At 40.7% G+C, this 72,089-nt stretch overlaps 2 long non-coding RNA genes across 2 annotated transcripts; one reads left to right on the top strand and one right to left on the bottom strand.

Annotated features, from left to right (window-relative positions):
* Window positions 1–26,528: 26,528 nt before the first annotated feature.
* LOC143736642 (uncharacterized) lies at window positions 26,529–27,062 on the top strand. Its single transcript, XR_013203527.1, has 3 exons — window positions 26,529–26,656; window positions 26,827–26,898; window positions 27,009–27,062. It is a non-coding gene; the product is annotated as an uncharacterized LOC143736642 (long non-coding RNA).
* Window positions 27,063–54,678: 27,616 nt separating this feature from the next.
* Window positions 54,679–56,035, bottom strand: LOC143736641 (uncharacterized). Its single transcript, XR_013203526.1, has 5 exons — window positions 55,947–56,035; window positions 55,354–55,397; window positions 55,136–55,198; window positions 54,902–54,972; window positions 54,679–54,717 (listed from the first exon to the last, which is right to left on the bottom strand). It is a non-coding gene; the product is annotated as an uncharacterized LOC143736641 (long non-coding RNA).
* Window positions 56,036–72,089: the final 16,054 nt, after the last annotated feature.

The following is a 72,089-nucleotide window of genomic DNA, read 5'->3' as shown; positions in this document are numbered from 1 at the left end:
GCTACGAGAGTGTAAGGTCATGCAGGATTTTTTTAATGTTTTTGATATGATTTGGCATGAGTGAAATAAATAATGTGAATGCAAATTAATTAACTTTTAATTTAAAAGTATTTGCCGTTTACTGATTGTTTATTTTTTCTCGTTTCTTAATTTCAGGATATTTCTCAAATGCATTCAGTCCTTTGTGCCTTCGTTGCTGTAAACCGGTTAAGAGGGACAAAGAGAGAGACCTAACAAGCGGAATTGTGTGCCCAAAGTGATCTTTTCTGTAGATGCTTATTTCTTAATAAATTACTCTTAACTGCACATTGTCACTGTATTATTTTGTCACATTACAAAATTTACATTTTGCAGTAGCATTTAATTTAATTTAAATAATTACCAGCACTGCATAAAACAAGTAAAATGTATTTAAAATATCAAATGGTTTTACTTAATTATATTAATTACATCAAATGTGTTAGTAAAAATGACTCAATATAATTTCACAGGCCAAGTTATATGTACTTTTTCACTTTGTTAATTTTACTCTGCTTAATTAAGTAGATTTACTTAATTTCCATAAATGTGAAATTTACTTGAAAAATATCAGTGCAAAAAACTTGCCTTATAAAAATTGAGTAAATTCTACTTATTGTTTAAGTATTATTGTATTGAGTGCAAGTCCAAGATAACCCTGAAAAATCCACAACATGGATTTTATCATGGGGTTACAGATGATGCATCTCTCTCTCTCTCTCTATGACCTCAACTCAAATAAGCCACATGCTTAATTGCACTGTCAGGTCTGAGTTTTGTCTTTCCATTCTCACACTTATATTCAAAGAACAAAAGCTAACAGGAGCTTGGAACATTTCCAGACAGAATACACTACACACTGATTACAAAGTGTGTTGTCTGTCTTGCTGTGCAGGTGGTCTTGTCTGCTATCTCAATGCATGCACATCACTCAACTGCTCTCCTCTGAATCACACTTCTGAATAAAAACGTACTCTAATCTTCTATCAGGGAAAAAAGCCATTATAAGGATTTGATGATTTAAATCTAATCAAAATCATGCAATTATTTATTAGCACCTTGATGTACTTAATGTGAATGCCTCTTTCATGCTCTGCCTCAAGAGAAGAGTCACGCAGTTTTACACTTTCTCTCATCTCTGTTGTAGTTAAATGCAGACACGCCAAACATAATCCCTCGACTCTAGGAAAAAAAGTGAACTGCAATGCCTTCCGTATAACGTTTATTCCAAAGTTCAATGTGGAAGAAGAGTCGTTCTGTGCTGTGTGAATTCATTCACAGGTAGTCAGTACATGGCAGCAGAAGGAACCCATATTCCCCAGCCGCTCTTTTATTCTGTGTGAGGGACTGAATGAGACACTCTAATGTTTATTGTATTAAAAAGCTCCAACTTGAAAGATACTTTCAAAGAAATAAAAGCTAGACCTCCGTATTTTTCCCCACTTATTGTTCCATTTATTCCCCATAGTCACCTTTCCTTTTTTTATATATAGACTTTGATAAAACATTTCATATCAAGGTCCCCTCAATAATTTCATATTTCATATTTAACTTTAGAGAGCCAGAGCGGTTTATTTGTAGTGGAAAATTACATTGGCCCAGTAGGCCTATCCTCTCAGGCCACCCAAGAGAACCATGGGCAGTAAAAGAGAGTAGGCATTGACAGATTAATCGAAGTGACTGCGAGTCAATGCTGCTAAACCTCTCTATGATATTTTATTTACTTGCATCTTACATTTTCTTTATTTGAAAGTTGCTCACAGGCCTGAAGTCCTGGAATGATTCTTCTGCAAATTGTCGCCACCGATTCAGATCAGCTCACTTTGGAGAACATTACATCAACATATACATACATGTTTCTAAATGCACATCGAGCTTGTTTTTAAAATTGAGGTCACATACGCACATGGAAATAAATCAGAGCAGCTGGATTTTGCAATTCCTTTGTTTCTAGATGTTATTGGACACATTGCACAGCACTTAGGAATACTTCTCACTCTTTGAGTGCCGTTTTGAGAGCTGGGACCCATTTGCACCGAATTGGTCCATTAAGTGCCAAGTAACTTTATTTGTGCCTGTTTTAGATTACATAAATCTTCTTCCGTGAGTCCCAGTTGTAACTGTTAATTTCTTCTTCCGTGAGTCCCAGTTGGTACTGTTAATTCCTTATTAAGTGCAAAGGAGCCAGAGGCTGGTGATTGATTGGAAAGTATGCAGCCTTTTCTCCTCTTCATAACCATAAATGTTAAAGTTAAAGAGACAGCACTATGACAAGAGTTTACAGCTGAAAAAACATACTAGTCCTGATAAGATTCAACTATGAGCTTACCTTGATTGATTAAGGTGTTATAATGCATTTCACTTTGCAATAAGATTAACTAAACCAGAAGCTTGAGTACAGTGCAATGCATGCAATCCCATCAACAGTTCACTACAGTACACAGTAGGCAAATATGCAGCACGGTGTTTACCTTCATACTTCTTCTGTAAATGGATTACACTGAGGCCAAATACACTTTATTTTATAAGTGTTTCACCTTGCCACACAAATGGTACCTTGATATTGCACTGTGCACTGACCTGCACAACCTGGATTAAATGGTCAGTGGCAAAGAACAAATATCCTGCACTTGAGTTATAGAAGAGATACTCTTATGAAATATTCATCCAGTAAAAGTACTCTTTTTGCATTCATTTTTTTCATCTACACTGAACAAAATTATAAACGCAACACTTTTGTTTTTGCCCCCATTGTTCATGAGCTGAACTCAAAAATCTAAGACTTTTTCTATGTACAAAAAAGGCCTACTTCTCTCAAATATTGTTCACAAATCTGTCTAAATCTGTGTTAGTGAGCACTTCTCCTTAGCCGAGATAATCCATCCACCTCACAAGTGTGGCATATCAAGATGTTGATTATACAGCATGATTATTGCACAGGTGTGCCTTAGGCTGGCCACAATAAAAGGCCAATCTAAAATGTGCAGTTTTACTGTATCAGGGGGGTCAGAAAACCAGTCAGCATCTGGTGTGACCACCATTTGCCTCACGCAGTGCAACATATCTCCTTCGCATAGAGTTGACCAGGTTGTCGATTGTGGCCTGTGGAATGTTGGTCCACTCCTCTTGCATGCTGGCCATGCAAGAACTGAGATGTTTTCAGCTTCCAGGAATTGTGTACAGATCCTTGCAACATGGGGCCGTGCATTATCATGCTGCAACATGAGGTGATGGTTGTGGATGAATGGCACAACAATGGGCCTCAGGATCTTGTCACGGTATCTCTGTGCATTCAAAATGCCATCAATAAAATGCACCTGTGTTCGTTGTCCATAACATAAGCCTGCCCATACCATAACACCACCTCCACCATGGGCCACTCGATCCACAACGTTGACAACAGCAAACCGCTAACCCACACAATGCCATACACGCTGTCTGCCATCTGCCCTGTACAGTAAAAACCGAGATTCATCCGTGAAGAGAACACCTCTCCAAAGTGCCAGGCGCCATCGATTATGAGCATTTGTCCACTCAAGTCGGTTACAACGACGAACTACAGTCAGGTCGAGAACCCAATGAGGACGACGAGCATGCAGATGAGCTTCCCTGAGAGGGTATCTGACAGTTTGTGCAGAAATTCTTTGGTTATGCAAACTGATTGTTGCAACAGGTGTCCGGGTGGCTGGTCTCAGACGATCTTGGAGGTGAAGATGCTGGATGTGGAGGTCCTGGGCTGGTGTGGTTACACGTGGTCTGCGGTTGTGAGGCCGGTTGTATGTACTGCCAAATTCTCTGAAACGCCTTTGGAGACGGCTTATGGTAGAGAAATGAACATTCAATTCACGGGCAACAGCTCTGGTGGACATTACTGCAGTCAACGTCAATTGCACGCTTCCTCAACTTGCGACATCTGTGGCATTGTGCTGTGTGATTTAACTGCACATTTTAGAGTGGCCTTTTATTGTGGCCAGCCTAAGGCACACCTGTGTCTAATCAGCATCTTGATATGCCACACATGTGAGGTGGATTGATTATCTCGGCAAAGGAGAAGTGCTCAATAACACAGATTTAGACAGATTTGTGAACAATATTTGAGAGAAATAGGCCTTTTGTGTACATAGAAAAAGTCTTAGATCTTTGAGTTCAGCTCATGAAAAATGGGGCAAAAACAAAAGTGTTGCGTTTATAATTTCGTTCAGTGTATGTACAATCTAACTTGTTCCACACTTGCTCAGACTAAATCACTGAATCAATGATTTCTTACTTCAAGAATCATGGCAATCGGATAGGCCCAATTCCGGAATAATTCATTTCTAAAAAGAAAAGCCTCAAATAATGATTCAGCACAAATCAGTCATCACAATCTTGGAGCATATCTCAATTTCTTCAAAATATTGAATTAAAATAAAATACACATACATATATATTTTTTTTCATTTTATTATTATTCAGATACCATGCATTTAAATATAGCTAAGCAAAAGTTTCCCAAAATCTGAAAAGCACCGATGTTTGAAAAATGTACTTAAGTACAGTAACAGATACAAAAAGAAGAAGAAGAAAAAAGAAAACCATGTTATCGCCCACCATTGATTAAATCTGACCTAAAGAACAGGCCAGTATCAGGTCTGAATGAAGCAGGCGCACACTCCGCACAAAATATTGAAGAAGTTGGGCATTGCTACATGTCACAAATCAGAATGACTCAAACAGGTAACGTTACAAGAGGTTTTACTTATTAGCACTCAGTAAAGTGTGAGTAGCAGGTTTGCAGTTTGGAATGAATGGAATGAGATGCGTTGATGGTAATTGTGTTTCTTATCTGATGCAGGATGGTGGTGTTGAAGTAGTAGGCTGACGGAAGACAGGCTGAAGGCGGAATGGACTGGAGAAGGAGACTGGATCTTGGCCACTGACGGGTAAGTATCTCAGCAGGTAAGTCTTCGGCAGGTCTTTGAGAGATTCCCGAAGGAGAGTCAGGTTGTCGCATGAGTCGACGAGACCAGACGACTGAGTGGGTGAAGTGGTGTGGTATTTAAGGTGTGAGTGGAGTGAATGCAGATTGGTGGCAGGTGAAGGTGACAGGTGCAGGTGATTAGTATTCTGGTGATGCGGAACGAGTGGGCGGAGTGTAGAGGTCTGGTGCTGATACTGGTGTTTCCGTGACACTACATAGGTCTTTTGATGCAATCATAATGTAATCATATTATTAATTGCATCATTTAGTTTCTTATGTATTCATAATATTTTTTTATAAAACCACTGTCACATGAGTTGCAGGGTTTTGCAACAACAACAAAAAATCACAGAACAGATTAGTATTTGTTATTCAATACGATGAAATAATTAGCTAAATCGTATGGTTGCATCAATGCATTGCATTTTAAGAAAATACAGAAGAGAAATAAAAAGGCAGTCTGCATTCACATTTACAAGTCCCGACAGTCTATCTGTCAACCCAAGGCAGTGTGAACGAGAAGAGGTCCATATTCTGGGTCAGGTAAAGCAAGGCTCAGCTGATCTGAGCACTACAGAGCAGAGCTGATGCTAGCCCAGTTTGACAGTGTGATAGATACTGCAGAGTGAAAAGGTGATAGATTTTCTGTTGATCCCATACCAGTGTTTGCTGCAGGTGGGATCTTCTTCCAGCCTACACTGACATGACTGGAAATATTGAGGGCTTTGGGGAAATGGCTCCCAGAGACAAAAACAAAAAAAGCATTAAACGATACCCATTCCAAACTTCGAAGTGTGCTTGATGAGCAATATCCCCCCGAAAAAAAAAAACCTAATATCTCTGAATTGACTCATAAAAACTATTGCTATAAAAAAAACGGTAAACAAAAAAACAACATGATTAATGATATTGACTACTGTTTTTTTTCACGCATTTCAAGTTGTCTTTTGAAATGTGAATATTCCTTATAAACACACCAGAAGCACAAAACACATATAATTTAAAGTGCATTTGAGATCTGCTGACCCATTTAACCATGCTAGATTAGGTGTTGGGTGAGTCCAAGAATTTGTTTTAAAGAACAGCTATGTGTCCTACGGAGAGAGGCCGCTCCACATCCACAGGACTGGCTGTTCTACTTAGCAGACTGCAGCCTCAGCACAAGTTGTTAAGAGAAATTGTTTCCCGTTAATCAGGGCAGACACAAGAGGTTACCTCAAAATCCATCTGCCCATGCACCTGCTGGCACTCTCAGTCCCTGGCACATGTTTTTTCCTTACACTTAAATTGTTCTGGCATGGACTTTCTAAAGGAAGGAGCCTTAACATCTGGCATCAAGACATAATCAAGAGGACCAGGATGTCAACCCTGCCTGACTGTAGACAAGCTGTGTGGTGAAGGTTTGGGACACCTTCAAACAAGTCAGCATAGATGTAGAAGATTTTAAATTAATTAATATGCAAAGAAAATGAACACTTGGAAAATTGTAAAAAGGGGTGATAAAAGGTAGCATCAATGGAATAGTACAGCTATAAATGAAAATTCTGTCAACATGCTCATGTCATCCAAAACCTGTATGATTTTTTTGAAAAAGTCCTTAAAATGAAAGTCAATACAGATTTGGACCCAATTAATGTTCATTGATGGACAAATATGGCTGAAATACTTTCCAAAATCTATTCTACAGGAATGACATGTGAAACTGATGCCAATTTTCATTTCAATGTGAACAATCACTTTAAAGAACATTGAGTTTATAAATGCTAAGTGTAATATTCTTGCTTTTTTCACAACAAGATGCAATATCATCAGCATGTTCTTGAGTTAGACTCTTTAATACATAAAATATAGACTTTACATTATACAACTGCCTGGTCACAGAATCTGTCGAATTGAAACTTGAAAAGTCTAATTTTGAACTCAACTACAGTCACCAGCTCTTGAATACAACATGTTCATGAGTTCAGACAGATCCATTAACAGTGTGCTACAAATGTCAAATGATTTTTGACATAAAGAGCTGAGATTGCAGCAGTCATGGTAATGTATTCGGATGTACATCTGACTCTGTACTGATGGATCTTCTGTTTGAATTGATTTGAGCTGTTGAGGAGGTGTTACGGCCAGCTCGTTTCGACCGTACATAAAGGGATACAAGTACAAGAAAATTACTTGCAAGAAGTTTTATTAGCTTACAACAAAAGTGTAAACAATTTAAGATAACAAAGTCTAGGGTTCACAATCATAAGGGGACAAAATCATAATCCAGATGGGGAATAAGAAAAAGGTTGGTATGGTCTGTAAATAAATGTCGCAAGAACAAGTGACTCCTCCAGAAGCTGCCAATCCCCTGGACGAAGTGGCGTGGAGAGGGTGGAATCCAAAGTTTTATCCTCTCCCCAATCAAATCGAGAGCAGGTAACAGGAGTGTGCGATCTCCCACGCCCTCCTGAAGAACACCGCCCCCAGCAGGCGAGCAAGGGAAACGCAGGGTCGTAACACCTCCCTACAAAAAAAAAAGATTCGGCAACGAATCTAAAACACAAAACAAAGGGGAAAAAAAACAGTTAAGCACTACCCAGAACAAACACAATAAAAGTTCTGGTGATCTAGAGGTATGTCGTCTTCTCTTCATTCCTCAACACCTCTGGGCCCTAGAGATGCAAAGAAAAGAACGGACAATACAAAAATTACGTTACACTCTAGACAGTGCGTCAGCTATAACGTTGTCTTTTCCTCGAATATGTTTGATCTCGAGATGGAAAGGTTGTAAGATAAGACTCCATCGCATGAGTCGCTGATTCCTATTTCTCATCCGATTCAAAAAGACCAAAGGATTATGATCCGTATAGATAATAATCGGTGCAGCAATTGATCCTAGATATATTTCAAAATGTTGAACAGCCAACACTAGCGCAAGAGCTTCTTTCTCAATGGTAGAATATACCTGTTGATGTCGGTTAAGTTTCTTAGAAAAGTAACTTACAGGATGTTGAACCTGGTTCGAGTCCTCCTGCAGGAGAACAGCACCCGTACCACAAGCACTTGCATCGATTGCAAGAATAAAAGGCTTGGCAAAGTTTGGAGCTGTTAAAACAGGGGCACACGCCAGCAAAGCCTTGCAATTTTCGAAAGCTTGCTGACAAGGTTCAGTCCACTGGAAAGACAACTTCGGACTCAATAAATCGGTAAGAGGTGAGACTACGCTGGCAAAATTTTCGCAAAAACTCCGATAATATCCCACCATTCCAAGGAACCGTCGCAGTTCACGACGAGTGGTGGGAGCGGGAAAATTACAGATAGCTTCGACCTTAGTCTCAATGGGTCTTACACACCCATTTCCCACTATCTTACCTAAATAGGTAACGGTTGCCTTCGCGAATTCGGACTTACCGAGATTAACCGTAAGATTAGCTTTGGCTAAACGAGAAAACAGTTCTTTGATCTGGTCCAGATGTTAAGACCAAGATGAACTGTACAACACAATGTCAACGAGATATGCCTCACATCCTGACATTCCATAAAGTATACGGTTTACGAGTCGCTGAAAAGTCGCAGGTGCATTTCGAACCCCGAAAGGCATAACCGTATACTGTAGGAAAGCATCAGGCGTAACGAAAGCAGATAATTCCTTCGCCCGACTAGTCAAAGGCACCTGCCAATACCCCTTCAAGAGGTCGAATTTGCTGACATAACAGGCAGAGCCAACATGATCGATGCAATCATCAATTCGAGGTAACGGGAAGCAGTCCGGCTTTGTTAGGCTATTAAGTTTCCGATAATCTGTGCAGAAGCGATATGAGCCATCAGGTTTATTTACTAAAACACAAGGAGAACTCCACGAACTGAAACTAGATACAGCCAGATTATGAGCAAGCAGATAATTCACCTCTTGTTTCAGCAAATCTCTTTTAATAGGATTGACTCGATAGGCGTCTGTTTAACGGGACATGAGGTTCCTACATCTATATCATGTTCTATGATAGAGGTGCGACCAGGAACATCAAGGAAAAGAGAGGGAAATGATACCACCAACTCAGTGACATCACTCCTCTCTTTCTCCGTCAAATAAGAAAGATGAGACGACAGGTTAAAAAGAATCTCAGAGTTTTTAAGTCGCCCGTCAACTTTTTCTCGAGAAAGAAAACCCTCTTCCTCATCAGCATTCTCCAAAGAATACCCACTCGTTTTGTGAGAGAGAGGAGATGATTCTGAAAGAGAGTCACAAATGTTTACCACATTAACAGTAACAGAATGAACAGGAGCTGTATACAATTTCAACAGGTTACTGTGACAAACTTGTACATTTTTTCCTCCGGTCAGGAGTATTCAACAGATAATTGTTATCAGAAAGACGTTTAACCACACTGTAATGGCCTGCAAATTTAGCTTGAAACGGATTAGCAGGTAGGGACAGCAAAGCGAGTACTTGATCACCCACCTGAAATTCTCTTAACTTAGCTTTCCTATCAAAGCGTTGTCGCATCTTTAGTTGAGTCTTACTCAACTTCTTTTTAGCGAGAGCTCTTGCCTCATATAATCTACGCCGAAATCCGCTCACATAATCCGAAATGTTTTCAGACAGTTTAGGCATACGCCACTCCTCAGCTAACACAGCCGTAGGTCCTCTCACTACATGTCCGAACACCAATTCATTCGGGCTAAACCCAAGACTTTCTTGGATTACCTCACGTATCGCTAATAACATCCACGGCAGACCTTCTTCCCAATCCGCATCGAGTTCTACACAATATGACCTTAATAGGGACTTCAGGGTTTGATGAAACCTCTCAAGGACTCCTTGACTCTGCGGATGATAAGTGCTAGAAATATTGTGGTTTACTCGAAGTTGACGCAGGGCTTTTGAGAACTATTTCGACATGAAGTTCGAACCCTGATCGGACTGAATGACTTTAGGAATTCCAAAGGTCGACATGAAATTAGTGAGGGCCTTCAAGACAGATTTAGTAGTAATGGACCTTAATGGATAAGCAGCCGGATAACGAGTAGTCTGACACATAACGGTTAAAAGGTATTGGTGACCAGTCTTGGACCGAGGCAAAGGACCAACACAGTCAACTACCAAATGTTCAAAAGGAGTGGACACGACGGAAATAGGTTGCAACGGAGCAACAGGAACTTTTTGGTTTGGCTTACCGGTGATCTGGCATGTATGACAAGATTGAATATGTTTTGCCACATCTCGTTTCACCTTAGGCCAATAGAACTGTCGTAAGACCCGATCATACGTTTTACGAACTCCGGTATGGCCAGCAAGTCCCTGATGAGCTAAATGCAACACAGAGTCCCTCACTATAAAAGGAACCACAATCTGAGTTTTAGGTTCTAGAGAAATATCTTTACGCAGGACCACTGTCCGACAAAGCAACCCATCTTCAAGAAAGTACGAAGAGGAGAGAGGATCAGAACACTTCTTAGACCCTACTGCAGAAAATAAAGGTCTAAGACTGTCATCACTTTGTTGAGCTCGAATTAAATCCTCTCGAGAAATCTGCAACAAAGAAGTCAAAGAGTAGTCATCACCATCAGAGAGATCAACATTGGTTTTCTCAGGAGTGGACAGAACCTGAGATGTATCCGCAGAGTCACTTTGCAGCACTGTCAAATCTTTCTGGTCAGAAGTCAACGAAGAGCAGGACTTCAGGTCTCTTTGCCCAAGACATTTAGACACATCAGATCCTGACTCACCTGTATTAACAGTATAAAAGAAGGTGTCATGCAGTGGAACTTCAACTTGACTTTCAGATAATGGTTTAGCCATTGATCGATTAAGTGCACATGCTGGAAACAAATCAGGAAATTCTTTGCCATTTCCAACATCAGTTTTACTAGGTATTGAGGCTATAATGGGCGGAGCTGCCACATCACTCCGTCCCCAAACATTCCCACCAGCTAAATCATTTCCCAGAATAAATGTAATCCCAGGCACTGGCAATGCAGCACGAACACCAACTACTACTTCACCAGATACAACGGCAGAGGAAAGATGGATGCGATGCAAAGGCACTTCAACGAACCTCATCTCAAAACCTCGCACTAGTACATGAGTTCCAGTAGCGGTTTCAGAAGTCAAGGGTAAAATTCCCTCTAACAAAAACGACTGCGCAGCCCCTGTATCTCGAAGAAGACGCACTGGCACCGTTTCATTTGAACCAGGCAATGACACATTTCCCTCAGTGATAAAGGGTGTATAATCAACAGAAGTTATACTCTGATTAACAAATTTATCACTAGAACCAGATAAATGACAATCTTTCTCATCACAAATGTCAACAGTAACTGGTAAGGTAGAAACCAAAGCAACAGATTTTGACAATCTCTCTTTCTTCTTGAGTATCTGACAGTCAGATATTTTATGACCAGGCTTTTTACAATAAAAGCAAACCATGTCTCGTGAGAGTACAGGTTTACTAAAATGTTCAGCATCTGTCGACTTAATATTCCTACTCAACACAGGAGACTTTGTCTTAGGTTGAAAACAAGACTTAGACTTACTCATATTGTGAGTTTTAATACCAACTGAACTGAATGACCCATGATGGGTTAACACAAATTCATCAGCCAAGATAGTGGCTTCAGAAAGTGTATTCACCTTATGTTCAGTGAGATGTGTAGCTACAACATGAGGAACACAATGTTTGAACTCCTCTAAGAGTACTAATTCCCTTAACTGCTCTTTAGTTGTAACTTTCATTGAAGTGCACCAACGATCAAATAAGTTCTCTTTTTCTCTGGCAAATTCTACATTCATCAGCTTTACTCAAAGTCCTAAATTTCTGACGATATCCCTCAGGCACGAGTTCATATGCATGTAACACAGCAGATTTCACAACATCATACTCACCACTCTGTTCCAATGAGAGTGCTGAATAAACTTCCCGAGCTTTACCTGTGAACACACACTGTAATAATAAAGTCCAAAAGCTTTTCGGCCATTTCATGGATAAAGCAACACGTTCAAAGTGATAGAAATATTTATCAACTTCCTTTTCAGAAAATGGCGGCACTAACCTCATATTTCTGTGAACATCAAACACAGGTTAACCTGCATTCGCATGCTGTTGTGGAACAGGAGACACATTCGCTTGTGAAGCTTCAGCTGTCTTTGCTGCTAATTCTAACTCCAACTTTTTTATCTCAAATGCTCTCTCGTCACGTTCCCTCTCTAACTGAAGCGTTCTCTCTTCTAAATCAAGCTCCATTTTCCTCATTGCTAACTGATGATTTAATTTTCTCTCTTCGATCTCTCTCTACCGCTCGCTCTTTCATAGCGCGATCATCACGTTCAGCACGAATTTTCGCGGCATTTAAACACAATTGCTTCTCTTGCAAAGACAATTCTGGAAATTTCATCTCACTTTCACTATAAACCTCAGCAGGAGTAGACACAAACGATTCACTGGGAGTAATTAACTCAGTGCTTACCTCTATAACTCCTCTATCAACAAGTGACCGCTTTAGAGTAGTCACCATTGTTTCCTTCAGCCTCTTCTCTTGAGAAGTAAAATCGACACTGAAGCGTTCGGCGATTTGCACCAACTGCTCCTTTGTACAACTCTCAAGCAAAGCTTCTGATGGACACGCAAAGAAATCTTCTATCACCGAAGACATTTTGTTCGTATATGTATACGCACAATCACAAAACGAGACCACTAACTACTACACGTGAAACGCTGTTTACCCGAAATACAACTCCCATAAGCCACTACGTCACTGTATTACGCAACGCATGCTCATTCAAAAAAACTTCCCACAAGTCAAAACACAGTGTACGCGCGAAAATAAACCGCACTATACACAAAAGCGACAATTTATTTTTGCAAAATGGATTTACCGTTTACAATATGAGAAAACTCCAGCTCCTAACTCAGAAAAACACTAACTAAATCCTACCTGGTCTTCAGAGATGTACCGGGCTCGAGGCGACATTAAACGCTGAACTCCGCGACAATCAGTCAAACTGAAAGTCCGGAAGCGTACCCCCTACAGAGAGTTAATCTCCACCCAGGATAACCTCCAAAAACAAGAAAGACAAAATAACAAAACAAAACAACAAACAGTGCTCCGTCGGAAGGATTGTATTCACAATCCAGCTGGAAACACTCTAACTCACCAGAGTTCTCATTTATAAAGGAATCCATTCACAAAAACATACACACATACAACCCATACTTACCAAAGTTTCCTACCCCCATAGGATCGCGGACGAGACTCCAATTTATGTTACGGCCAGCTCGTTTCGACCGTACATAAAGGGATACAAGTACAAGAAAATTACTTGGAAGAAGTTTTATTAGCTTACAACAAAAGTGTAAACAATTTAAGATAACAAAGTCTAGGGTTCACAATCATAAGGGGACAAAATCATAATCCAGATGGGGAATAAGAAAAAGGTTGGTATGGTCTGTAAATAAATGTCGCAAGAACAAGTGACTCCTCCAGAAGCTGCCAATCCCCTGGACGAAGTGGCGTGGAGAGGGTGGAATCCAAAGTTTTATCCTCTCCCCAATCAAATCGAGAGCAGGTAACAGGAGTGTGCGATCTCCCACGCCCTCCTGAAGAACACCACCCCCAGCAGGCGAGCAAGGGAAACGCAGGGTCGTAACAGGAGGGTTCAGAGAATTTCACGCTGCTGATGAGATGAAATGATCAAAAGCCAGTCACTCAACACATTATTTTTTATATACAAACAAGCAGCCAGATACACAAGGCGTTTCGCCAGATACACTGTAGCAAATGGTACGCATGCAGGCACAAGACACAGTGCAATTTGATATTTTTCATGGAATTCATTTGAATTAGAAAATCTATTTTATGCGCAAGAATATCCACTGTTGGAAGGGCTGCATTCAGTGGTTGAGCTCCCTGTATGCTAAAAAGCACACTTCCCTCTTTTATTAAAATTATATGATATTTGTAATCCAAAAATATGTGTGACGGCATTAATTCATTTGAATACAAATTGAACTGGAGCACACTGAGTTTGACTGTAGGCAGAACTGAAAGCTTTTGACAGCTGTATGCAAAATACTTGGGAAGTCTGACGAAATGGACAAAGTTGGCTGAGAACAGTGAGTGAGAGTTACAGAATCTGTCTGAGTGAGTGAAGGGAGAAACTGATAGATTTGGGTCACTTGTGTGTGACTAGGGATGTTATGAGTATGTGTTCAGAGAGTAGCCTTCCTTGGTTAGTCAGTATCATCACAATGCTGAAAAAAGGTGCATAATACATTATATCTAGTATCCTTTCTTATAGTTTCTGAAAGGGATAGTTACCCCCGAATTTAAAATGGTGTCATCATTTATTCTGTATCATGTCGTTCCAAGCCCATAGAACTTTCGTTCATCCACAAAAGACAAATAAATAATTTAAATATTTGCTCATCCTTCTGGTCCATGCAATGAAAGTCCACACAATCAAAACTTCATGGTTTAAAAAGTACAACTGGACATCATAAAATAATCCATATTAATCAAGCAATTTAATCTAAGTCTTTTGAAGAGACACGACTGCTTTATATGATAAATAGATTTATATTTATGCATTTTAGCAGACACTTTTATCCAAAGCAACATCAGATTTCATTTAGGCTTTTATTTACATATGAACATTGCTAAAAGCATATACATAGGCTGAATCCGAAATCGCCCCCTAGACCCTCAATCACTACTATTACCTAGCCCACTAATACAGTTCACTTAAAGGAGTGAATGAAAAACGAGTGAGCGAATTTGGTCAGCCGTTGAGTGTACATTGGCTGTAAACTTGTAATTGCGGTGCCAATGTGGGTAGTGGATAGAATGAGTGCACTCAATAATGTCCACTATGGTTTCGGACACCACTAATAATGACTGTCCTTTCAAATAATGTCATATTTGAAGGTATAGGGGGTGATTTCGGATACAGCCATAGATTTCATCAACATGATGCTTAAGCGTACTTGCTTGATGTGTGAGAACGTACTCGGTTACTAACGTAACCTCGGTTCTCTCTAGAGAGGGAACGAGTACTGCGTAATATCTTACGCTATGGGGAAAACCTCTTTTCCACGAGATATTGAAGCCAAAAATTATCCTTAATTTTTTATCAATGTAAAACGCTGTGCAGTAGCATGCAGATATAGGCAAGACAGCTTGCGTGCCTATTGGCTGACCTGCGACAACAGCAGCAGCCTATCGAGAGTGGCCCTGCGTGACGCCATATCCAATGGGAGCGATTCGCACCCATTTCGTCCTGCGAGAAAGGGCGTGGCCTCATCCTATAAATATGCTCGACAGGCTGGTACAAATTGGTTTTCATCGCCAAAGCGAACCAGAGCGTGTTGTAAGCACGGCAAGATACGCAGTACTCGTTCCCTCTCTAGTCTAGACTACTCCTAGTACTCGTTTCTCTTGGAGAAAAAGTTCGGACAGTAAGCGTTTTCTTGGGACGCGAACGGGTCCACCTGCGCTCTGCCGAATGTCTCCCACAGCAGTCGGATCGTCTGCGGGTGCAGCGACCATTCTCCTGCTGGAACATTGTTTCTGGACAGTCTGTCTGGTCCCAGATTCAGGTGACTAGGCACATGCGCTGCTTTCAGTGAAAGCAGGTTGTGCTGAGCCCAGACCAGGAGGCGTTCCAGCCTGTAAAGGTTTTGGGACCTGATGCCACCCTGGTGATTTATGTATGCCACCACTGACATGTCGTCCAACCGGACCAAGGTAAGGTAAGGTAAGGTAATTTATTTATAAAGCACAATTAAAACAACGGGTAGTTGACCAATGTGCTGAACAATTTGTAGAAACATGCAACAAGCGAAATGTACAAAACATTTATACAGTGTAATACATATATCTAACAGCTCTCACCAAGCAAACAAGCTACCAACACATCAGCAGTTACAGTTAGACAGAAAATCCAGAGAAAAAAGATGAGTTTTTGAAAGAGATTTAAAAGATACCAATGTGGAGGCAGTTCTAATATGCAAAGGCAAACTATTCCAGAGTTTCGGAGCCAACACTGAAAAAGAACGATCACCCCAAAATTTTCGTCTAGACTTTGGGACAGTTAAGCGTTTCTGGTCTGAAGACCTAAGTGATTTTGATGGTGAGTATATCTGCAACACATCTGAGAGATAGGGTGGTGCCATAACATTTAGATATTTAAAAACAAACAACAAAAACTTAAAATCAATCCTGCAACGGATTGGCAACCAGTGCAATGAAAGCAAAATCGGAGTGATATGGTTCCGCTTTCAAGAACCTGTCAGCAGTCTAGCTGCGGCATTTTGAACAGTTTGCAGGCGTGTCAACGTCGACTGATTAATCCCTGCATTCAGGGCAGTAGTCTAGACGTGAGGTCACAAATGCATGCATTACTTTCTCTAAATCCTCGAATGACAAAATGGCTTGACTTTTGTCAAGGTTCTTAATTGAAAGAAACCTGATAGAACAACAGCGTTAACTTGTCATCAAAAATTACCCCCAAGTTTTTCACCATGGATTTACCATAAATAGATAAAGGGCCTAAATCAACACAGGGGAACTCAGATACATTAGACGGTGCAAACACAATAATCTCAGTTTTGCATTCATTTAGATCCAGAAAATTAGCAGCTAGCCAGGTTTTCAAATCATTCAGACATAGTAAAGAGGGCCTAATGAATTATCATTCTTTTTTACTGGCATATATATCTGTGTATCATCTGCATAACAATGGAATGATACTCAGTGTTTTTGAAAGATTGGAAAAAGATTGCGCCAATTGGAAGCATGTATAATGAAAACAGAATGGGTCCCAAAATGGACCCTTGAGGTAACCCACATTTAAGAGGAGCAGACGAAGATGTAAATTATCCCACGGTGACTGAAAAACTTCTGTTAGTTAAATAGGACTTAAACCAATTTAAAAACCACCCCTCGCAACCCTACCAACCTCTCCAGCCGTGCAATAAGAATTCCATGGTCTATAGTATCAAATAAGATACAGAAATGCCATGTGACAGAACTAAATCCAATGTGTGTCCATGCTCATGTGTAAGACCATTTACGGATTGCACAAGATTAAAAGAGTCAACGAGATTTAAAAAATCTTTCACCAGGGGGTCTGCTGGACAGCACACATGAATGTTAAAATCCCCCACAATTAAAAATGTATCAAATTTCAATAGAATTTCGGTTACTTTCCAAGGTTTCAAAGCTGAGACGCATTTTAGGTCGACCCTGAGGCGAAACAGACCAGAGGTCCATGCCCGGGGCGGAACTCGCGCTCTCAGCCACAGCTGCAGTGGGCGCATGCGAAGCAGACCCAGCTGGAGTACTGAAGCTGCTGAGGCCATGAGGCCCAGCATTTTCTGAAACCTTTTGAGCGGGACTATAGAGCCGCGGCGGAAGGATTTCGCGGCGCACTCAATGTCCAGTCCCCGCTCTGGCGACAGACGTGCTGTCATGGACAGCGAGTCCAGTACTGTTCCCAGAAAGGAAATTTTCTGACTGGGAGACAGTGAACTCTTCGGCCAATTGACTGTGAGACCCAGATTCTCGAGATGCTCGAGTAATGTGGTCCTGTGTTCTATGAGCTCTGAGTGTGACCGAGCTAGAATCAGCCAATCGTCCAAGTAGTTCAAAACTCGCATGCCCCGAAGTCTCAGGGGTGCGAGAGCCGCGTCCATGCACTTAGTAAATGTATGGGGTGCCAGGGACAGGCCAAACGGCAGGACTGTGTATTGGTATGCCTGGCCCTCAAAGGCGAATCTCAAGAATTGCCTGTGACGTGACGCTATTTGTATTTGGAAATAGGTGTCTTTCAGATCTATTGACATAAACCAGTCCTCCTGGCGAACTTGCTCGAGGATTTTCCTGGTTGTAAGCGTTCTGAACTGGCGCTCCGCAAGCGGTTTGTTCAGCTGTCGCAGATCTAGAATGGGTCTGAGACCCCCGTCTTTTTCCGGTACCAGAAAATATCTGCTGTATAGACCCCCTTCGCTCTGAGCCTGAGATAAAGGTTCTATGGCCCCTTTGCTCAGTAGTTTCGCTATCTCAGCTCGAAGTAGGTGAGATACTTTGTTTTTTTACCGTCGTTTCGACTCGCGCCGTGTAACGGCGGGGACGTCGAGCGAACTGCAGCGAATAGCCTCTTTTTATAGTGTTCAGCACCCATTCTAATACCCCGGGAAGCTTTGCCCACGCATCTGCATGGCTAGAGGTAGAATGAAATCTGGGCTCTGGCCGCGGCATAACGGCGGCCGGAGAGCTCCGGTGTGCTGAGAAATAAACACTGTGTTTGCAGTGTACGAGGCGGGGGGCGCGCTGGTCACAGCGGGCAGCCGGGCCGCGCTCAGCTTTTCTATGACAGATTGTGGAGAGAGAGCGAGCGGGACAAACCCCGTGGGGTTGAGCGTGTCTGTGAGGGAATGTGGGCGCGGGACAGCGGGCACACTCACTGCACTGAGAACACCGTCGGCTTGTGCTGACTGAATGTGTGCTGGTTTCATTTTTACAGAAACCATGGACACGCATCAAGTAGTGTTTGTGGGCACTGTGTCGTGGGCACATTCACTACATTTTTTTTTTTTTGCACAATCGACATGCGACCGAGTCGATTTTATTTGTGCTATCCCTGAACTGTGGAGGGCTGTGTCTGTGTGTGGGAATGGGCACTGAGACGTGGGCATTTTTATAACACTCATAACACCATCGGCCGTGGCCGGAATACCAGAAAATACACTCTTTTTGGGATTTATCTGGGTCGCCGTAAAAATGGCGTTTGTGTGCAGGCAAGCGGGCTGTGGTACCGGCTTGTTTACTGCGAAATACACTGGAACAGTCACATTGTTTGGAACTGAACGAGCGAGAAGTTTCGGTGGAGTCTGGCCGCGGCGAGACTTAAACACCGTGGGCCTTAGCTGACTGTATGTGTGTTGGTTTAGTTTTACAGAAAACGTGGCACATGCAGTGTATAGTGTTTGTGGGCACTGGGTTGTGGGCACATTCACTACATTTAATGCACAATTGACATGAATCGATCTCATTTGTGCGAGCCCTGCACTGTGGCGGGCAGTGTTTGTGTGTAGAAATGAACACTGGGCTGTGGGCATTTTTATTACACTCATAACACCATCGGCTGTGGCCGGAATACCAGAAAATACACTGCTTATATGATTGTTCTGGGTTGCCGTGGAAACACCATTTGTGTGCAGGCAAGCGGGCCATGGCACCGGCTTGTTTATTGAAAAATAGACAGGAACAGTCGCATTTTCTTGGAACTGAACGAGTGAAAAGTTTTGGTGTAAGTCTGGCGAGACTAAATTTTATCTGCAGCGAGAGCTGGGATCGAACACGGCCTCTCCCCGCGGGCCGTGGATTGTTCAGCTAAACGGCCCTAAACAGTTTCCCATTCATTTTCAATGGTAGGGCTAAAACACTACGGATGTAATATACCTTTGGCCGCTACGCCCTTTTGGCGCTGTTCCGAGTTTTTACAGAGCGTTTTTGCAAACTTTTATTCTGGACACAGTAGCTAGCATCGGTTGCATGATAAGAGATGACGTGTTATGAAATGAAGCGCCGAATAATTAATTAACATGATCTGTCACGGTAGATGTATTCGCTGGTTCCTTCTAGTCTTGTGTTTATGTTGTTGTATGAGTGCACGTGTGCAAGGGGCGTGTCTGTATGTCATTACCTGATCCACTCCAGCTGTTCATCATTACAATCACCAGCTGCAGTTCATCTCACCACGCTTCTTAAACTCACCGCTGTTCTCTCACCTTTGTCAGATCGTTGTTTGATGTTCCCCTGTCTTCTGGTTCGTGTTCCTGCCTGGTGTTTCCTGTTCGTCGTCTTCCGTGTGGATTTGGATCGTCTCACCGTTTGTCTGCACGTCACCGGTATTGACCATCGAAGTCCCTGCGTCACCTATCTCCACCTGGCTCACTGCACCCTGGACTTGTGTGTTTTGTGCTAAAATAAATATTGTATTATACTCGCGATTGCTTCCTGTGTTTCTGCCTAACATGACAGAACGATCTGACCCTGGTATGGAAGCAGCGAGCGCCTCGTCATCCTCACTCGAAGAGTTCATCCATCACAGCATCCGTAGAATGGACTCGCAAGAGAAGGAGATTGGAGATACGGGCCGTGCAGTTCAAGCCCTGGTGACGCAGGTGTCCGAGCTCACCCAGCAGATCCAGCGCCTACGACCTCCCACTGCGCCACCCACACCGGCCGTTCCTCCCGCATCATCAGGAAGCCCCTCCCAGTCAGAACCCCGGCTACCCACCCCAGAGGCATACTCAGGTGAACCGTCATTTTGTAGAGCTTTTTTGACTCGATGTTCTATGCACTTTGCCCTGCAACCTCACACTTTTCAGACCGAGCAAGCCAAAGTGGCGTTTGTGCTCACGCTATTGACTGGGAGAGCGGCACTCTGGGGAACGGCGGTGTGGGAAAACCAAAATCCATGCTGTGCCTCGTTCCAGACCCTCGCCGCCGAGATGAGACTGGTTTTTGACCGTGCGGTCACTGGAAGAGAGGCGGCCAGAACATTGGTCGAGCTACGGCAGGGAAGAAGATCAGTGTCCGAGTTTTCCATCGAGTTCCGGACCTTGGCGGCGGAGTGTGGATGGAACGAGGAGGCGCAGTGGGACATGTTCCTGCATGGGCTGGCTAACCACGTCCAGAAGGAGATCTACGCCCTGGATCTTCCCACTACCCTCAACGGACTCATTGATCTGGCCCTGCGGGTGGACGCTCGGCTGTCCAGAGTCGAGCGTCGAGCCACGCCCACCCGCACACTTGAGGCAGCCAACGGGCTACGATCCAGCGGCAGGGACGTGGTCAGCCCCGTCTACGATCACGAGCCCATGCAGGTGGGTCGAGCTCGGCTTTCCCGGGAGGAGAGGGAGAGGCGGAGGTCCCAGGGCCTTTGCCTGTACTGCGGAGGAGCCGGACACTACGCCTACAACTGTCCGGTAAAAGGCCCAGCCCGATAGTAAACATGAGGCTACTATCGGGTGGGATCTCCGCCAGGAAGACCTCATCCACGACAAGATCGACCTCCACCCTCCTCTCGGTAAGACTAAGATGGTCAGTCCACCAGCACGATTGTCAAGCACTGTTGGATTCGGGGGCCGAAGGTAATTTCATGGACCATAATTTTGCACGCAGATTTCAGATTCCCATCAAACCCCTCCCACAGCAGATTGCAGTTCATGCACTCAACGGACAAGAACTTCCCACCATCTCATTATCCACTGAAGAAATCACTCTCATCACCTCTGGCAATCACTCGGAAACTATTTCATTTTTTATTCTGGATTCACCCCTGGCACCCGTTGTTCTAGGACACCCATGGCTCATTCAACACAACCCCCGAGTGGACTGGATACATAGATCTGTGCTGGAGTGGAGTCAGGAATGTCATAGGTCTTGTCTCGTGTCTGCTTGTTCGTCTGTACCTGTTTCTGTGTTTCAGGAGGAAGCAGGGGATTTGTCTAACGTGCCCGCGGAGTATCTGGACCTGAAGGAAGTGTTCAGTAAGTCTCGTGCTGCTTCTCTCCCTCCGCATCGTCCCTACGACTGTGCAATAGATTTACTCCCAGGTAAGTCTCCGCCTAAGGGCAAGTTATATTCGCTTTCGATTCCTGAAAGAGAGGCTATGGAGAAATATATTTCTGATTCTCTAGCAACCAAGTTCATTCGCCCTTCCTCTTCTCCAGCGGGGGCGGGGTTCTTTTTTGTGGGGAAAAAGGATGGTTCTCTGCGACCTTGCATTGATTACCGAGGGCTGAATAACATCACGGTAAAGAATACTTATCCTTTGCCGTTGATGTCTTCAGCCTTCGAGAGGTTGCAGGGAGCATCCATCTTCACCAAATTGGACTTACGTAACGCTTATCATTTGGTCCGCATCAGGGAGGGTGATGAGTGGAAAACTGCGTTTAACACCCCTAGGGGGCACTTTGAATATTTGGTCATGCCGTTTGGGCTGTCCAACTCCCCAGCAGTTTTCCAGGCACTGGTCAATGACGTGTTGCGAGATATGATCGATCAATTCATATATGTCTACCTGGATGACATATTGATTTTTTCTGCATCTCTCCAGGAGCATGTACAGCACGTCCGACGAGTGCTTCAGAGGTTGCTAGAGAATGGGCTTTTTGTCAAGGCGGAGAAATGCGATTTTCATGCACAGTCTGTTCCTTTTTTAGGATACATCGTGTCGTCTGAGGGGATGCGGATGGACCCTGAGAAGATTAAGGCTGTGGTGGATTGGCCAAGTCCAGATTCCCGCAAGGCCCTGCAGAGGTTTCTGGGGTTCGCCAATTTCTACCGGCGATTCATTCGCAACTTCAGCCAGCTGGTCGCGCCTCTGACTGCCTTGACCTCCCCCAGAACTGCGTTCAGGTGGTCCGACACAGCCGAGACTGTGTTCAAGAAACTCAAAGGCCGCTTTGTTTCAGCCCCCATTCTAATTACCCCTGATTCATCACGTCAGTTCGTGGTGGAGGTCGACGCATCAGAGGTGGGAGTAGGGGCGGTGTTATCTCAGCGTTCACCTGTAGACGACAAGATGCATCCTTGCGCGTTTTTGTCCCATCGTTTATCTCCAGCCGAACGTAATTACGACATTGGTAATAGAGAGTTGTTGGCAGTCAAGTTGGCGTTGGAGGAGTGGCGACACTGGTTAGAAGGGTCGGGGGTACCTTTTATCGTCTGGACTGATCATAAGAACCTCGAATATATCAGAACTGCTAAAAGATTGAACTCCAGGCAGGCTCGGTGGGCACTTTTTTTCGGTCGTTTTGATTTTTCTCTCCAATATCGTCCGGGTTCTAAGAACATCAAACCCGACTCACTTTCTCGTATATTTGATTTTTCCGGTCGCCCGTCCACTCCCGAGTGTATTTTACCCGAAACCGTATTTGTTTCAACACTCACATGGGAGGTCGAAGCGAAGGTCAAAGAGGCCTTGGAAGGGGTAACGCCTCCGCCCGGGTGTCCACCGAACCGATTATTTGTGCCGGAGGGCTTACGGTCTGACGTTATCCAGTGGGGTCACAGCTCCAACGTAGCTTGTCATCCAGGAATTAATCGCACTGGATTTCTAGTCAAGCAACGATTCTGGTGGCCACTTATGGCTCGTGACATTCGCGATTTTGTTTTGGCTTGCTCTGTTTGTGCCACGGGTAAGTCTTCCAATCGACCTCCAGATGGGCTACTTCAACCGCTGCCGGTGCCTTCGAGACCTTGGTCCCATATCGCTCTAGATTTTATTACCGCCCTCCCACCCTCCCAGGGTAACACAGTAGTTTTAACTGTGGTGGACCGATTCTCGAAGGCAGCACATTTCATTCCCTTACCCAAATTACCTTCAGCTAAGGAGACAGCGGCTACGGTCGTAGATCATGTCTTTCGGTTACATGGCCTCCCGATAGACGTGGTCTCCGACCGGGGACCCCAGTTCGTGTCCAAATTTTGGCGAGAATTTTGTAGATTACTGGGGGCGACGGTTAGTCTGTCATCTGGGTTTCATCCCCAGAGCAATGGTCAAACAGAGAGAGCCAACCAAGATTTGGAGAGAATGTTGCGATGTTTGGTTTCCAGAAATCCTTCGTCTTGGAGTCAACAACTGTCTATGGTGGAGTACGCACACAACACGTTGCCAGTGTCAGCGACGGGCCTATCTCCGTTTGAGTGTAGTGTAGGTTACCAGCCACCAATTTTTCCCAGTCTGGAATCCGAGGTTGCGGTTCCCTCCGCTCACGCCTTTGTCCAGAGGTGTCACCGCACCTGGAGTAGAGTCTCCCGGGCGCGCACCAAGGCCAAGGCCGATCGCCACCGGTCAAAGCCTCCCGTATACGTCGTTGGTCAAAAAGTGTGGCTTTCAACTAAGAACATTCCTCTTCGCACCGTTTCTAATAAACTTGCTCCCAAATTTATTGGCCCGTTTCCTGTCACCAAGATTATTAGTCCGGTGGCAGTCCGCCTCAAACTACCTCCTGCGTACAGGAGGGTTCATTCCGTGTTCCATGTATCTAAAATCAAGCCCGTTTTTCATTCTCACATTAATCCGCCTGTCCCGGTTCCTCCCCCACCGCGGCTCGTAGATGGGGAGACCACATATTCGGTCAACCGTATTCTGGACTCTAGGCGGAGGGGACGCGGATTTCAGTACTTGGTGGACTGGGAAGGTTACGGTCCGGAGGAGAGAAGTTGGGTTCCTGCTAGGGACATCCTGGATCACTCCCTTATCGATGATTACAATCGGCAGGTAAGGGAGTCTGAGAACGCCAGGAGGCGTTCTTAGGAGGAGGGGTACTGTCACGGTAGATGTATTCGCTGGTTCCTTCTAGTCTTGTGTTTATGTTGTTGTATGAGTGCACGTGTGCAAGGGGCGTGTCTGTATGTCATTACCTGATCCACTCCAGCTGTTCATCATTACAATCACCAGCTGCAGTTCATCTCACCACGCTTCTTAAACTCACCGCTGTTCTCTCACCTTTGTCAGATCGTTGTTTGATGTTCCCCTGTCTTCTGGTTCGTGTTCCTGCCTGGTGTTTCCTGTTCGTCGTCTTCTGTGTGGATTTGGATCGTCTCACCGTTTGTCTGCACGTCACCGGTATTGACCATCGAAGTCCCTGCGTCACCTATCTCCACCTGGCTCACTGCACCCTGGACTTGTGTGTTTTGTGCTAAAATAAATATTGTATTATACTCGCGATTGCTTCCTGTGTTTCTGCCTAACATGACATGATCGTTTTAATTATTCATGTGTATAGTTGTCATGTCATGACGTTAAATTAGTAATCTTGTCAGTCCGTTTCTGATAAGGTTATGTTGATGAGTTAGCTCAGCATCGCTCGTTTTAGATGGTGGGGTGAATACGAGCTAAATAATGAATGAACATGATAGTTTTTTAGATTTATGTGAATGGTTTTCATATTGTGACGTTAAATAGCATACATTTAATGTGTTGATAACTCGCCTACAGATAGGCCTATTGTCTGATTAATTATACATTGCACTAACCAAAATCTTGACTACCAAGTTATCAATACAATCTCAGACTGAACCATTATTTTTAATGGTATTAAAAACATTAAAATCATTAAAAATGTTTTTTTAATTTATGAAAAAGTATTGTCTTCTTGACCTTTTGAACTACAGTATGTGACTGAAGTTTAGAGATCAAAGATTGAATCAAACCTTGATCAAACCTTGTGTGATCCATTTCTAAATATTTGTAATTTTTTCAAAACACTACACAGTTCTCCAAACCAACTTTCATCTAGGCACATGCACAGCAATTAATTTCACATTCAAAATGCACTATATCTATCAAAACACTTTAGCCTATATCTCAAATCAGCTCATTCTTACAGAACACTAGTATAGTTTTTCAACCAACAAACACACTTTATCAATCATAAAACACAGACCAAATAAAACACACTAACATCAGGAGCATTATACAATGTTTTCTTTTTTACAATTTCTTTACAAAACAAAAATAGTCTTTAATGTGTAATGTGTAATTCACTACAGTTTATGTTATTGATGTTTACATTACAGTACAAAATTATCCTTAAGTTTTCCCTTTTGAATGGATAGTCATTAAATTGAAAGACTAACGCTTGTGTAGGTGTTCAGATTCATCTAATTGCTTTGGTAGTAGACAAAAACAATTTTTTTAGACTCAAAATATATTTTCATTACAATATTACTGTAGAAATGTTGCATACTTCTGTCTTATTCAGTTTTGTATTATGTTATTACGTCGAAGTGAGAAAATAATTAATGTAATTTGAAAGATGTAGTCATTGAATGCATTTCGTGCCAGCACAATGATAAATGGTCCACAGTTGACCCCACATAGATTTCTGTTGTGCTCACTGTGTGAAGAGTTTTGCAAAAGTGACCTAAGAATTGAGAAATGTGTAAATTAAACCTAAAATTATCTTATTCTTTCAAGGTAGATCAAGATGCAGAAGAAAATTATGTTCTTCCCAGGGAGAATCTATGTTGTGTTCCGCAAGGGACCACTCGGATTTCTCCTCCAGGAGCCGTCTAATGAAGCTAGGCAGATTAAGGACGACCCCACTCAGCGGGACAAGTCTGTGGCCATGAGGGAGGACCTTGTGCGGCAGAATGCTCTGGCTGTGGTCTGTCAGAGAGGAGGGGATGCCTCAGACAAGACGGAGGTGTTGGGAGACTATATCCTGCAGTTTGGGAAATATAAAGGGAAGTCTTTCAGGTGGCTTTTACAGAATGATGTTGGGTACACTATGTATCTCATCAAGAACCTCTGGAAGGAGGAGGCATCAGGCATCTGTATGTCTGAGGGGCATGGCAAGGACAGCCTACAGTCATTTGTTAATTATGCTCTTAGTTTTGGAGAGATTCAGTCTCTTCTCGCCTATGAGGCCAGTGGAGTGGGTGTTGCGGCAGCCTTATCGGAAGATGACCAGCTGGTTGGCTTTGGTTCCCGGGCCAAGAGCACCTGGGAGGAGATATGGGAGGGCAGAGCTGATGGCTATGCAGACTTCATCTTGGGGAAGAGCTGCGTCCCAGGGACACGCATGTGCAAGTTGCAGCAGTACCTGCGGAAGAGGCAGGAATCTGCCACTGCTTCGACATCTGCTGAGCATGCCTCAAGGGCCCCAGCTAAACCCCTTGGTAGGTTATCCTATTAACATTTTTGTTCACATTTTTTTAGATTAAAATTACTATTCATGTATGACCAGATTTATTATTATTTCCTCTATACATCCATGTTTAAATATACATGTGAAAAATGTGTATAATTCATCCTAAATTTGGAAAACAAATGATTGTCTGTGCCACAGTGATGGATGACGATGAAGAGCTGGAGAGGGCGATGTTGGGCATCTCACCTTCTAAGCTACAAGTGCAGAGCTGTAAGTACACTGTTATTACACTGACCAAATGTCAGAATTAATGATGATCTATGGTATATTTTGTATCTGCTGTCTTCCACATTTATTTCTCTGTGTTTGTGTGTAACCAGTTGCTGTGCCAGTAGCTGCAGCTGTCAAACCCAGAGTGTCATCAGGAGCAAAGAAAGGTGTTTAAATAAAAGGTTTCAGTGCTGGAGTACAATTCTTTTACATAATGAAATGACCTCCAAAACTGAACCTTCACTTAACTGGTTATATTGTTTGTGTTCTGGCCATGTTCTGGCTATGTTCCTTTAACAATATGGTTGAATGCTGCCGTTATACTAACTGTCCTAAGGACTATGAATTGATCCTACCATGATGAACTGATTCCAACCGCAAGGAGGGTAAATATGCACTTTTTGTTTTCCATTCATGATGTATCAAAACAAATTAAGTAGCGTTGGGTACTAACACTTGAGTGCATGCTTGTTCATTGAGTTCTTACTAACACCAACACTTGCATATATTGTGAATTCTGAAATGACTGATGATATTGTCTGTTATAGTTTTATCTGAGGCACTGTCCAAACCAAATCCTGATACAACTGCTGGACTGCAAGCATCACCAGTTGATGGTACAAACACTGTAATTAGGTTCATGTAGTCAAATGTTGAGTTAATTTTGGTTACATAAAAATAATAATTGGTATATTTACGTTCATGTAGCTCCAGCCACTCCAGGCCTTAAGAGGAAAACACCTGTGCCCCTTCCAGCAGAGCTGGAGTTCCTAGTAAAGGAGACAACAGCAGAGATGCCTGAGTCAACTCTACATATGTTTCCATTTTAGTTTAGGACTGATACTCAATTAAACATCTGCTAAATGTGCAGATCTGCCCAGGATCTGCCTTCCTTCTCTTTACCTCTGTACTGATGAAACGTTGTCGGGATAATCCCGATTCATGTGGCTACGCGGAAACGCTAAAATTCTCAGAGCCACCAGGCACTGTTTTATGCAAATGAGCGGCCGGATCGCATTAAAGGTTTTCGTGTTAGCGGCCCCTAAGTTAATAACTAATGATCGTTGCGACGGAAGTGAATCAATCAAAACTAACCTTAGCTGTACAATAACTTTATTCTAGAGCTGCTGTAAAACCAAAACAATCTCTGTTACTTTAATTTCCTATTATCACTGTAAAGCTGCTTTGAAACAGTCCATGTTGTTTAAAGCGCTGTATAAATGAAGGTGACTTGACTTAACTAAATCCGTGGCAGATCTAACTCTGTATCATTTTCACAAACACAACCACAATTAGTTCATCACATCATGATGCTAATAGCCGGTACAAATGCAAAACATAAAGACTGCACTTCTTTTTAGGACCCCGCACAAGTGCTGCTGGCACCTCTGCACGCAAAGCGCTTGCCTTTGAGGACAGTGGTAATGATGGTAAGAATGAACAGCATGTAAACAACCCCTCCATTTTGTGAACTCCTGACAATAAGATGTTGTCTTAACTCTGCTTTAATCATTTTGTTTTTCCCACTATGCAATCTATAATAATAATCAGTGCAGCACATTCTTTTTGTCCTATCCCTTTTTCTTTTTAAATCCTAGTTCCCTCAGCTCAGCCACCCATTCCTGTTCCTGTTCTCCTGCCTGGGCATGACCACGACATGAGCAACTGGAGCTGTTCTCAACACCAGAAGCTGTGGATGAGGATAGAGCTTCAGGATCTCGGGCTGTGGCCTGGGTCTCGTTCAGTACGTAACCCAGGGAACACAATTTCACTGTGGCGTCTTCCTCCACAACCTGAGCTTGTCGATACTGTGGCTGCGCTCCCATCTCCCAACTTCTTCCAGCTCCACCCTTTTTTCATCAGGTTGAGGAACAATTACCTCCTGCCATGTCTGCATGGATGTCCTCATCCACAGGTGGTCTCTGCAGGTGTGGGCAGGCCCCGAGTGATAGTTGGCACCAGTGGCCAGTATTACATCTTGTCCTCACGTCTCTGCTGCAAGGCCTGTCGGAGGAACTGGTTTGCTGACAATCCACGATGGCTTGAGAAGCTGCCCAAGCGGTTTACCAACCTTCTGCCCGCATTCCTGACCTACAAGAAAGCCATTTGCAAGTCTGTGATGGATGAGCTGAGGCGCAGTGGCAAGTCACCAACCGATATGGCAAACCAGGTGAATGCGCTCATGCACCTCAAGTATGAGCGAGCTCACCTGGCATACCTGCATGCCATAGAAAGCGTCAGGGATGCTGAGGCCGGCATACATGGACAGAGGACCATTGGGCAGTTTCTGAGGAAGGAGAACACACCACGTGCTTTCGGGCTTTATGGCGACCAAGATGGCTGGCATGGAGTCTCTGTGTCCAGCTTCTACCTGACCGACTGCCTACTAGATGAGTTCAGACGTCAAGAGCCAGCCATGACCAAACTACTGCAGGGCACTTTTGGGCAGGTCCTCAGGTCAGACCACACCAGGAAAGTTGCAAGAAAAGTAACGCTGGCATCTGGTGTCATGTCCAGTTATGCCATCATGAATGAGAACTGGCTGATTGTTTCCTGGGTGATGGTTCAGTCTGAAACTGAGAGGTCCTTGGAGCCGATGTACCAGGGAATGGCCAAGAGGTACAGCGATGCTGGAGTGGAAAAGGCAGGCTTCCACTGGATGGACAGGTGAGAACAGCCATCTTTTCGCTCACCACTGCCATTCAAACAGCCAATGTCATGTCTAATAACTAGTGCTGTCAATCTATAAAAACAAACAAATTAGTCACACATTTTTTCTGTAATTAATTGCGATTAATAACTACATAGAGACAGTCATTTATATTTTAAATAGTTGTTTATTGACATCTTTTTATGAAATGCACCAATACCGCTACTGATGTCTTGATGAAATTGATTATTTCTTGTCCAACCAGTTGTCACCTTTTCAAAACTCTAAACACACTTAGCACATCATCGGTCTTTTGTGGCCATACCATTCACACACTTCATGTCGTTTTCACACAATATGCAGTCAGTGAACACATTTCCGCAATGCTTAGATTTTCTTAACAGACAAGATATACCTCCCAACAAAATTATGGATTGTTTTTGTAGTATTTACAAATGTTAACACATACTATCCCACAATAGCAAAAACAATATTCCAAACCTTAGATTCAGTATAAAAACCTCTGCTTCTGCAATGATATCAGTTCAAAAACATTATATCTCAGCTGATAATAAACAAACAATTGAATAATTGACACACAGCTAATTTATGTTGGGTAAATTGGGCCAACCATAGCTGATTCCAGTCTGGCTTAGACTCAGTGGCAGGGGTTATTTTTTTCTATTACATTGGCACTTATACAGTAAAAGGAGGACTTTGAGCAGTGATGTTTTTGGAAACAGAAACAGAAAAAGACAAACACTGTAATGTCTGGATGAGGAAGAGTAAGAGCAAGGGGCCCAGGGAGAAGAGCAGGCCCAGTGAGAGATGCAGTGAGAGGTGCAGTGAAAGATGCAGTGAGAGATGCAGTGAGAGGTGCAGTGAGAGATGCAGTGAGAGATGCAGCGAGAGATGCAGTGAGAGGTGCAGTGAGAGATGCAGTGAGAGGTGCTGTGAGAGATGCAGTGAGACGTGCAGTGAGAGATGCAGTGAGAGGTGCAGTGAGAGATGCAGTGAGAGGTGCAGTGAGAGATGCAGTGAGAGATGCAGTGAGAAATGCAGTGAGAGGTGCAGTGAGAGATGCAGTGAGAGGTGCAGTGAGAGATGCAGTGAGAGGTGCAGTGAGAGATGCAGTGAGAGGTGCAGTGAGAGGTGCAGTGAGAGATGCAGTGAGAGATGCAGTGAGAGGTGCAGTGAGAGGTGCAGGTGCAGTGAGAGTTGCAGTGAGAGATACAGGTGCAGTGAGAGATGCAGGTGCAGTGAGAGGTGCAGGTGCAGTGAGAGGTGCAGTGAGAAATGCAGTGAGAGGAGCAGGGCCAGGGAGAAGAGCAGGCCCAAGGACAGGGCAAGGTAGAGGTCAAGGTAGAGGTGTAAGAACGCGTGGTGGTGGCATTCCAAGGGTTGCAAGAACAGCAGTCAGTGATGAAATTCGCGATGAAATTCGTGCCACTATCATTGACCATGTAATCAACCACGGTCTTTCACTAAGAGAGGCTGGTAAACAGTAAATTGTAAAAACTGATTTGCTTTTTACTGGAATGCTTTTGAATGTGACCATTACTGTACATGTGGACTAACAGTTCCCAATCCCAAACAAGAAATTTAGTGTAAGATTGAAAAAAAACTGTAACTATATGCATTCAGCATTACAGTATAATTGAAAGCTATAACTTTAAACTATTATTATAAGGATTTAAATAATATAACAACTTCTAATTTAAGTGAACTTAAAACAATCTTCACATAAACCCATTATATTAAATGTCACATTTACCTGTGCCTTCAATACACTTTCAATATATATTAATTTCTTTTCTATTGGCCCAGTCAGACCAGGTCAGATTTTTATTTGCCCTGTCAAAAAGCACAAAAAGTTATTGTTTTCATAGTTTATGACTCATCTAACCTTGTAAACAGTGCTTTATGATGTTTAGGTAGGTAAATCAGGTAGGATATATACAGAAATTGAATAAAGTCAAAAAACTATCAAAAACTTCACAGCCTTCACTGCATAAATTATAAATTAAATATACATTAATCCTTCATAATAATTAATTAATCCTCTAAAGCTACAAACATTATTCAGTCAAGAGCAGTGAGTGATTTACTTTTTGTTTTGTTCTTTGATTAAAATGTATGACAAACAGTAAAAATTATTTATATTTTGACAGCACTACTAAAAACAAATTCAGTTTCTTTAAAAAAAAAAAATTCTAAATTGATCTACATCTTTGTGCCTTGCATTTAGGGATTGCTGTGCTCCATTTAAGATCCCAGACTGCATCCCTGGTGAACATCTACACTGGGATGCCTGGAAGACTACCCCTTCCATTGTTGCTGGGGCGACCTCTGGACCGCTGGAGAACACCTGTGCCTCACGGTCACATTTCAATCACAACATTGTGGTGAAGCTGGACTTGTTCCACTGCCTGAGGCGTTTTTCACTAGAGTGCACCTCTGAGCATCACCCTCTGTTCAGCACTTTCTGCCAGCTCCTCTCCACAGCCTTCTCTGTGGTGGATCAGGAGGATCTAAAGAGGCTCCAGGATGCCTATAGGTTCTGTGGTATCCATCCAGCCAATCCCACAAAACAGCACATACGGGAGCACTGCAGGACAAAAATACCACAACCCACAGAGTTGCTGGACAGAGTGGAGAAAGTCCTGAAGCATCTGCACCAGGCCATGGACCCCAACAATGTACCACTCTTCAAGCCATCCATGCTGAAGACTTGGCGCATACAGAGAGTGCACATTCTCCGCGGTTGCCTCAGTGACCCTGAACTCTCTGAGGGCATAATGTACCGGAATGGTGGAACTCTTCAGCTAAACCACGTACCCGGTGAAGGCGCCAAAGTCCCCATCTGGATTCCCGTCAGAGGTACGTCACAGCAGGAGGGGTACCACTTCCACCAGGCCCAGTGGATCACTGGGACTCATGTCTCCACTGAATTGTTCCAGGCCCAGGGCATGACAGGGGTGGCACGCTGGAACTACCAACGGCTGGTGGACCTTAAGCAGCCAGGTGTCATCCTCCCTGCTGTGTTTGACCCAGCACTAATGGTGGAGTTAAATTCTGCCTCAAAGAGAGTGACTGGGCAGGAGAAGTACCCAGCACATCATCTCTCTGACAGAGACACCGGAGAGAGGTTTGGCCTAGAGTACACAGAGCCAGGCTGCCGTCCAGTTCCTCTTGATTGGGACAAACACCGAACCCAAAAGAGAGACGAACCAGCTGCTCTTGTGCCTCTGCCTCCTGTGCAGACATGTGGTCCTGCCCAAGCCCAGTCTCCAGATTCAGCACTTTCCCCCAGCTGGACACCGCTTTCCGGCACTGCATCCCCAAAAACGTTACCATCCATCGGTCGTTCGCTCTCTGCTGGTGCACTGCTAAAGCAGGAGATGCCGTCAGAAGACAACCAGGCACCTCCAGCAGCGATGGGTAAGTTAACATAATCATTTTAGCCATATATTTTTGCATTATGTTTTAATGTAACATCATGATCATCTGATAAACTGTTTTCTTGCTTTATTGTGTTCCAGAAATCTCACATGACATGCCCCTCCCGCTGAGGTCCTCGCCGAGGAGCGCTTGCACAGGACCCATAAAGACGAGTGGACGGGTTTTTGTGTTGGACCACACACGCTGGACGCCGAACATGAAAGAAGCTATCGACAGCTTGCTGCAGAAGTACCAAGGGGAAAAGGACATTCTGAAGCTTGTGGATCGAGACTATGCTGAAATGGTCCATCAGTCTGCCACAGATCCCAATAGCTTGATGCACCCCACAACCAAGCTGCACATATCCCGCTATGTGAAGCACCTGGCAAAACTCCTCAACACCAGTTCTTCTTTGAACACAAGCCAGGAAAAACTTCTGGAGACTCAGCAGCTGTGGCACTCTTTAACAAAGGGGAGTGAGACGGCTAGTGTTCCTGTGGTCACCATGGAGCCGGCTATAGTGAACCCACCTGCAGCTGCCCTGTCCGCACCTCTGATACAAGACTCCATTGAGAAGATTGTGGAGAGCATCTTGGAGAGGCAGCAGCAACAGCATCGGCCAGAGCAAAAGAAAAGGCAGACAAAGACGTGTCTTGCTTGTGGACAGCCCAAGTCTCAATATGACACTGATGGATCCTCCATCCACTTTTTCCACCAGCAAGGGCCTGTGCGCTACTTCTATTGTTCAAAGAAGGTGCATCAAAGTTATGCTGCTGAGGGACTCTCTAACCCCAACATGCCTTTTGGAGAATTTGCACAGACAGAATTCTTCCAGAGGGAGCTGGAGGCCACCAAGAAACGGGTGGAGGAGAAGGTGGAGAAAAAGAGGAAAAGGCCAGACTCCCAGCAAACAGGCCGCCGGTGCAGATTCTGCCACATGGACCTGAAACAGGGGCCAAACAGCCCTCACATCCATACCGGCTTCCCTGGAGTGGCAGGGAAATACATCTACTGCCCATCTAAAGTGTACTCTCTATACAGAGATAAGGGCATGGCCAAAGAGATGAACTGGAAAGAATTTCAGCAGTCTCCTTACTATGAGGCAGAGAGGCAGAGAGGCAGAGATGGGTGGATGAAAGGAAAAAATAAATGTTTATACTTATAAATAAATTATTGTAGATGTGTATATGTTCTGTAGGTTTATAGGTTTCCTAGGCTTCTGTATAGATGCACATATATTTTGAATAGATGTAAATATGAAAATGTACCAATGTAAATAGTTAGTTTGGGTTATTTTGTCATACACTTGTCATTCATACACTTAAATGCTCCCTTTTTTTCTACAACACTTATCTTATCATGGCACACTATTTTCATTCTTACAACCTGCCTTTTTGAATAGACCGATGTCTTTTATCTGGGTTTGTCTGTTTTTTCAGATAGAAAGTCAGTGTTGCAAATCAGTTTAACAGATTTTTTGTTTCATTCGTTTTGTTTCATTCATAACTTCATTGTTGTTAGTGAAACTGTTCATTTTAATTGAAATGTCTCATGCTTTTTCCCTTCTTACATGTAAATAAAAGTTATATAGATGATTCTTTTCTACACTGAGTTCTGTCTCCTATCAGTGAATCAAAGTATATTCAGTTCATTTGACCAGTACATTGTAAATCCTAGTGGAGAAAATTGATGATAATTAAACACACTGACAATCTGGTGGAGTAGTATTTTATTATTTTCAAAGTAGCAGCATTTATGACATTCCTTAAACGTGGTATAAACTACAAAAACAAATTATACATTTACAGTTGCCAAAAAAAATCCTAATTATAATATATATAATATATTATATAATTTGGGCCTTCCTTTAAACAACTATCTATACAAAAAAAGGATATACACATTTCAGACTGAAGTGATGTAGATTTTAACCTGCCTTTCATGTGAAATTTTGAATAACTAGTGCAGCATTTCAGCACCATGGACAGGGAAAGAAATTCAGTACCAAGGACAGCGTTGGGGGAAATGCTGCAATCTGATTGGCTGTCAGTGCATTACATCTATCCGCGGCTGGCCCCCGCGTGAAGGCTTAGGGTTTCGCCACTGAGCCACAGGGGGAAACAACAAAAGCTTAAATTAGTTCGAGCAGATAAGAGAGCGTCATCACAGTTTTGTGTGTGTTGGCGTTTGATTGCAGGCGTGCGTGTTATATAACAGGCTCATTGGTGCAATATTGACATTTTCAGCCGCTCAAACTAAGAGGAGCTGAGAAATGTTTGAGAAATGGAGATTGGTCCGGTCTCGGCGTAACTAAAACACACTCTTTCCTCATTTCGCCGGTGACGCACGCCCACGGGGGGCGTCGAGCAGATAAGAGAGCGTCATCACAGTTTAGTGTGTGTCGGCGTTTGTTTGCAGGTGTGCGTGTTATACAACAGGCTCATTGCTGTAATTTTGACATTTTCAGCCGCTCAAACTAAGGGGAGCTGAGAAATGTTTGAGAAATGGAGATTGGTCTGGCCTCGGCGGGAATAAAACACACTCTTTCCTCATTTCGCCGGTGACACACGCCCACGGGGGGCGGGGGCGGGGTAGCTTTCTTATAACGTAAAGAAAGCTAGCCGCGGTTATGATGCTGGCCTGTTTCCCTGACGACTCGCAGGCAGAAGTGGGGAGGTCCACAGAGCTCGCCCAATCCTCACTGTCCGATGCCAGGATAGAGCAGCTGGCCTTCTCTACAGATGCAGCTATCTCGTCATCATAGTGGCGGAGGCGGCGGGGCGCAGTGGCCGTTGTCCGTCAGTGAGCGACTCGATTGAAGCCGGTGAAGCTGGCGGGCGAACCGGCGAGCTTTCACGGGCTGGAGAAGGCTCGGGGACCAGCTGAGTATGGCGCTTTACGGCGCGGCACTACAGTGGGCGGGAGTGCAGACTCGGAGAAAAAATGGCAGGCGAGTCCTCAGAGTCACCATGTTAATAGCTCGCAATGATGGCAGCCACCGTCGGCGAGCGCGAGAGCTGCATGATCCTTACCCAGGCGGGAAACGCAGAAGAAATGGCGGTCCCCGTCGCTGAGTGCGGCTCGGCACGAGCTACAGGAACGAAGCATCTTAAAAAAGACGCTGCTCTTTTAGATAAAGAGAGAGAGTGCGAGTCGCGACGGCGAACACACACTCTCAGCAGAGTAAAAGGATATTGACGCCGGGAAGCGTAGCAGGTACGGCGACTGAAGGCGGCGAGGTGAAGGCCAGCGGCTTCAGGTTCAAGGGCTCGTCCCGCAGAAGGCTTGTGTCAACGGCGCGGCTTCTCACTCTGGATCCAGCGATGCGTGAGCTTCGCTGAAGAGATGAAAATCAGTTTGTATCAGCCTGTCGAGCATATTTATAGGATGAGACCACACCCTTTCTGGCGGGACATGACGAAATGGGCGCGAATCGCTCCCATTGGATATGGCGTCACGCAGGTCCGCTCTCGATAGGCTGCTGCTGTTGCCGCCTGTCATGGGGGGAAATTTATTTTTGCTGTTGCCCGCAAGCTGTCTTGCCTATGTCTGCATGCTGCTGCACAGCGTTTTACATTGATAAAAAATGAAGGATAATTTTTGACTTCAATATCTCGTGGAAAAGAGGTTTTCCCCATAGCTTAAGATATTACGCAGTACGAGAGATACTCTCGTAAGAGAACAAACATTATTGGTTCTTGTAGAAGCTCAAACATGCTTGTGTGGCACACGAGAACAACCCTAATTGGTTCTCACTTCATCAATCAAGCACGTTTTAGCGTCCATTTACCCTAATTAATCTCTATGTGTACTGCTCATGGTGGCTCGATGGGTAGCACTGTTGCCTCACAGCAAGGTCCTTGGTTTGAGCCACAGCTGAGCCAGGAGACCTTTCTGTTTGGAGGTGCTCTGGTTTCCCCCCACACAGTCCAAATACATAAAGGTTAGGTAAATTCCACTGTAAAAAATTAACGTAAAATCAACAGTAACTTACTGGCAACAAATAGCCAGTGTAACGCATGGCTTAATCAAATGCCCTAGTAATCAGAAAACCTCCCCCTCTCACCTGTTGTCATCAGCCCTAAAACCAGTTCTCTTCAAAGGCCGTTATCTCCACTGAACGATCTCTGTGAGGCTGTATCTGCAACCCTTAAAGACAGCACAGGAGACCAGACAGCACTAACCATTTGGTCAAAGACTATAGAGATAAACTTCCAATACACTTACTCAATTCATACACACAAACTTTCCCAAATGTTTATAGTATTTCTCCTGTGTTGTATGCATGCTCCTATGTTTTATTAGTTATGCCTTGTTATGATTCTTTAGTAATGTTAGAGTAACTTCCAATGTTGATATCCAAAGATGGTGTATGTACTACTGCTTTAATTTCTCCGAATCCCCTCTTTCTTGGTATCAAAATAATCCTCTTTTGATTTCATAATCAATGGTGTACAATATGTTAAGATAAATTGCATCATGATATTTTTTTTTTTTTTTTTACCATACTTTTGTGTAAAGACTGCACAAATTATCCATGCCAGCATTAACATGCAAATAGGAATAAGATGGAACAAAGACTTTCTCCCAGTCATCTTTGATTGGTCACCTCACCAAATAGGTGTGAACTGAGAGGACCTTTAAGAGTGTCTGATTAGTTCAGATCTTGGCTCAATCTCTTTGAGACACCATCCTCCTGTCTTCTTCCGGCAACTTCATCTCCAAGTTAACTTCTTTGGATTCGACGTGGACCAAGTTAATTTCTTTGGACTCAACGTGGACCACCCCAAGAACCCTAAACGAACGCTTCAATGCACTCCTGATAAATCATCAAGAATCTCCTGCATTTGGACTTGTTCAGCAACCCGTTCATGATAAGTCAATGCAAGTACCCGTTCACAGCCTTTAGATGTGTTCTAAGTTATTGTGCCCCTTTAAGGTGATCCTGATTCGTTGATGTCTCTCATAGGTTGTGGTTAACTGATTGTAATCTTGCCATTCTCTTTTCTTCTCTCTCTCTTTCTTCACTTTTCTTTACTTGCTTGATTATGTATACAATCTTTGCTTAGTTTAGTTGTGTGTCGCCTACTGTAGTTTCGTTTATTAAACCACTATATTCACACTTCATTGTCTCTGTGTTTGCCACTCACAAAAATATCAAAGTCACTTAAACATCTTGATCTAGCTACCTACTCTATTACCCTGCTAGTACTTGATTTACTTTAGCTGGAAAAGGTTATTCTTTCTTGGCCAGGAAAATAACATGTTTCCTAGAATTGATTGATTATGCTTTCTGTTCATTAGATGAACTGATAAATAATTTTACTATTAATTCTGCTACATTCAATTCTAAAACATTCAAATATTTATAATTAATTATAATTCGTTAAAATGAATTATATATATATATATATATATATATATATATATATATATATATATATATATATACATTATATTTTAAACTGTGACTCGTTACACCAGCAAGCTTCTGTATTGTTACCACAGTAAAATTACTGTTAAACTAACTACAGTAGTTTTAAGCATAGGCCTACTGTAAAATAAAATACAGCATTCTACTGTTATTTTATTATTATTATTATTTTATTCATTTGAAGTCCAGTCACCTTAATTTATGTAGGCTAGCGCTTTTAACAAGAGGTACTGTTTATATATGCAATACCACCAGTTATTACTTCACATCAACAGCTTTATTCAGGTTTCATCTTTTACATTTCATTGCTGAATTTCAATAGAATATACAGATTTTCCAGCATATTAGCCATATTTCATCTATGAACAAAATAAAAGTATAGCCATATTCCTACCAGTCAAATCTTAGTAGTCTAACACTTTGGGCCAGTGGAAAATAAATGTTGGAATGGGAAATATTCAAATAAATGTTTGAGGAGTTAAAGTTGTCTACCTAGCCTATTTATTAGTAGTATACAACAATACCCAGCGAATACATATCATCTTAAGACCACATGCTGTAAAGAAAAAGGTCAACGGCGACTCTTCCCATCTGTCTCACGATGGACCCGTCGGTCTGCCAGTGCCGCTGCAGGAAGAGAATGCAAGTAAGCACGGCTGAAATGGGAAATGAGTGAGCACCCGCTCCGATGTTCTTATGGACAACTCAAACGTATATATACGTGCAAATAACATTGGTACAAAGCAAATAAGGCGATAATATGTGTAGTTGACATACCAATTTAACGTTCTCGTAGGCTTTTCCTCTTCACAACGAGTCTCCCAATTGGTCTGCCAGCACCGCTGAGGGAGGAAAATATAGTCAGCATGGCTTAAATAGGAAATTAGCGCCCGCTCAAATGTTCTTACAGATATATAATAACTCAAACATATTTGTACCTTGCAAATAACATTTGTATAAAACAAATAAAGCGATTACATGTGTTTTGAAGTATACCTACCAATTTAACATCTACTCCAGTATGAGGACTTTAATCTTTACGACGCTAAGGGAGGAAAAGGCCAGAAAATGAACGCTTGCTCATATATTCTTAAAAAAAATGTATTAACTAAAACATAGCTTTATATATTGCAAAATATAAAGTGGTTTTATATATATTATATTATATAAAACATATAAAGTGATTTAAAAAGTCAAAAAAATTATAGTTAACCTACCCTAGGCTACTTTTGTGGGCCTTCATCTTCATGATGCATCTGATGGTCTGTCACAGAGGCGTTGTGTGAGCAGGTGTGTGTTTTTTTTTTTTGTTTTTTTTTTGCGGTCAGTACTGTATTTAGATTTACAGTAGGCTAATTTTCCCAGAATGCATTTAAAATATACAGTAACATGCTGTAAACAGCTTAATTCATGGACAGTCTTTTGTGTGTGGTGAGAGATGGCAGTATGATCACCAAGAATATGGTAATATAGTGAGACAGATGTGTAATGATCAGTATTTATACATAAATAAAAGCCTAAATAAAATCGGTTCATCGTTTTCATCATTATAACTCAGATTTTCTGCATTCAACAATGGCAAATGGCAGACTATAAATCTGTAATTTCCTTAGTAGAATCAGTAACATTACATAGATAGGCTATAGACAAGATGCATTAGAATTTGTTACGCTCTCCGGTGTCACATGTCTTGACACACGTGTCTAGGTCGCACGTGTTGTCTTTGTGCTCAGTGACGAATGTTCTGAACGGGTGCTGAGATGTAGTTGGGATAAACAGACCATCAAATTCTACTGTTGCTGGAGAACACAGCTGCGCAAACCTCAAGGCCAGTTACATTTTTAAAAGACAAAACTCGGCTCATCTCAGTGCATCCCTACTTCTTATGTAAAGTTTGCATGAACAACCTAGCATATTCTCAGCCACGAGAGACCCTGAAAGGGATAGTTCAGCCAGAAATTAAAATTATGTCATCATTTAGTCACCCTCATGTCATTCCGAACCTGTATTACTTGCTTTCTTCTGTGGGACATGTAAAATTAATTCGTAGGGTTATAAAACAACATTTATTTTCCTTGTATGGATGGAGAAATTTTTCAAAAGACAGAAGAAAGAAAGTCATAGGTTTGAAATTACATGAGAGTGAGTAAATGATGAGTAAATGAGTAAATGAGTAGATGAGTAAATGATGAGTCAAAGGGGTAAAATATTTTGTGGAACACAAAATACACTGAACAAAATTATAAACGCAACACTTTTTTTTTTGCCCCGATTTTTCATGGGTTGAACTCAAAGATCTAAGACTTTTTCTATCTACACAAAAGGCCTATTTCTCTCAAATTCTCAAATATTCACAAATCTGTCTAAATCTGTGTTAGTGAGCACTTCTCCTTTGCCGAGATAATCCATCCACCTCAGAGGTGTGGCATATCAAGATGCTGATTAGACAGCATGATTATTGCACAGGTGTGCCTTAGGCTGGCCACAATAAAATGCCACTCTAAAATGTGCGGTTTTACTGTATTGGTGGGTCCGGGGGGGTTCCGAATAGAAGTCAATATGTGGTGTGGCCACCATTTGCCTCAAGCAGTGCGACACATCTCCTTCGCATAGAGTTGATCAGGTTGTTGATTGTGGCCTGTGGAATGTTGGTCCACTCCTCTTCAATGGCTGTGCGAAGTTGGATATTGGCAGGACCGGGATCACGCTGTCGTATACGCCAATCCAGAGCATCCCAAACATGCTCAATGAGTGACATGTCCGGTGAGTATGCTGGCCATGCAAGAACTGGGATGTTTTCAGCTTCCAGGAATTGTGTACAGATCCTTGTAACATGGGGCAGTTCATTATCATGCTGCAACATGAGGTGACGTCGTTGATGAATGGCACAACAATGGGCCTTAGGATCTCGTCACGTTATCTCTCTGCATTCAAAATGCCATCAATAAAATGCACCTGTGTTCGTTGTCCATAACACACTCCTGCCCATACCATAATCCCACCACCAACATGGGCCACTCGATTCACAACGTTGACATCGGAAAACCGCTCACGCACATGATGCCATACACGCTGTCAGCCATCTGCCCTATACAGTGAAACCGCGATTCATTCGTGAAGAGAACACCTCTCCAAAGTGCCAGACGCCATTGAATGTGAGCATTTGCCCACTTTTTTTTTTAATTTATATTTTTAGTAGTTGTAGTAGTAGCAGTTTATTTGAACATGAAAAAAAAACAGCTTCCAGAATTATTGTATTGATTTTAATAAAGAAATTTTCATGTTCAAAAAGGAGCAGGAAGAAGTTCATAAACCAACTTTTCTGGTCCTACCCCATTTCTCTATTTTTAGCCTTTAATTAAATACAAAACAAGTAGATCCTTTACATATTTACATACACATACACTGTATATCTACTTACAGTACCTACACTCATCTAAACTCATGTATACACATAGACACAGATGCCTACCTTCATGCATACACATTTCCATCTATCTTCTTCGTTTCCATCTATCTATATCAAACCGAAATATAACCCATCCAAACTAGATTTAATATATAATCCCAGAAACCAGTCAGCATACAATACTAATGCCTCAAGTGCCCTTTTATTGTGGCCAGCCTAAGGCACACCTGTGCAATATTAATGCTGTCTAATCAGCATCTTGATATGCCACACCTGGGAGGTGGATGGATTATCACGGCAAAGGAGAAGTGCTCAATAACCAGGGGTGTGAAGTAACGAATTACAAATACTCACATTACTGTAATTAAGTAGTTTTTTTCAGAAATTGTACTTTTTTGAGTAGTTTAAAATTTTTGTAATTTTACTTTTACTTGAGTACATTTTAAGTGATGTATCGGTACTTTTTCTCCGCTATTTTCCTTCTGTTTGTGGTCGTTACTCGTTACATGCTTGTTTTAAATGTATTTTATTTTCATCCATCAACGTGATTGGATTGAGTAAGCGGTCTCGTGACTGTCATCAAATCAAATTAAGCATAGACAACTTTAACCGCCTATTCCTGCTGTTACTCGTGACTGCTGTGGAAGTGCATTCTTCAAGCATCAATCCAGATATCAATCCTCTAATAAGGTACATTTCACATTTCTGCCAATATGATATTTATATAGGCTGGCCTGTCTACAGGGCCTAACATTTGGTCTGAGGCTGGGGGTATTGCGTGACGAGTTCATAATGCGGTGAATTCCCGCTCCCATTTACTTCAAAATCACATTATAGAGAGACGCGCGTCACGATCTGTGCACTGCCGCGTCTCGCGCTCGCCATGCCACCAGATTCAGAATCAGTGCACTCTATGAACCATGGCGTTAACTTGAACTGCATTTCTGTCAGTGCGTGACTACAGCTCGTTAATAAACAACGTTTTTTGATTGATCCATTACAATCCGTCTTCATTTGGCAAGTGCACTTGCGCAAAAACATTTTTCATGTTGAACTTTTTTGTGTGTGTGTGTGTGTGTGGATGCTGCTGATAAAACAGCTTCACCGAGACTACAAAGAGACATGCATTTGTGTGTGTGTGTGTGTGTGTGTGTGTGTGTTTGTTTGTTTCTTTTGTAAAAGTTTCCTGGATATAACTTCCCTATTTAATGCACAATTTTCCTTACAAATTATATTATCAGCATTACAATGTGAGTAAATGTAGCCGTGTAAAATGTAAGGGATGATGCCACCCTTCTAGAACAATGTGCATTTACATTTAAATTGTAACATATTTAATATCATGGAATTAAAGTGTGTAATTAGTGTTAGCTCACTATCTTAGCCTTTTTCAGTGCATTAGGTGAGGTAATCTGATAATATTAGTGATTCTCATTTATCAAAACACTAACATTGATACCGTTTTGGAGAGAAATTGGGTATTTTTTAATCTCTCTATTTGATACATTTTAAAAAGATGGATGATATTCTTCAATCTTTCTAACAAAGAACAAAATATAATGTGAATTACAGTATGTACAATTTTTTTAAAATTTATAAATTGTAGTGCACAGTGTTTATTGAAAGGGGTAGAATCCGCAGCTCAGTACTCACTACTCATGAGTACTTTTAAATAAGCTACTTTTTTACTCTTACTCAAGTAGTTTTTTGGACAAGTACTTTTTACTCTACTCACACTAAATTTTTTGGAATGTAATGCTACTTTTACTTGAGTATGTTTTTTCAGTACTCTTTCCACCACTGTTAGTAACACAGATTTAGAAAGATTTGTGAACAATATTAGAGAGAAATAGGCCTTTTGTGTACAGAGAAAAGGTCTTAGATCTTTGAGTTGAGCTCATGAAAAATGGGGCCCGAAAACAAAAGTGTTGCGTTTTTAATTTTTTTTTTTTTTTATTGTAAATGGTAATATTTATCTACAGTATGAACCTGTTGTATTGCGGTCGGCCATGAATCATATTCAAATTATTTTGTTATGGTTTTACCTGTTGACAGTAAAGCTGGGATTATGTTATTCCAGGAGAAATGCAAACCACCAAACTAAGTATGGCACCAGAGCTTATCATTCATCTGTGTAATAAGAAGTTGCTGTGACAGGCCCTTCACTTTGGTGGGGCTCTTTGCTACTCAACAAGCACTTCATTCAGATAATGAAGTTGGCAGTGCTGGGCCTCGTTTCATGGATATGCAGCTCATTAGAGTCAAGCTTGTAATAGTATTCTGTCTCTTTGAAATGGTAGACGAGGATTAATACCCTGCACCATTAAAGCAGGAATAGGCCTGGGCACTTTTTGGTGGCCCTATGAGAAAGCTAAGAATCTGATTGGGTATTGACATGCTATGAGTCTCTGGATGGATTCATGGATTCAAAGGTGGCACCAAAGTACCAGTAGAAATCTATTTGAACTAAAAATGGGCAAGCTTTGAGTTATCTTGCTATCGCTCTCTCTCTCTCTCTCTCTCTCTCTCTCTCTCTCTCTCTCTCTCTCTCTCTCTCTCTCTCTCTTTCTCTCTCTCTCTCTCTCTCTCTCTATGTTCTGCTTGACTTCCTGCCGTTGTTCATCTGTGAGATTGAACCTCTGAAACGCTCTGCTGACTCTCCACATAGCCGTCATGGATAAAGGTTTGCAGATGGGAAAACAAAGAAATGAGAAGAAAAGGAAGGAAGGAAGAATGAAGTTCATTACCGAGGTGATAATGCTGAAAAGCATCTGATTGGCAGCAATGGTCTGAAACAGCCGGCAGGGTTGTCCTTCACACTGTCATGGGCTGGCTACGATTTGTTCGGCTCAACATTAATAAAACATGCAGTCAGCATTCCTGTTTTATGTTCTGCAAAGAATAAGCCAGCAAAACATATTTAGAGCAAAATAACAAATAAAAACAACAAAAAAAAATGCTACAAGAATCTACATATTTAGATTATTCCTACAGAACTTAAAATGTCCAAAATTGACTCATCACACTTCATACCATTGTGGTGGAATGACAGAACTATTTGTCTCTAGGATTCCTGGGATCTTCCAGAAACGTATGACATAAATTATATAATTTATTATGTCAAATTCATTAAGAACCAGTGATGCTTTCTATTGTAACTCCAAGGTCAACAACAACCCATGACAGTGTAGTTCAAAGCAAAGAGGCAGAACATTTATTAATGCTCCTCGGGACACAGATTCAATGAGCATATGCAATAAAAGACCTTACACGTCATTTAAAACAATTAAAGGGCACTGTTATGGATCTTATAAAATAGTACAGGATCTCTGGATCAAACAACAAGCGAAGAAGATCTGCGTAAACCAGAAGGAGCTGTCCCGAGATGCACACAAAAGGGTAAGATCCAAGTGTAAGGATAGCTGGCGCGAAACAGACGTTCCGAAGCTTTGCGAGATCCCGAAGCAAAGATGATTCGAAACACTGATCCGAAGCGTGATTCAAAACACCCACGTCACGTGACAACGGCTAAATGAAGCGTCTAAGTGTTTCATCAGGTGGAGTGCTCCTCCGAATCAGGGTTTCATTGATTGGTCGATTCGGGAACAAATCACACAATCACACAGTATAAAAGTTTTGTCAACGCATTTTCATATCGTGGGTTTTTGTGAGAGGAGTTTGGTTTTGAGATAGCGGATTTTTGGTGATATAGTGACATTTATAGTGCGATTTGTTTAGTTATATTTAGGATTTAATTTACATTTACACATTGACTTAGAGACACACAGAGTACATATAGTGACACATTAATAGATGCATTGATAGAAATATATATATATATATATATATATATATATATATATATATATATATATATATATATATATATATATATATATATATATAGATTAATAGATAGATAGAGTTACAGATACATATAGATTATTAGATATATTACAGATACATATAGATTATTAGATAGATAGGCTAGAGAGATAGATAGATAGATAGATAGATAGATAGATAGATAGATAGATAGATAGATAGATAGATAGATAGATAGATAGATAGATAGATAGATAGATAGATAGATAGATAGATAGATAGATAGATAGAAATGGAGGCTCCACAGAAGAGATGCCGTACATCTGTGGTGTGGGAGCATTTCCATTTGGAAACCCCAAATAAAGTGAGATGTGTGTATTGTGATCGGCAGCTAGCCTACTGCAACAATACATCATCCATGATGCGCCATTTGAGGAGCATTCATCCTTCCATTCTGCAGGGTGCAGAGGATGGTAGTGTTCCCCCTGTACCAAGGCCTGCTACTGACACTGCTGGGCCATCTAAGCAAGGTATGCATTGTTTGAAATATAGGCTAATTATAAGTGAAATATAATAACTAAGTGTTGGGCCATTGTTTAGAAAGGCCATGGACTAAGACATGCCTAACATCCCAATCACAACTGCCAATCACTTTAAAAACAAATGTTGTCAATATAATATTATACTTTGTGAATATACATTTTATATGTCTACATATGAGTACCCAATCTACAGCCAAGACATCATTTTGTTTTTTTGTAATTGTTGTATTTCTATAATGCACTTTATCTTTCTCTGCACACTGAGCATAAATATTCATAACATAACTTTGTTTAGGAAGGTTTCCAAATGAACCAGTAGACTACTTTCACGGTAGGCTACTATTTTTCCAATATAATTGTCTGAAAGTATGTTTTATCTTCTCTTTTAAAAGGCAGACAGAGGGAATTGGATGAGGCTCTTCTGAACATGGTGGTGAAGGATCTGCAGCCCTTCACCATCGTGGAGGATAAGGGTTTCAGGGCCTTTGTGAACAAGCTTGATCCAAGCTATGTCCTCCCATCCCGGAAGGTGCTTAAAACAATGGTCAGCGAAAGGTACAACACAACCAAGGAGAAGACAATGGAGGACCTACAAAAGGCGGAATTTGTTAGCCTTACGGCTGACATGTGGTCTTCCATTAATATGGATGGATATCTTGGTGTAACATGCCATTACATAACACCAGAGGCAACAATGGCAACTGTTTTACTGGGTGTAAGGAGGTTTTACCAAACCCACACAGCCCAGCATCTCATGGAGGCTAAAGCCTTGCTAATGGCTGAGTGGGGAATAACCTCCAAAGTTCACTGCATGGTGACTGACAATGCATCCAACATGATCCTAAGTGCCAAGCTACTCAACCTTCGCCATGTCCCATGTTTTGCTCATAATTTGAATTTGATAGTGAAAAAGGCCCTGGATCAAACCCCAGTCATCAATGAAATTCGCCAGAAAGCCAGAAAGATAGTGGGGTTGTTCAGATCCAGCTGCAAAGCAAAGGACAAGCTTGTGGAGATGCAGAGCTTGATGGGCAGACCAAGTCTGAAAATGATACAGGAGGTTGAAACGAGATGGAACAGCACATTCGACATGCTACAACGCTTGTATGAGCAACGTGAGCCAGTGGGTGCTGCACTTGCCAATTTAAACAGTGATACTGCTCCCCTGACAAGTCTTGAGTATGACATTATTCAACAGTCATTGACACTTCTTCAACCATTCAAACTAGCAACAACAGAGATGTCAGAGGAACAGAGAGTGTCTGCTTCAAAGCTCATACCATTGTGCAGGATGTTGCAGCACAAGCTTGCACAGAAAAAAGGAAATGCAACGCAGGAATCAACTGTACAATTAGGTAGGACACTATGACCATACGTGTAATTGGCCATAACTCTCATATTGTTGTCATTATTTTAATTAATATGGTTTTCTCTTGTGTTGGCTCATAGGCTCACATCTACAAGAAGGTCTGTACTCCAGATGTGGAGGGTACGAGACTTTTAGAGCCTTGGCACTGGCTACACTGCTGGACCCAAGGTTTAAAAATGTGGCTTTTGGAAATCCTGCCAAAGCCCTGGATGCTGAAAAGCACATCACACTGGAGTGTGCTTCACTGATGCGTTCAAACACAACTCCTGGTGAGTTTCAGTCTATGTTATCTTATGTAATGTGATTCATGAAATTTATACTTCATATGTGTTGTCAGTTTATGATTTGTTACTAATTGCCGTTTTCTTTTAATTCAGAACCACAAATGTCAACATCAGGCCCATCGTCATCAACACCAGTTGAAACACAAGACAGTTTATGGGAACATTTTGACAATTGTATCCGTGAGACCCAGATGATACACAATCCTACAGCTGATGCCACAGTGGAAGTGAAAAAATAACTCAGCGATGCGTTTTTGCCCAGAACTCATGATCCTCTAACTTACTGGAAAGAGAGAGCAGTAATCTTTCCTCATTTGTATGTCCTAGCTAAAAAATATCTTTGTATGCCAGCAACAAGTGTCCCTTGTGAGAGAATTTTTTTAAAGGCTGGAGAAATTATCTGTAAAAAAAGAAGTAGGCTGAGTCCTTCAACAGCAGAGAAATTAATATTTTTGAATAAAAATCTATAAGAAAGGGAGACATTGTGGCTTGATTTATTTTTATTAATATTCATTTTTCATGACCAAAATCACATTATGCAATGTGAAGAGACTACAGGTTACAAGCTTCATATATTACAAAAATACAATAATAAAAAAAAAAAAACCAACACATTTTTTTATTAGCTCTTCGTAAAGGTTGTTTCAGATCAACACCTGCAAGTGACCACTAGGTGTCACCGTGGAGACGGGTTTCGGATTGATTCGAAGCCTCGAAACAAAATGGCACATTTGCTTCGACTGTTTCATTGCTTCACGAAGTCTCGATCTGCCCATCACTATCCAAGTGCAGTTTAATGGGGTAATCCGTACTCATAAATTAGCCAGGCAAAGAGTCAAAATCCATAGAAACACAGTCCAAAAACAAGAAACAAAACAAGAATAGAACTCCGAAGTGCTATCTGACATTAAACAAGGACTCAATGACAATAACTGAAATAGACAGGGTATAAATAGACAGATACAAACAATGTGAATGGGAACAGCTGAGTGCAATGATCAGTGATGATTTCAGACAAAGGATTATGGGAAATGCAGTTCAAGATGTGGAGGTCACGGTAAGGGGAAGAGACCTCTAGTGGACACCCAGGGTACACCAACCAGACACTGTGACAGGAGCGGATAGAAGTTGTTGTATATAAATAAGTATATATATAAAAAAATTCATCAAACATTTACCAGCATATAAATCAAAAGTGCTTAACGTTTCAGAGAAATATTTTGAATCCACAAAGAGTTATATGACTGTGCGAGCTTTAGCGGGTGTTGTTGGACTGGATTATTCAGACATTCAACAAAATTTGTCAAAATACATAAATGTATATATTATTTGATTTAGTATTTTACATTAATGACATCAAAACAAACCATTAAAAAATCAGATGACAGCTGGTATCAGTTTACCCCTGGAGGCTTCTTGCCTCAGGTGAAAAGAAATTGACAAATGTTTCCATTTATTCCGCTTAATAATTGGATGGAGCATTATCATTGACATATTCAGATAAATGCAGGTAAGGCACACTGTTAAGGTGGTAATGTTGATTAATAAAACTGTATTCATTTACACAGACTAAAATAAGTGGGGGAAAAAAATGAAATGGACATGAAAAAATGTGATACAAGCTAAATTAAGCATTACATGTGTCTTATGGAACTGATCGTGCACATCTTCTTTGGGACTGTATGCTTGGTTGGCTCATATACCCATTCAGTACATTGTAATTGATTTTCTGGATTGAATGCTTGAACAGAGGCATCTGCTGGTCCAGATGTCTTTGTTTTTGACAGAAAAATAACACTCGAATATCATGATTGGGAGGCTCTATTATTGTGGGCAGTGGTAAACTAATCGTAAAATATCTGGGCTATAATGTAGTGCTGTTGACAGTCACAACTAAGATAATACCACCAAATTTTCTCTTCAAACACAAAACCTCACACAGCCAGGCAAGCACAAAAACACTCTATAGCCCAGCTGGTGTGGATGGAGTTCATCAATTCTGCAGTTTGCTTCATTGTACATGCTGGCTGTAGGTTTTGAAGCTTTCAGAAAAAGCCCTGTACTTATTTTATTCTTTGGAATGGATGTCAGTGACCCCTCTTAACTAATTGGAGAAAAGCAAGCCTTCCACATTCAGGAGAACAAGCCATATTCCTGTGTAGCATCAAACATTTTCATTTGATTTGAGTACATACAAAGAGCTTTCCCTGTCAAAATCAATAAATCCATTGAAAACCGCATGTCTTTTGTTGAATCAATGGAAGACGTGGTTGTATAACGGAAATCAAAAATTGATCTGGTGTAACTGTAATATACTTAGAATATTAGACACTAAGCAGTAGAAAAGCACTGGTGTACAACAATCTTACCCACTCAAATGGTTAAAATAAAAAGACAGAAAAAGGAGAGGAGGAGGCAAAGGGAGGAAGTCGAAATGCTGAGAGGAGTTGTTTGAGTTCAGAGACCAGACAGTGGTAATAAAACCATCATTCAGGGGCCATTTGTTCTATTTCGACAGTTCTTTGCTTCTCTTAACACAAACTAACACCAGCCGTACATCCCCACCTTCTCCCGATACTCCAGGTTTATCCTGTCTCTGTCTAATTCTGCCTTGTTGTATTAGATCAGTGCTAACAATACTTTCAGCACTTCTTTGATTGATTGATTGATTGATTATGTTTTAAAATGCTTCTCATGGTGACAAGAGATAGTTAAGCTCAGTATATCTGTATAGATCGTTTATATAAAATATAAAGCATGGCTCAATACAATCCACTTTCTTTTTATTTAATAGTATTAGTATTAATAGAGTTGATTTGTTAACAGCCTAATAATCTTCATTAACCAGTAGGGGTGTTTTTTTTTTTCTATTTAATTGATTGTTTTAGACTAATAACATAAAAATTGTCCAGCTACCAAAATATGATTTTGCACCTTATCCAGCCCGCCGTAGTAAAACATAAAATAAAATAATTCTCAACCCTTTAAATAAAAAAAAAATCAGTTCAAACTACCAAATCGGCTGATATAGTATTGAATCATTAACAGTATAGGCCTATGCAGTTGCTTTCCATCTTCCATGATTTGAGATGTTTTTAAATCAAAATTCTATTAAATGCTACTGATACCTAAGAATGAATGACTGAATGACAAAGAACATGATTGTTGTGCCTCTGAGGCTGTAAGAAAATGTGTTGCTTTACAGTTGTCCCCTTTCAACCGACATAACATGAGTAAATTATTATTATTATTATTATTAGACTTTATTGTCCACCTTAGTGGAAATTTGTCTTCAACTTCTCCAAACAGATATGCATCCAAAGACGCCCCAGTTAAAATTACAAAAATACACACAGTTAAGAGTATGACAGTACCAACATCAACATACAACAACAGAAATGGAAAGCAGCGCAGCGACAAAAAATGCTTTCAGATTAAATTAAGTTCCTGTATGGCACAGGGAATAAAAGATCTCTCATAGATGTTCCGGCTTGCCCTTGGGACCCTGAATCTACGGCCAGATGGGAGCAACTCAACTCTGAGTTGAGTGGGTGTAGGGTGTCTACTGATATCTGTCTTGCCTTCCTGAGTACCGCCCTATCAAAAACATCCCCAAGCTGCCTTTGTGACTTGCCAATCACCTTCCCTGCAATATTAACAATTTTTGCTTGTTTGCAAGCTTGTTTTTGTCTTTCACATTCAGGTTGCCATACCAAGCTGTTATATTAAACTGTAAAATGCTTTCTACCAGGCCCCTATTGTCACATGCCTGTCCTGTCTTGTGTTGCACATAGGTGTTTTGTTATTTTTGGCCATGTGCTCTTGTCGTTGTCTGATCCCTCCACCTCGTTACCTGATTATTGTTTGAGTTCTTCCACCTGTCCCCTCTTGATTTGTTCCCTTCTTAAGGCCATGTCCACACGGACACGGGTATTTTTATAACCGGAGTTTTTCCTACAGCGTTTTTAAAAAAAATCCCGTCCACTCATGCTCGGTCTCCGTCTACATGAAAACGTAAAAACACGCAATCAAGCGCGGTCAAGAGCATGCCACGCCAGCAGGCGGTGATATAAACCTTAACCCTAAAGCCACGTTGGCCAATCAGAAGCGCAAATCTGATGTCAAACACAGCTGATAACGGCGCACACTCTGACGTCGCAAGGCAAAAACCCCGGTTTCACTGTCTACACGACAACACTGTACCTGTACAACCGGCGTTTCTGAAAATCCTCACCCTGGCAGGGGTTTTCAAAAATGTTCGGTTTCTGTGCGTTTTCGTGTGGACGAACGGCCGAACCGCGTAAAAAAAGTCACGGTTATAAAAATACCCGTGTCCGTGTGGACAGGGCCTAAGTCTCCTCTTGTTTGCAGTCGTTGTTGGATCGTTGTCTAATGTTTCCTGTTCCCTGTGATCCTCCAGTAAGTTTCATGTTCTGTTTTTGTTTTATATTTATTAGTTATGTTTTCCCCGTCGTGGGTTTTGTTTTGTGTTTATTTTTTGTTTTGTAAATAAATATAATTTCTCCTGCACTTGAGTCCTCACACCTTTTTGCCTTGCACGTTCCGTGACACCTATATGCCATCTCAAGAATGTATTGACTGACCCTGAAGCTCCTCAACTTTCTAATTAAAAACAATCGCTGTTTAGCTCTCTTTAAAATACTATCTGAGTTAACATTAAAACTTAAAGTGCGATCAATGATTGTACTTAAATTTTTCTACTACCTCCACAGGCCAGCTGTTAAGTCCCACATGGAAAGAACCTATATAAACGTATATGTTTTAATATAGGTTTTGATATAGGATTTTAATATATGTGACATATATAAAATTGGCAGTTTTTCTATATTATATGTGCATATATGCACATATATGTACATGTGTGTACATATATACGTGCATATATATACATGCATATATGTACCTATATAGGTGCATATATGTACCTATATATGTACCTATATAGGTGCATATATGTACCTATATATGTACCTATATAGGTGCATATATACGTGCATATATGTACCTATAGGTGCATATATACGTGAATATATGTACCTATATAGGTGCATATATGTACCTATATACGTGCATATATGTACCTATATATGTCTATATAGGTGCATATAGGTGCCCATATAGGTGCCTATATAGGTGCCTATATAGGTGCCTATATGTACATATATAGGTGCATATATGTACCTATATAGGTGCATATATGTACCTATATAGGTGCATATATGTACCTATATAGGTGCATATATACGTGCATATATGTACCTATATAGGTGCATATATGCACATATATATGCAGCTATATGTTACCTATATATTAGTATAATTATTAAAATCCATAGCTACTAGGCAATGTAAATAATAGCCCAAGATGTAGACATTTTAATTATTTATTTACTTAAGAACAATCAAATATTACAAGAACAAAAATAAGACAAAAAACTGAACAGAAAAAAACCAATTTATCTTGTTGATCTTCTCAGCTCTGTGAGCTTCGATATTGATAGATGTGCCTATCTGTCCTCGGCTGGTTGCCGGCCACTTCTTCAATGTAGCATCTAGAGATGACAAATATAATAAGACAGTTTAATAATAATAATAATAATAATAATAATAATAATATAGTGCTTCATCAGGAACCCAAAGTGCTTACAGTACAGCTGCGATTGGACAAATGTTTTGGATAAAGGGCTGATCATAATAAAAAATGCGTCATGTAAACACGTCAATTAGAAGATTCTGATTGGATTCTGCTTAATCTGAAAGAAATTCTGATTGGAAACATCACCCCCCTTTTTTTTAGCGGCATCATTCTTTCATATGCACATGCCCGTCATGGGGACTGCATTGTTAACAGTCACACGGTCAATCATGTGCATCCAAAGCAGAGAAAATTCATGTATAGGAAAAATTCAGAAAAAGAGGAAAGGTAGGATCAAGAAGTGAGCAAGCAATGAATTAGTATTATAGGTTCCAAGCAGATACAGTAACAATAATGGGTGCCCTATCTTATACAGTCTCCATTGATGCCTAATAAACATTGATACAAGTAGGCTATGGTTAAAGTGGTGAACTTATAAAGTCTTAATGCGTTGAGAAGGACCCCATCCCCTCTGGTTGGCTTCCCACCTTAAAGTAATATTTCAAAATTATTATGAAAGGGGGGTAAAATGAAGGTGGTGAAAACAAGAGATTTTTTATATAGACATCACTTTCACTTGAGGTGCAAGGAAATACAAAAATGGCAAGTAAAAAAGCGATGGTATGCCCGCACTGACTTGTTTTTTTTTTTCCAAGGACAGAAGAGATTAGGAACATGTTTTGTACCATTGAGGTTGCTTTTCAGCAAAGTCTCCAAATCAAAAGGTGCCCAGCAGCAGATTCCACACCATGGCAGTAGCAGAGGTGGCAAGGCGGGCTGCTTTCCACGCTTCTGCCTGGCAAAACACCCCTTTATAACTTCAATCTGAAAAATAATTTCACATCACAATAGTAATTTATTGGCAACTTTTAGAAAGGTTTTTATGTTTCATATTGATTCTTATATTTAGCTTCCCAATAGTTAATAGGTTATGATGTATAAATGCAGATTAATGATAAAGATATGAAACAAATCATTGCCCTAAACGTTATTAAAGGAGAGGACAGGGTGGGGGGAAGGAGGAGGTTGGATGGAGAGTAGGGAAGGAGAAGACAGTGGGTGGAGAGGAGCGAAGGGGTGCAGGAGGAAAGGATGATTGTCTCGTAGAACACTAATTGGCTCCTACAAGCACACAGTTTATACCCATCCTTACTAAATAATGTTACTCACCTGTGTTTTCGCTGATGTCTCATCTGTTGCTGCAGTCTTCTTGTTAGAGAAGAAAAACATTGTGAAACTCAACAATTGTAAAACTTCAACAATTTTAAGCATATGGGGCAATTAAATTACATATTACCACCAACTATACCAACATAAAAATCCCTATAGCTCAGTTGGAGCCTTAAGTAAAATAAGTACAGAAAAATCTGAGGTATAAAAGGGTTACACACACCTGTGGTGTCTCTCGAAAGCGCTCAGTCATCATGGGACTCTCTTTAAAGGGCTCGGTCTCCTCTCTGGAGTCTTAGAGAAGAAAGAAACTATTTTTATTCATCCAAGCAAGTCACTATAGATTCTTATTTACAAGGGGGGTGGGGGGGGTTATTTTTTCATAAAAATCCATATAGCTCTGTTTGAGTAACAAGTAAACTAAATAAATAAATAAAAATGCAAGGGGATTACTCACCGGTTGCACTTCTCCAAAAGTCGAGAAGGGGAAATCTAGATCCTCCACAGGACCCCTTCCAGTCTTGTTCACAGAAGAAAAATATAGTTATTCTCTTCAATAAATTAAAGTGCAAATACATCAAATTATTAACACTATCAATCAGCCCAACATCATAAGTCTCTACAGCTCTGCCTGAGAAACAATTTTAAAAAGCAATGAAAATCAGAGGAACTTACCTTTTGAGCAATAATGGCGAGGTCACTTTTCATTTGAGGGATTTCTAGAAAGAGGTTATATAAAGAAAAAACAATTACAATCACTAAATCAAAATCGCACCCAGCAACTCTAACGTTACTCTTCGAAAGACATTTTCTGCAGCTGTGAACGCAAGCTACAACCCTCCAAAGCCCATTCATAAGGATCTGCAGAGGAAACCTGGTTGTGAACGCAATTAAAAAATATATATATTTCTCCCAAATTCAAATTCCCCAAGCTTTTTTTTCTGGAGCCGATTGCCATCTTGAGCCGTTGAAGGCAGAGAAGTGTATGTAACGTTAAGTTACTCATGAACTATATTCTCTAGGCCATGACTTTAATGAACCCTCTACGAATTTCTCCAGAAAGAGACAAATAAATATAATTCTAATTTGAATCTTATCAACGGCTATATGAGCACCAACGCTACCAGCTGACAACATAGCATTTATTTTGCCAAACACGTGTTAAACTTTCAGCCCATACAATTTCTAAGTTTATACTTCTCTGCCACCGCAATATCCATCTCCAGAAAAAAACCCTGCTAATAAATATTAAAATTAGGAATACTTACGATTGATGATAAGTAGGACATAGCAGATCTCCAACGCTGATATCGCCATTTTTACTCCCAGCCGCTATCTTTCGGCGCGAATCGTCAAACGTCAGGCGGGTGATGTCATGACTTAACTACGCGGCGCTGTAGCAGCCATGGTAGCATGGTTAAATAAAAGAAAAGAAAAAAAAGATAAATGGCATCGCAAACATATATTAAATCCATATAGCAGAGATACAGATCTTTGGGCTTTTCGATTTTTTAAAAACTTTACAGACTCAAAATACATGCTTGTCTTCAAATTCATTAACCACAGTGAAATGCTCAGAGAAGGGATGATGATGATGATGATGATTACTTGAATGTATGTTCTATGTTCTTTTTTTTTTTGTTGTTGCTACATTTAGACTGTAATGACCTTTCAGCCAAATACATCTAGAAACTGCATCAAGACAATACAGAAAACATTGCATTTTGCATTGCATTTGGTGGATGTAACGGTGAATGTGTGGATGTTGTAATGTGAATCTGGAAGTGACTTGAAATTGGAAAAAGGGCTTGATTGACAAAATAAAAAAACGGCAAACCATTTTGTTATTTCCTTCTTTTCCACTATCTTCATACAAGAAAGAATTGACCTTGTAATTGTAGCTTTCACATAGCTTTCCATCTTCTCTCACTTAATTGCCATAATTAAATTCCATAACATGCCAATTACATGTGATACCAATTTCACATGTTCACACATACAGTTCTTGCATAATTTCTTTTTTCTTATTGCCTTGATAATAGAAAATATGAGCTAGGCATCATGTATGACAGTTGCCAAAGTGAGGTATGAGCTACAAAATGACCAGATCTTGCCATAAGCTAGGAGACATGTATGCACATATAGGTCTTATATGTGGATATAAAGAAGCAATACAGGAGACCTATATGGCCTGTATATGCACATATATGTACCTCAGTTTTGCCTATATGTGCCATATATACGCATATATGCAGCATATATTAGCATATATGTGCATATATGCTGTATATATGCAGCATATATGTGCATATAAACTGCATATAGGTTTCATATATGCGCATATATCCTCATATAGTTTTTTTCCATGTGGGGTACAACAGGGGCGATGTTACTGGCCCCTCTTGTTTTCATTTGTATTACAAGTTATTATAAGCCTCCTATTATCCTTGGGGTCAATGTGAATGGGGACAACTCTGTAAACATAAAATTAACCTTCTGATATTTTTTCAATGTCCTGTACACATTTTGAAGCATCGGTGTTCCTTGGGGTCAATTTGACCCCAGGCTCTTTTAGCTGTATAAAACATAAGAAATATTAAAATTTCACACACATTTGTTTTGGTTGTTTTATTGAGGTCACTATAACATGTTATAATTGTATAATGTTCATTATAATTTTACATAAATGTATTCCCCCCATGCCGTGGGGGAGGGGAAAACATAATTCTCATGGTTTACCAAACAAAGGGGAGGAGCAAACATTATAAAAGCATGAACAGAAGCCTGCCAAACCATTTCTCTTTGTGCTCTGTGTGCTCTCTATGTTCTCCATTTCTCTCATTTGAAAATGATATCTAAACACCCTTGGCACCCTCGTCCTGATCTTTGGAACCTCCACGTGTGGCTCCTGGACGGGATGAGGCAGGTTGAGTATCCTACTACCAGCGGTGGTGGTTACCATCACTTCCGCTTAGCATCGTCCACGAGACATGTCTACGCTAAGTGGAACCTCTTCGTCAACTGGGCTCTTCTCACCAAGAAGACCCCCGGAGATGTTCGATCAGTGTCGTGCTTTCCTTCCTTCAAGAAGGGTTGGAGCGAAGGCTGTCTCCCTCCACCCTAAAAGTATACGTTGCCGCTATTGCCGCACACTATGTTACAGTGGAAGGTAAGTCCGTAGGAAAGCACGACCTGATCGTCAGGTTCCTGAGGGGAGCGAGGAGACTGAATCCTCCTCGCCCTCCTCTTGTTCCCTCTTGGGACCTCTCAGTGGTTCTAAATGCCCTGCAGAGTGCTCCCTTTGAGCCTTTGAAATCAGTGGAGCTTAAGTTCCTGTCAATGAAGACAGCACTCCTGGCTGCATTGGCCTCCATCAAGAGGGTAGGGGACCTGCACACATTCTCCATTGAAGAAGCGTGCCTGGAATTCGGGCCGGCTTACTCTCACGTGATCCTGAGACCCCGGCCTGGATATGTGCCTAAGGTTCCTACCATTCCTTTCCGGGACCAGGTGGTGAACCTGCAAGCGCTGCCCCTGGAGGAGGCAGACCCAGCCTTGCCACTGCTCTGTCCAGTACGTGCTCTCCGCTCTGTCCAGTACGTGCGTTCCGCCCCTATGTAGACAGAACCCAGTGTTTCAGGACCTCAGACCAGCTTTTTGTCTGTTTTGGTGGGAAGCTGAAGGGAAAGGCTCTCTCACTGGAAAAGATAGTGGACGCCTTTGCTTTGGCATACCAGCAGCAAGGTCGACCGTGCCCCCTTGGTGTGACTGCCCACTCCCCGGAGTGTGGCGTCCTCTTGGGCTCTAGCGGATGGCGCCTCGCTAACAGACATCTGCAGAGCTGCAGGCTGGGCGAGACCTAACACATTCGCCAGATTCTACTATCTCCGAGTGAAGCCAGTGTCCTCTCATGTACTCACTTCAAGCAGCTAGTACTGGACCCACTCAGGTGTCTTCGCTTGCTCGCCATTCAACTCCACGGACTGGAAATGTGCAATATTCTCCTCAGGTGAGCTTCCCCGAAAGCCCTGAGTTCCTCCAGCACTCCTGACGTCGGCGCCAGTGTCTATTGCCTGCGCGTCAGCTAGGTGCCTCCCGTGTGCATGGTCCCTCCTCTGAGCGACCCCCACATGTGTATTTCCACTGTAAGCCTCTCTGAGCATGTGTCTTTCCCTTGGCAAGCCACCTTGCCACCCCTGGGGTTGAAATATTCCACCTGCGGCTGGACACCCCAGTGTTCTCCATATGCATCCCTTCGGGTCATATGTGTATTCTCTAAGTACCCCTTAACCCCCCCCCCCCCCTTTCCAAATGTTATTGATTACCAAAATCTATACTTAGAAATATTATAAAACAAATAAAACACCAAAAATATGTATACTTTTCCAATTTTAGGTCAATCAGTAAGATTTTATGGTGATTTGTAAATTTTTCCATATTCGTGCAATGGGTATTCTGGATGTATAAGGGGTGGGGAGGGGTGGGGAGGGGGGGTGGTGGGTGGATGTCAACTTAAAAGGTTATTTAAGTAGTCAACAAAGATATAAATTACCTGAGACACAAACCTTTGTAAAAGAAAAAATCATATTCTGGAGGTTTAAATTACTGGGGTCAAATTGACCCCAGTGGGTAAAAGATGTTATCGGATTTGTGGGTAACAGGAGGGTTAAGTATTAAAAGGAATAGTTCATACAAAAATGAAAATTAGCCCATGATTGGTAACACTTTATTTCGATAGTCCACTTTAGACATTCAACTAACTATAAGTAACTTTGCAGCTACATGTCGACTAACTGTCATTAGAGTATTAGTAGACTGTCTGCTTAATATCTGCTAACTGTTTTATTTTGTTGGTCCCCCAACAGATATTCTACTGACTATAAGTAACTTAGCAGCTACAAGTCAACTTGTTCTCCTAACACCTAACCCTAACCTTACAGTCTACTGACAGTCTACTACAGCCTACTAATACTCTAATGACAGTTAGTTGACATGTAGTTGAAAAGTTGCTTATAGTTAGGAGAATGTCTAAAGTGACTATCGAAATAAAGGTAACCCCATGATTTACTCACCCTCAAGTCCTCTTAGGTGTATATGACATTCTTCTTTCAGACGAATACAATCGTAGTTATATTAAAAATGTCCTGGCTCTTCCATAGTGAGTTTGCTTCCTTTTTCTCTGAGAAAATCAATACTATCAGGAAGACTTTCAGCATATCCTCTTTTTGCACTGAGGTCAGACCGATTAGACCACATCCTCAGAAAGTTACTATGTCTGATTTCAAATAAATGAATATTAACATTTTGGAAGAAACAGTACAGCACCTTAAAACATCAACCTGCACCCTTGACACACTCCGCACTTCCTTTTTCAAAGGTGGGTTATACTGTTTAGAAGCATATCTCCTAGCAGTTGTAAATTCCTCACTTCTTTCTGGGACTTTTTCAAAGTCCCTTAAAACTGCAGTTGTTAAGCCCCTCATGAAAACAGCAATCTAGATAGCAACATATTGAGCAACTACAGACCAATCTCAAACTTCCTTTCATAGACAAGATCATTGAAAAAGCTGTCTTCAATCAGCTGAACAAATTCTTAAGCTCGAATGGATACTTTGACAATTTTCAATCTGTTTTCCGACCACACCACAGCACAGAGACAGTGCTCATAAAGATAATAAATGATATTTGTTTAAATACTGACACAGGCAAAACATCAAGTCTGGTACTATTCGACCTCAGTGCTGCATTTGACACTGTCGATCACAACATACTTCTTTACAGGCTGGAAAACTGGGTCAGGGTTTCTGGGATAGTCCTAAAATGGTTCAAGTCGTACTTAGGAGAGGGAGAGGTTATTATGTGAGTATGAAGACCATAAGTCTGAGGGGACATCCATGACATGGAGGGTCCCTCAAGGCTCAATTCTTGCTCAACTCCTTTTCAAGCTGTACATGCTCCCACTGAGCCAAATAATGAAAAAGAACCAAATTGCTTACCATAGCTATTCAGATGACACACAGATCTACTTAGCCCTATCGCCTAATGACTACAGCCCCATTGACTCCCTGTGTGAATGCATTGATGAAGTTAACAGTTGGATGTGCCAAAACTTTCTTAAGTTAAACAAAGACAAAACTGAAGTCATTGCATTTGGAAACAAAGATGAAGTTCTCAAGGTGAATACATACCTTACTCTCGGAGTGATTCTGGAGTCAGACCTTAGTTTCAGTAGTCATGTCAAAGCAATAACTAAATCAGCATACTGTCATCTCAAAAAATTACAAGAATTAGATGCTTTGTTTCAAGACAAGACTTTGAGAAACTTGTTCATGCTTTCATCACCAGCAGGGTGAGTTATTGTAATGGACTCCTCACTGGCCTTACCGAAAAGACCATGACAATTGCAACTGATACAGAACGTTGCTGTCAGGATTCTGAGCAGTACCAGAAAATATGAACATATCACACCAATTCTCAGGTCTTTAAATTGGTTCCCAGTCACATTTAAGATCACATTTAAATCACTCAATGGCATAGGACCTCAATACATTGCAGATATGCTCACTGAATATAAACCTAACAGGTCACTCAAGATCATTAGGATCACATCAGCCAGAAATACCAAGGGTTCACTCTAAGCATGGTGAGTCCGTTTTTAGCTATTATGCCAGCCGCAGCTGGAACCAGCTTCCAGAAGAGATCAGATGTGTTCCCACAGCAGTCACATTCAAATCCAGACTCAAAACACATCTGTTTAGCTGTGCATTTACTGAATGAGTACTGTGTCACTGTACGTTCGACTGAATACACTGTATTTTATTTTTGCATCCTCCTTTAGATAGTTAATTGGGAAATTGAGAGATGAAACCATGTTGATGACCTGAGTCTGTGGTAGAGTAGTGAGTTTAATGTGAAACTCTCGGTCGGGGACCAAATCTCTTCTGTGGGGTGCGGACTGGAGTCAGTCCTAGAGCCTCCGAACAAATCGAACAAACCTAGAGCCTGCGAGCTCCTCCTGTCTGATTTTAGGGAACAATCTGGTCTTTTGGAGACGTCTAATAGATTACTTAGGGGCGCCGAAAGAACACCACAGACACAGTACAGTTAAGATCAGAAAATCTCACAGTAAAATAAGCAGCTGTGAAAAATATGATACACCGATGTTTTGCTAGATGAGAAGTTTATCTATGTATCATTTTTTACTCTTTTAATTCCTTTTATAACTGTATCATCTAATTCCTTTTATAATTGTTTTAATTTCCCTTGCTTTTATTTTGTGATTATTTTAATTACTTTGTAAAGCACTTTGAATTACCATAGTGTATGAAGTGTGCTATATAAATAAACTTGCCTTGCCCTGCCTTCCAAGCTGTATAATGGAAGTGAATGGTCATGTCTGTGCATCTAAAGTCCATAAAAGTGCATCCATCCATCATAAAAGTGCTCCACACGGCTGCGGGGGTTAATAAAGGCCATCTGAAGAAAAGCGATGGTTTGTGTAAGAAAAATATTTCATATTTAACACTATACAAATATTAATATTAAATATTTACACATATTTAACAGAGAAAGATTTTAGATTCCGGCCATATGCAGTCTACCTATGCAACTTGTGACGTCGGAAGTAGTGTAGTGGGTCATGGCGTAGCGTAAATATAAGCAGTACGTCGCATTACTCGAATAAGTTGCGCTTTAGGGTGAAGTGGAATCTGTATGTTCATTTGGCCTGAAGCTAGTTCTTTTACTTTATAAAGTTTTAAAGGGGTGGTTGATTGCGATTTCACTTTTTCATTTAAAATAGTGTGTAATGTTGCTGTTGGTGCATGAACAGTAGTTCACAAGTTGCTGCGTTGAAAGTTCAACATAAGCAGAGATTCTTTTAAAAATCAGGAAGTTTAATGCCTACCAAAACGACTCGAATGGGACTACAACGAGATACTTTCCGAGTTTTATACATTACTAACCCATAAATCTACATAAACCCTCCCTCCGGAATATGCAAAAAAGGGGGCATGGCCATATTTCTGCGGCTTTGTCGAAGAAGAAGAGTTATAGTGGAGAGCAGTAGCCATGCCGTCGAAAGTGTGTTATTTTCACCCAGCTGTCAGGTCTTCTTTGTTCGGGCTTCCTACGGACACTGTAGTTCGTCAACAATGGCTACAATTTATGTTTGATTATGTTCCTGAAAATTACAATCGTAATTTAGCTCTTTGTGCTCCGCATTTTATGGAAGACAGCTTCCAGAATCTCCACAAATTCAGTGCGGGATTCAACAAGAAACTGTTACTAAAGCATGAAGCAGTTCCAACTTTAAAACCAGAGGCAGCAGTTGTTGGGCCACAACCTGTAAGTAAGACTTAATCATTTTAAATGTATTTGCATGTATAATTTCAGACGTAATGTTTTAGTTTTTATCAAGGATGTAAACAAATTCCAGCGCTGACTTTAGTAGCCACATAGTTATATTATTTCGTGTGTCTATAACAAACGCGTACAAACATTTTGGACCTGAATTTGTAGTTATGTACTAATTTTGTAAATGTATTTTCCATGAATACTTTATGACGTAATTTTTCAATTTGATCAAGAACGTAAACCAATGCCAACGCTGTTTATAGTAGCCAGTTAGTTCGATGCTATTTTGTGTGTATAAGACAAACGTGTAGGAAACCTAAAGAAAACGATACACTGAGTAAACTAAGTTTTGTGAATAGATAAACGGTTGTTCATTATATCGATAAAACAATAACTTTAAAAAACGGTATTACTCTGTCATTTATTCAGTTATATTAAATGTTTAATCAGGAGAAAACCGTATCTCAAAAGCTAAAAAGCAGCAGTAGCATTTTCAAGTAACAGCGTATCGAAATTATTATATAATAATAGTAGAATAGAAAAGAATAGAATAGAATAATAATAATAAAATTTACCATTCAGAAACGTTTTGTAAGAGCCGTGGGGAGGTTCTGCTTGACTCTCTTCATTGCCGCTTTCTGGGTCTGATTCTGGCTCAAACATTATTTACATTTGACCGGAGCACATGCAACTTTCGCCCGTAAAGGTAATGGGCTTGAAGTTTACGGACAACGTGCACTACGCAGTTTAGCCAATTACAACACACCGGCCCAACTAACCAATCTGAGACCATTGCCTGTTTCTGAGGGAGTGGTTTCATAGAATCAAGAAGTCAACCGGTCGGTCAAATGACAGAGGAGAAAGCGGCTTACAATAAAGGTGAAATTTATGAAAAATGAGGCTTTAAAAAAAAAAAACACACACGAAGACATGTTATATTGCACCCCATAAACACAATCATGCAAAGAAAAAAAGCAGTAAACCACACCTTTAAATATGGATATTTTTCTTACACAAACGCATCGCTTCACTTCAGTCGGCCTTTATGAACCCCCCGGAGCAGTGTGGATCACTTTTTTGATGGATAGATGCACTTTTATGAACTTCAAATGAGAAACGGCCATTCACTGTCATTATAAAGCTTGGATGAGTGAGGACATTTTTTTTAATATAACTCTGATTGTATTCGTCTGAAAGAACAATGTCATATACACCTGGAATGACTTGAGGGTGAGTAAATCATGGGCTAATTTTCATTTTTGGGTGAACTATACCTTTAAGTGAGCAGTGATGTCCATGAGAAATTGATGAATCATTTCAAAGTCTTATAGTAAGTTTACTAAACATGGATCTGCAGCAAAGCAAGGATCTCCTGTAATATATAAAATAACCCCTTCAAGAAAGTAAAGCTCTTGGTCCCACCAGAGCAGTGCTGTCTTTTTAAATCATCATCATCATCCTAATTACCAAAAGCCCCAGAATTGAAATGTGCAAGCATTTCTATTATATTTCTTTAGCTTGGGGATACAGACATAATTATCTTTTTACTCATAAGGTGACCTCATTCAATTAAAGAAGAAGTTTGGAAGGACACAAAATCAATGGAGGACCAGAACCAATTAAAAAACAGCTAATTGCAGATGCATTTTTAAGTGGATTGACTAAGTAGCCGTCAATAACAACATCTCCTGCCAAGGAAATTATGCTGCGTTCACGACATGACGTAATTACCATAAATAAAGCTCCATATGTTTTTGAATCGCTCTCGCGGTACTTTGATGTCATACACCTATCGGTCTGCAGACTCTGCACAATGGCGCTTCAAGTCGAACATACCTTAAATCTGCAGTGGTCAGGTGGTACAAGTCATAGCTCTCAGAAAATTACACGTTGTAATTACATTCACATGAAGGCTTTTACAGTATTCTTAAAAATTATAATTACAAATTGGTAAGTATTATAATGTATTGTAAATGTTTTTATGATTATTTATCAGACGATACAACCTATTATAAGGTTGTTTATAAGGCATTATGCATGTATTATAATGCATTATAAACACAGGCTTCATATAAAGTGTTACTGCTTTTTTTAACTTTGTCATTTTCTTCCACTATTTTTCTCCTAATTCCAAATATAGTTACAATTTTAATATACAATTTGCGTATTTAATCATTAGCCAACACTCTCATGTTAGCAGTATGTAGTGAAATTTGACTTTTCACATGCTCAATCTAATGAAATATGTGGGTGAAATGTGTAGTCATGTCCATTTATAAATTGGTTTACATGACTGTGGCAAGCAGGGCGGTGCCAAGGAATTCCTAATGGCCTAAAGTTTTTCATGAAGGAGCTCCGGAAGGATAAAACTAGGAGTTCACAACAGTGAAGGATGAGAGAGGACCAGGCCTGGACCTTACGTTAAGTTTTGTTTATGTATGTGCGGCAGTTGTCCGTGAGGTCCTGCCAATTTACTTTCAATTTGTTGTTTGTTTATTTCGATATTAAAGTTACGTTGAATATTCGCCGGTTCCCGCCTCCTTCTTCCCTCAACTAATAAACCTTGTTACAATAACATACTAAAATGTTCTTATTTTTCTTCATGTGATAAAAAAAAATGTTTGTGAGAAACATGTTTATCTAATTTCATCAATCACAATTCAAAACATGAATATATATTCACAAGTCATAAGAGTCTAGCGATGTCTTATACTGAATTTGTTTTGCTCTATTGCAACTACCTGGTGTCCTAAAATAAAAATAAATAAAATAATTTGTAATCATGATGTTTGAGTTGTGTGATTGATTTAGGAGTGAAACCCCTTTGATCAAACTAATGGACTTCAGACCTCCTACAGAAACATATATTAATAGGAAGTGAAATACATTGTCACTGAGGAATTGTGTATTAAGACTGTGATGACACATCTCCTACAGTAAATTATATTGGAATCAAATTGGAAACAACTTTTCACAAAGCTGGTGATTTTCACTCTGTTGATAAAGAGACAAAACTGATAACAGCTGGGAGCCAATTCTCCTTCCCCAAAACATTAGTCATGTGTTTCTATTTACTCATGGGTCAAGCATGTGTAGTGTAGAGAGAACTATAGACCGTTCCAAATTCAAAATGTATTGAAGGGGGTGGATTGGAATCCACTGCTGCTTCAATGTATACGTAATAATTGATTATTATGAAGGTATTAATCAATATTTTTCCTTCTAAATATCAAATGAGTTGAATGACTTCTCTAGAGATTTTACTTTGTTATAAAAGTTATCAGTGTGATTACTGAAATGTTCTTTTCATGTATTCTTTAATGTCTGTATATGATATCTAAATGCAGTAACAGTACTCCAGCTTCCAGAAATAAAATAGGGACTTGTTTTGTGTTTGAGAAAGGTCTTCAACGTGTTAAAACATATAGGGGTCATTGAAGCCAATAGTTTAAGGGACCATTTCTTTGTTAAAGCCTTACTTTCCAGTTAGACTAAAGTTTAGCTATCCTTAAGGGAAAGAACGCATTATCTTGATGTTTTGAGAGGACTCTCCTGTTTATAGTAAGAGCCTGGCCAAATCCAACCTTGGAAAAGCTGTGTGTTGGTGTGTGTGTTTGTCTTCTTGGTTACAGGTTAAGGAACCACTGGCATTATTGGAGATTGACTGAGTTGTTGTTCTGGACATGCTGGCAACCAGCAACCCAAATCTGCGACCTGGAAGGTCATGACGGGCCTAACTTCAGCTGCATAATCGATGGAGATATGTGTCAGTCTATCTGTATATGTGTGGAAAATTACTGTGTTTATCTATTTCTTAGCCAATGAGAATCAATCATCCTGTAAGCAATGACGTAGCTTAGACCTTGGAAATCGTATAACTGCTGGAATCTTTGTAACTGTAAGCGAGGCGGCCTACGAACTCCAGTGTGAGTCTTGAAGCTGACTTCTGCTGATGAAACGGCAAACTATCTTCAGTAAAACTTTTTTATTATTTTATAATTCTGACTCCGGGTCTTCATTCTTCATATCTGGTTCTGGGTCTTTGACTGTATACTGTAAGGGTACAGTATACCACCCAAAATGCTGACCTAAATTACTACAATTAATAAATACTGTTACTGTTTACACTGGAAGACATTCAGGATATGCATTTTTCTAAAGAAGTTTAAAGAGTTTGTTTAAAAAGATGTTTAAAAGGTTTGTGCCCTGGGAGTGTGAAAAAAGTAAAAGTGACATGCTAAGGCCAGTTATGGTAACCAATACTAAGAATGTGTTAGGAACAAGGTAGTGAGTAGTGAACACACACTGCAAACCGTGATACACATGCAGCCATTAAGAAGAGTCAGTGGAGAGTGAAGGGTCAGTGATGGATTAGTAAATAAATAATTAAAGGACAAGTTCGGTATTTTACACTTAAAGCCCTGTTTTAAGATCGTTTCTGATGAAATAAAATGGTTAAGATTGAAATTTGGACAAATGCTGCTAATACAGAAACCGAAAATTCTCGGGACAGCAGCATTTGTCCAAATGAATTAATTCATTATTATCTTAACCGTTCTATTTCATCAGAAACAATCTTAAAACAGGGCTTTAAGTGTAAAATACCGAACTTGTCCTTTAATAGCCAATTTGTGCCATATATCGATGCACATATGTAACAACAAGTGAAGTGGATTTCATTAACTACCCAGAATCAAAACATTCCCAGTGAAAAAAAAATATATAAATATAACATATCGTTATTAAATTTGAGTTAATGTTTGGATAAAGTTAATGCTCAGCACAGTCTTATGAGGCGCCACGTAGGATTTAAATCAAACTTCGCTTAATAGTACATACATAACACACGTGCATATACACCTATAAATTACTCGTATATACATGTATACTATTGGATGTTCAAAATACATATATGAAATACACGTGCACACTAATATGAAATCCATACCAATACATATTGTGTTAGTAATGAATGCATATACACTTGTGAATAACTTGCAACTTGATGCATGCATACACCTATAAATACTCGCATATACATATAAACTTCCATGCATATACAACTATAAACACTCGCACATACATATAAAACCGATGCGCGCATACACATCCATAAAACACTCGCGCATACATACAAAATAAAACGTGGATGCATGCTTTAGTTGTGTATATATGTATATGCGAGTGATATCATATGTGGATGTGCGTGAACTTTTCAGTGCAAACGAAGGCATTTCAGTGTAACCGGAAGGCATTTCAGTGTAAAAGGAAGTCATTTCAGTGTAAAAGGAAGTCATTTGTGCGTACACGGAAGTAACCTGCCTATTTACCGCATTTGCAATCATGGAGAGGGATTGTGCTACAACTGAAGCAATTAGCATTTTGCGAAATGTGCTTGCTTCGCCCACTATTATAAGCTTTATCTCTGCAAAACCTTGACATTTTGACAGCAAACTGTGTGTGTCATTGTGAGAAGGGTATTCCTGCACAACCGGAGGCTGCAGTTTCAGGACCCCAGTTCTAGGACCGCAGTTCCAGGACCCTAGTTTTCTGTGACAGCGCCACCTACAGAACTGGGTCACCAAAAAAACTAATTTAACCTATTTCGAGGCAAAGATCACAGACGGCCCCAGATTAGTTCATTACTCATTAAACATTCATTACTCGTTAAAACATCACACCGCTAACATTACTTATTTGATCTGGACAAAATGAGCATCATTAGAAAAGATTTAAGACTCCAGGTTCGATATTTGTCCAGTGTTTATGATAAGACTGGTTTGCAGTGCATTCATTTCTTAATTTATGACAGGAGTGCAAAATTATTATTGATTGTTTTGAATAGAAATCGTCAATTATAAAGCAGTCATTCATGTTTTCTCCGGTTTATTTGTATTCACATACATGCAATATACAGCATCTGTGAGGGCTCTTATTCCAATGGTGCGCATATTTGGAGAAATAATAATTTATCATCACATGTTTGTAAAAAATATTTTGTCATATAGAATAACATTTCTATTAATTTTCCACTGAATTATGCGATCTGAAGCTAAAACAGCGAACATCTTCCTGATTTGCGTCAGTTGATCTCAGCGCTCTCTTATTCGCTGAACAGCTGTCAATCATCTCACGTAGTTCAACGTGACCATAATCCCGCCTCTTCTGTATGAACTTCTTCTGTGTAGACTTCCTCATTCTGACCTCCGTGATAACAAAGCTAAAGACACATCTCTTCACCTGAAACAAGAAGCAAATAAAAGCACGATTTCGAGGATATGTGGTTTGTGTGGGATTTTCGTGGGATTTGGGGTATTTTCATATGAATAAAGAATGTTCACAGTATTGCTAAGCAAGGTATAGCCATTAGCTGTGTATAAAATGCTAAACATAACATATTTCAACATCCTTTTTTGACTTAAAACTAGGGCTGTAGCGATACACTAATCTCACGATACGATACGATACGATACACGATATTCAGCTCACGATACGATATATATCACGATATTCAGCCAACGATACGATTCGATACGATTCGATATAATTCGATACACTTACATCATTTTCTGAAAGATTTAAAGGGGACAGAGTGATTTTGGTGACATCTTGTGAGTGTTCCATTTACTTGGATTGAATTATTTGAACTGAAAACTAAAAACTTGATTTACACAATATATGTCTCTGACTGGACAGTTTAAGTTATTCATTCAAGAGCTGTGAGAGCCTTCTGTTGTTTGATTCACATTAATGGCTCAATCGTCAGACGCTGCCCCTTTAAGACCGAGTGCAGATCTAATAGGTGACTGATGCACCATCATTTTCTCCTAACTATTTACGTCCATTTAAGACATAAACTGTTTAAGTGAATAAACTGTTTCAGTGAATCTCATAGCTGGTCATTTTTATATTATTATGTATATTTGATAGTTTAGATGCGCACATGAAGCCCAAAGTTAATTAGCCTATACTTTTCTTGTCTGGTTGCAGTCAATTTCAGAGCGTGCGTCGCCTTGTGAACAACTCTTGCGCGGATGTTTGTGCTTTTAATAGGTCTTTTAATGATTAAACGCGTCCGCAATTTAGCAACAGTAGAAACTGCATTTTACAACAATCACCGATCGTGCTGATTCTGACGGTACATTTGGGTTTTAGAAAGAAATGACAGCGCATCGCTGTGGAGGGAAGGAAGTTGCTCTAGACATAATGCAGTTAGTTTGGTTTCATCTCAAATATCTTCTTTTTATTATCTCTGAAAGCTGAATCTAAAATAAAATTAGAATGTTATCCCAGATCTAAAGTGCAACCACGTTTGAATGTTTAGTTCTGTCCTCATCGTCAGTCATTAAGCAGGGCTGTGGTGTTGTGCGACTGTGGTCAAGTGGGCCGAAAATACACGGTCAAGCCAGCCGCAAAATTTTTTTAGTATGCGCGTCTAATCGTGTACTTACGGTATGGGGGCTGGAAGCGGTCAAAATTGTTTTTAAGACTCTATTTTCCGCTATTTTACATTTTATTAGGATACAAATAATACATTTTCATGATTTTTTTAAAAAGCATGACTGTTTTATAATTATTTTAAAGTGTGTAGGCCTATGAGTTACATTAATTATTACATAATATATTCATGTTCATAGTAATGTCAATTAACATTAATAATTTTTACATTTTTATTGTTAATTTTAATGTTTTTTAGACACTATGTTCCGCTATTTTCCATCTCATTAGGACACAAATAATACAGTTTTATGATTTAAACAAAAAAAAACATTTATTTTTTTAATATTATTTTAATGTTTGTAGGCCTTTATGTGATTCATTAATTATTACACAATTTATTCATGTTCATATTAATGTTAATTATCATACATCATTTTTTTTACATTTTTATTCTTAATTTGAATGTTTATATATATATATATATATATATATATATATATATATATATATATATATATATATATTATTGTACTTTAACATTACATTTCATTAAAGTTAATAAATAATGTTAATTATCATAATAATAATAATAATAATAATAATAATAATAATATTAATAAGTTTTATTTATATAGCGCCTTTCCAGAGCTCAAGGACGCTTTACAATAGACAAGCAACGATAAAGGCAGAGGACAAAGACAGCAGACAAAACAAAAGTAGGTAGATAGTGTAGGTACAGGAAATTAGAAAAAAAAAGAAAAGAAAAAAAAAACATTCCAGTACAACTTAAGAGTTATGACATTCAGCAAATAAATGAGTTTTGAGCATGGATTTGAATTCAGAGAGAGTGTTAACAGAACAGAGTGATCGGGGTAGAGAGTTCCATATTTTGGGTGCTACAACACTGAATGATCTGCCCCCCATCGAAACAAGGCGATGCCGAGGGACGACGAGAAGGCTAGAGTCGGAGGATCGTAGAGAGCGAGTCGGTGCGTAGGGGTGAAGCAGATTACAGAGATAGGGGGGAGCCAAGCCGTGCAGAGATTTAAATGTGAGAAGGAGAATTTTGAATTTAATACGGTAAGCCATGGGAAGCCAGTGAAGATCATGCAAAATTGGAGTGATATGTGCAGAACGCTTGGTGTGGGTGAGTATTCTGGCAGCAGAGTTTTGAATGTATTGCAATTTGGAAATGGAGCTAGCAGGAAGGCCAAAAAAAAGTGCATTGCAGTAATCGAGACGTGATGTGATAAATGCATGGATGACAGTTTCAGCGCCTGAGATACTGATGAAGGGACGGAGCTGAGCGATGCGGCGTAGATGAAAGAATTCTGATTTAGTGATAGAATTAATGTGAGAATGGAAAGATAGAGAGGAGTCAAAGATTACACCAAGACTTTTAACAGTACTAGATGGTTTGATGTGAGAGCCAGCAAACTCAAAGGTGTAGTTAGTAGGAATTTTGTTAGTGAGTGACGGAGGTCCGGTAAAAATAATCTCAGTTTTATCCATGTTAAGATTTAAAAAATTTGAATGAAGCCAATCTTTTATTTAATGCACACAAGCAGAGATTTTGTCAGTTGTGATAGATAGAGTCGATGTACAGGTAGTATATA

Source organism: Siphateles boraxobius, unplaced genomic scaffold, assembly GCF_051911475.1.
Source record: "Siphateles boraxobius isolate OS27281-9 unplaced genomic scaffold, OSU_SipBor_1 130, whole genome shotgun sequence".
Taxonomy (NCBI): Eukaryota; Metazoa; Chordata; class Actinopteri; order Cypriniformes; family Leuciscidae; genus Siphateles; species Siphateles boraxobius.
This window is presented reverse-complemented; position numbering and strand designations above follow the sequence as displayed.